At 32.8% G+C, this 72,089-nt stretch overlaps 3 protein-coding genes across 4 annotated transcripts; 1 reads left to right on the top strand and 2 right to left on the bottom strand.

The window, feature by feature from the left end:
* The first annotated feature begins 21,944 nt into the window (after nucleotides 1-21,944).
* Nucleotides 21,945-23,249, top strand: LOC133039313 (uncharacterized). Its single transcript, XM_061118175.1, has 3 exons — nucleotides 21,945-22,327; nucleotides 23,097-23,111; nucleotides 23,216-23,249. Exons 1-3 carry the CDS (start codon nucleotides 21,945-21,947, stop codon nucleotides 23,247-23,249), a joined length of 432 nt encoding a protein of 143 aa, XP_060974158.1.
* Nucleotides 23,250-32,134: 8,885 nt separating this feature from the next.
* LOC115724531 (uncharacterized) lies at nucleotides 32,135-35,083 on the bottom strand. Its single transcript, XM_030653829.2, has 2 exons — nucleotides 33,111-35,083; nucleotides 32,135-33,030 (listed from the first exon to the last, which is right to left on the bottom strand). The coding sequence occupies exons 1-2, from the start codon at nucleotides 33,507-33,509 to the stop codon at nucleotides 32,371-32,373; spliced, it is 1,059 nt and encodes a 352-aa protein (XP_030509689.1). The 5' UTR covers nucleotides 33,510-35,083; the 3' UTR covers nucleotides 32,135-32,370.
* A 22,331-nt stretch (nucleotides 35,084-57,414) lies between these two features.
* Nucleotides 57,415-67,281, bottom strand: LOC115725053 (potassium channel AKT2/3). 2 transcript variants are annotated; one of them, XM_061117313.1, is made up of 12 exons: nucleotides 67,152-67,281; nucleotides 66,656-66,993; nucleotides 65,521-65,739; nucleotides 61,961-62,119; nucleotides 61,819-61,876; nucleotides 61,406-61,723; nucleotides 61,047-61,286; nucleotides 60,638-60,955; nucleotides 60,345-60,530; nucleotides 60,065-60,140; nucleotides 59,380-59,952; nucleotides 57,415-57,708 (listed from the first exon to the last, which is right to left on the bottom strand). In XM_061117313.1, exons 2-12 carry the CDS (start codon nucleotides 66,976-66,978, stop codon nucleotides 57,590-57,592), a joined length of 2,589 nt encoding a protein of 862 aa, XP_060973296.1. In that variant the 5' UTR covers nucleotides 66,979-66,993; nucleotides 67,152-67,281; the 3' UTR covers nucleotides 57,415-57,589. The 2 variants fall into 2 exon arrangements, with proteins under 2 accessions (XP_060973296.1, XP_030510326.1); XM_030654466.2 differs by having other exon boundaries at nucleotides 66,656-67,213.
* Between the last annotated feature and the right edge of the window lie 4,808 nt (nucleotides 67,282-72,089).

Here is a 72,089-nt window from a genome sequence, read left to right as displayed (position 1 = left end):
TTCTTGTTGATTTTCGTTTGGAAAATGATTTAGGCAAATTTTTCTTTTTATCGATTGAGCCTTTCGAGCCTACCTAAAAAGTTTTATCATTAGTATACCCAAAGTTGAGCCTTAACCTGTTTGAAATTCTCGCCACGTAACTAAGCTTAATTCGTTATCTTTAATTTTTTCGTTCTCAACATGACTTATTATGCCATAAGTTTTTAATCAATTTGGGGGGGAATAATGTGTTGTAAGTGGGGAATAATTTTGAAAGTAAGAGATTGAAAAAATAGTTGTTATGTGATGTGCCTCTATTGTAAGAAAAAAAAAGAAAGAAGAAAGGAAGAGAAAAAAACATAAATAAATGCGATAAGTTCTTCTTGAGAATCAATTGTGAACAATTGGGTAGGCACATAGAAAAAAATTGCAATCTCTTACTATCATCTTTGGGATATATGAAAAAGAAAAAAATGGATAAGTGTGGGTGCTTGTTTGGTATAATTGTGCTTATGGTATAATGTAGCTTAAATGACTTTTCACCTACCCGTGTACCTAAGCTATGTTGTCATAACCGAAAAAGACCTATTGATTCCGAAGAAAAAATTGTCAACATTAGTGGAGAGAGGTATGTCATCCAAACTTATTGAACATGGGTTAGCGGAATGTCGGGAAGTGTAGAATGTGTGTGATATGAATGTCAAATGCGATGTTTTGTGTTTGTATGAATTGCTAACTTCTGAATTGTGCATCCATCCAAGTTAATTCTTTGAGTTATTGAGTTGAAATTCTGGTTATTGATTGCTTGAAGTTGTGCAGATGGTAGTGGCAGTTCAATCATTTGAAGGTTTAGTTATCTGTTGCGTTGTTTAATTTTAGTTTGCGTCTTAGCTTTACTCGGGGACGAGTAAAGATTTAGTTTGGGGGAATTTGTTAGGCTATTTTTAGCCTAAGTTTCGGGTCACATTTTGTAGTTATTTTTCTTCTTTATTATTATTTTTGGAAGAGAATTACGCTTGTTTTCTTTGATTTCAGGTTTCTACACTCGGGATGTATAAATTGGACAAATTTTAGAAAACAATGATCTATAAAATAAAGAAAATTTTGAAAGAGAATAAAGCTGAAATTTTAAGCCTAAATTCGACTATGTTCTGATCAGATTTTGGACAAAATCAAAACATAAAAGTTTTAGATCTCTTTTTTATCTTTCCAACGCATCTTGAATCAGCTCATTTGGAGTTCGTATGAGAAAGTTATGCCCATTTACTAAAAGAGATCGAAGCAAAAAATTCCATCTCGCCGCGGCGAGATTTCCATGGTCGCGGCCATAAAGTCTGGGCAGAAACGTGTTTTTTTGATGCATTTCTGGCGGCGGCGAGACCACTTTTGGCCGCGGCGAGCGTCCGTACGGTCAAGGGTATTTTTTTTCCGACGAACTCTAAAAATTAGTTATAAATAGAAAACTGCGATTGGAAGTCAGGGGAAGCGATTTGGAGACCTAAAACGCAGTAGAGAGCAGTAGGAAGAGGAGAGTAATTCAAAGTGAAGATCCAAAATTCATCCACCAACAGTTTATTTCTCTATTCCTCTTTAATTTATTTATGCTGAATATTATTTTAGGAATGGTTATGGATTTATTTCTGAACTAAATTTCCATTTAGGGAGGATGATGAACGTTGTTTAATGTTTTTTCCTAGTTAATGCATAATTGCCATTCCTCCATTTTTGTTTATGAAATTATCTTTATTTGTGTTTAATTCCATGTTTAAGATTGATCACCTTGTGTATGTTCTATGATCTTAATTCGAAATTTGAAAAGTGAGAATTGAGAATGGTAAAATTAGATAATCGATGTTCTATGTGAAACGAGAGTATTCACATGACTTATGTGACAAGTAGATTATTGCTTAATGATGATTTCATGTTATTTTAATTAAGAGATTAATTAGAGAACATGTGATTTAGAACCTAGAAGATCTAAAAAGAGCTAGGTTAATTTATAATCTGTCATTCACTACAAGGAAAGGATAGGAATTAGGCATTAACAATTGGGTAAACAAACAACATGATTCTTCTCCCTATTATCTCATCTTGCTCAACTTTCAACTGTGTTATTTAAGTTTTTTGAATTACTTTCATTCTTTTTAAATCATAAATACTTTTGATTTGCAAAATAGAATTATAAGTATAGTTTAGTAGTAATTAATCCAATTCCCTGTGGTTCGACCTCACTTGCGTGAGTATACTACTTGATTGCGTGCACTTGCGTAGTAATTAATAATTTTCGTAACAATTCCTAACTCACTCAAATCAATTCCAAATCTAACCAAACCTTCCAGACCTGTTATTTAGACTACAAAGAACATATCCAAAGCAATAAAACACTATAACATGCTCAGAATCGCAAAACACCATAAAAGAGCCAATATTGAGTTCTTAAACTCAAAGCTTGCTCAAACTTAATAACAACCACCAAAACCAGCTCAATTTAACACATTATACCATAATTAAACTTCAAAAAACATCTACAAATAACAATAACAACTACAGAACCCCAAAACTGAACCTCATGCAAAATTCACAACTTAAAACTTAAGAAAACTAAAGAAGGAGATGCTAGGAACTCACCTTGACTTGGATACACTAAGATCTTTTTGGAAAACCTCTGAATCAGGCAGCGAAAACACCAACCCTAGTTGGGTTCTAAGGTGTTCGAAAAAGAGAGATAGAACTAGGAGAGAGAGTGTGTCTTTTCTTGAAATTTTCATAATTTTTTAAAATAGAAGAATAAAAAGGTTTTATCTAACTATAATATTAGCTTAATAAACATTAAAAATTCGGATTAATACTTAACATTAAATCCCTACTAAAAGACAGAAACTCAATAGGCAAAAAGACCATAATGCCCTTGCCTTACACTAAAAGTCATAAAAAAAATCACTTAAGGGTAAATTGGTCACTTTAAAATCTCGACTATTCCTGACATTCCCCATGTCTAGCTATACTGCCCCGCTATACTAAAAATACAAAAATGTGATTATAATAGCCAAACGCCGCGTTCCAATGTTGCCGGGCACAAAACATGCAAAAATATAAATTTTTATATATGATATATAAAATGCATTCTGAATTCAAATAAATCTCCGTAAACTGAAAAATTCATAACAAATATACAAGTTTCATAATTAAATCCTATTTATCTGCTAATTTTCAAATTAACGTTAAGCGGTCTTTACAATTATCCCCGCATTAAAAGGATTTCGTCCTCGAAATCTAACCTGAACAACTTTGGATACTGAGTTCTCATATCGAATTCTAACTCCCAGGTGTGAATATTTTACCAGCATCTAGATTTACTAACAAGTCTGTTGATTAACATCCTAAATATAAATTCTCTAAAACAATGAAACAAACACATAAGGGTTTAAGAAAACATTACGTTGATTGCAGTGGAATATAATGACTCCTTCCGTTCAAGATCTCTAGCCCTTGATTCCTTTCTGTCGCAGAGCATTATCAAGATCTGAACCTAGATCTCTTTCTTTCCTTCGGGTTTGGTTACCACCGTCTTACTCACTATGATTGAGTACTTGACTTGCTATGTGTGGACACGACACTCATTCACTCAAGGTTCGAATATGGTGAAGAACAATGAAGGAAGTGAAATCTCTATAGAAGGAACTCTCTCATCTAGGTTGGTTGAATGGTCAAGATGACATTAGTTGGATGAGTGAGAGTATCATGTTCCTTTTATAGTATTTTAACTTGGGCTTAGGGTTTAATTATATGGATTAAAAAGAATAATATATTGGGCAAAAAAAACATCATGGCCGTATACAGTGGACCATTCTCTAGTTGGATTTTTGCCACTTTATTTCAACCACTTATTCTTCTTTTCAATAATACCATATTTTCTAATTCAATCCTATAAATGCAAAAACTATTTATTTAATAATAATTAATTATCAAATAAAATTTTTATTTATGTAATTTATTAATTAGACCATGCAAAGTCTCTTAATTAACAAATTGACCCCAAAACCTCTTTTCTTCACAATTAAGCCCTTGCTTAGTAGAAATTCATAAATAAGACATAGTCTAATTTTAGAATTATAATTGATTAATTAAAATCAATTAAATGAGTCTGCAAGCAGTATTATCTCAACTAGTGAGGGGACCATGGGCCTATATAACCGAGCTTTCAATAAGTACATCTAGAATTTACCAAGTAAATTCTCAACTTATTAATTCCGCCTTGTGCCACTATAAAATTTGGAATTGAATAGCACTCTCAGTCTTATAGAACTCTCTATATGTACCACGATATAGATACGTTATAATTATCTATTGTTACAATCCTAATGGTTAAGGATCCTCTATAGATGATCTACACTTAATATGGATAAATTTACCGTTCTACCCTTCAATGTATTTTATCCTTAAAACACTTAGCAACCTATAATTGATATTTTAGTAAACTAATATAATTACTAAAATGAGATCTTAAGCATTTATCTCTATTCAACCAAGCTCAAAGGAAATTATCGTTTCACTTCTAAATACTTATAGAAGTTATATATTATATATCTATGATCAGCGCTCCCACTCAATTAAACTACCATGTTCCAAAAATGTAAGTATTCGCCAGAACCAAAAGTTAGCTTCCATGAACAACTCTAAGAACATAAATAATAAAACTAAGCTTAACCTAACCATATCAGGATTAAGATCCATAGACCTAAGATCAACCATTGATATTGACTTAGAAAGGTATAACAGTAAGTTTATGATATCTTATCCAAGATCAATTCGGTCACTTCCAATGTATACTCCATACATCTGATACTGGTAAACTTTGCCAATGCCCTGGAAATGACATAACACTTATCCAAGGTGTATGTATACCTTATCGCTGATTATCATGCCAGTCTAAATCCAGTGAACTGATAAATCATGAGAATTAAACTTTTAAACATATAATCATGATTTGAAATTTGAAATTTGAAAAATAAAAATCAATATACAAAACTACACAAAAAATCGGAAGTTAATTCCATGAAATAGCATGAAAAATCGAAAAAAGTGAAAAATTGGATGAACAGTACAGATGGCATGCCAGGCATGCCCATCTGCGCGCGCCCAGGTGATGCAAGCCGAGGATTCACGGCGCAGGAAGGCTGCATGCAACCATTCCGTGCGCGTGATGAGGGTGTTCATCATCCCGATTTTTCCAATTTTCAAAAATTCATAACTAATTCAAATTAAATTGAAATCGAGTTTTGTAAAAAAGTAAATTGCTTAGAATTTTCCAAACTATCCAAAAAAAAATAATTACAGAGACAGGAAGGTAACTATTTTTCCCAAAATTCACAAACAACAATCAAACATCAATATGACACACAAAGCAACATGATTCCATCCAAAATACAAACAAATTGTTTTAAGTCCAAATTACTTGCAAGCAAATCAATTACCATGGGTCTGATACCAGTTGTTGGAAGTTATTTTACCAGTAACTTAGATCTACTCACAAGTATGTTGATTTAACAACCTAAATATGAACTTCTAAAACGATGGAAATTTAAACACATAAAAGTATCAGAAATCTTACATTGGGTGCAGCGGAATATATGTCTCCTCCCACTCAGATCTCTAACCCTTGATTCCTTTCTGTCGCAGAGTATAATCAAGATCTGAGCCCGATAGTCCTTCTTTGTTGCTTCTGAATTCTACACAGCCTTCCTCACTATGATTGATGTATTACTTGATGTGTGTGGGCACTACTCTACCACTTATAGATTTCGAAACAGTGAAGGAATAGAGAGAGAGAGAGGGTGGCGGCTCAGAGAGTTTTTGAGTGAGAAAATTCTGTCAGAATAATGTGTGTTCAAAAACTGAAGCCTTTGCCTTCTATTTATAGAAGACCGCCTAGGGCTATGGTTGAATTAATTGACATTTAAAAATTGAAAAAATCAATGAGAAAAGGGAAGCTTAGTGGTCGGCCTTAGGCATTGAGGAAACAAAGCTTGCCACTTTTCCAACTTTCCTTTTCCTACATTGATAGTTTCCTGTTTTGTCAAAAACTGCCAATTCCTTTGTTCAACCACATAAATGTCAAATCTAATTATTTAATAATAAAAAATCTCTATTTATTTTATTAATAATAAAAACAATTAAAGTTTCCTAATTAATAAATATGCCCTTCAAAATCTCTATTTACTGTTTTGCCCTTAATAAGTGATAAATTCTCAAATAGACACAGTCTAACTTGAGAATTATAATTGATTAATCAAAATCAATTAAATGAGTCTTACAAGTAATATTATCTCAACTAGTGGGGGGACCATGGGTCTATATATCCGAGCTTCCAATAAGCAGATCTAGAATTTACTACTTAAATTCACTGACTTATTAATTCTTCGTTGAATCCACGCATAGAACTTAGAATTGCACGCTCAGTATTTAGAATGCTCTATATGTTCCACCATATAGACACATCATTAGTTATCCATTGTTATAATCCTAATGTGATCAATGATCCTCTATATGGATGATTTACACTGTAAATGGACTTAATTACCGTAACACCCTCCAATGTATTTTATCCTTAAAACACTTAACCTTGTATAAATGATATTTCAACTAAGTGAAATGAGTACTCCATCATTTATCTCGTCTGGTTAAGCTCGAAGGAAATCACCCTTTGCTTACTATTCGCCAGATAAAAGCTATAGATTCCATATTTATGTTAGCGCTCCCACTCAATCGCACTACCGTGTTCCCAAAATGTACGTATCACCCTGACCCAAAAGTAGGCTTAACTAACAAATCAAAGAACATGAATAACACTCTTGAGATTGAGCCTAACCATATTAGGATTTCGATCATGTGATCTAGGATCAACTTAGTGATATTGAATTGAATAGATATTTACTGTAAGTTTTATAAATCTATTTCAAAGTTCAATATCGGTCCATTCCAATGCATACTCCATGCATCCAACCTGAGCTTTACTTTAACCAATGTTCTGGAAAGAACATAGCATTTCTCCAAATGCAAGTCAACTCTGTTGTAGATTGTCATATCAATAAAACCCAGTGTTCTGATAAATCTAGGAATCCTTTATTCACATAGTCATGTTTACTTTCCACTGTGTTGACAACACAATAAACATGATCAAGTATGTGAAAGGGGTTTGGATGAATTTATAAATCAAACAGACAAACAATTGATTAAGTAAACCAAAACTTACACAAATGAATGAAAAATACTTCTGTAATTTTATTGATATTGAATAATCTGGATTACATTGAAATAGAGTTTTATTTAGGGCATAAAACCCAACACTATTCAATTCCAAATCTATAGTGGCGTAAGGAAGAAATAATAAGTTAGAGAATTTACTTCAGTGTAGATCATCTATAGAGGACCTTTGACTATTAGGATGATAACAATGGATAATCATAAAGTATCTATATCGTGGTACATATAAAGCGTTTTATATAGTTAAGAGTGCTATTCAATTCCAAATCTAAAGTGGCGTAAGGAAGAATTAATAAGCTAGAGAATTTACTTGGTGAATTCTAGATCTACTTATTGAAAGCTCGGTTATATAGGCCCATGGTCCCCTCACTAGTTGATATAATACTGCCTGCAGACTCAGTTAATTGGTTTTAATTAGTCAATTATAATTCTAAAATTAGACTATTTCTAATTTAAGAATTTTCACTAAGCAAGGGCTTAATTGTGAAGAAAAGAGGTTTTGGGGTCAATTTGTTAATTAAGAAACTTTGCATGGTCTAATTAATAAATTACATAAATGAAAATTTTATTTGATAATTAATTATTATTAAATAAATAGTTTTTGCATTTATAGGATTGAATTGGAAAATATGGTATTATTGAAAAGAAGAATAAGTGGTTGAAATAAAGTGGCAAAAAGCTAACTAGAGAATGGTCCACTATAGTATACGACCATGATGTTATTTTTGCCCAATATTTTATGCTTTTTTAATCCATGTAATTCAGTCCTAAGCCCTAGTTGAAACACTATAAAAGGAACGTGATTGTAACACCCTAACTATTTTAGGCATGTTATCTTGATTTTTAACTTACTGTTCAACTCGTTACTAATTGACGAGGTAATTGAAAATCGTGATTAATTAAAATTTTGCTTAGTTAAATAAAAACATAAAATAGCTTACATATATAATTTCAGGATCCCGTTTACAAAAGTTTCACTGTACATATATAAATTAAAGTCTATCGCCTAGCAATTAAAAAAAATAAGCCCTGATGTCCCAAAGATTGTACACTCCAGGACTAACCGCCCCGACATGTACAATGTCCATCTGCCCGCTCTCACAGCTGCGAGACTTCCGTACCGGCATGGACGGGCAAGGGGCAGGAGGGTTCGAAGGAAGCCATCTTTGTGTGAGAGCTAGATAATTTTGTTGGATTTTATTTTACCAGGATCTTAGATCTACTCACAAGTATGTTGTTTAAATACCCTAAATATGAACTTTCTAAAACGATAAATTAAACACATATAAAGTTAAGAAAACCTTACATTGATGCAGCGGAACTAATGTCTCCTTCCGCTCAGATCTCTAACCCTCGAATCCTTTCTGTAGCAGAGTATAATCAAGATCTGAGCCCGAATGTCCTTCTTCTTCAAGTTTGATCCTTCACAGTCTTCCAATCTATGATTGAGTTACTGTTTGCTGTGTGTGGGCACTTACTCTTTCACTAGGGTCGAAATTGATGAAGGGAAAAGAGAAGAGAGGGTTTCGGCCAGGTATAGAAAGTGGGGAAGGCTCAGTTTTTCTGAAGAGAGAAATTTCTGTCAGAAAGCTAATGAAAGCCTGTGAAAACTTGTGATTTGACTGAGCCATCACTTTCTATTTATAGGCAACTACTAGGTTTAGGTTAGGAATTATTTGACGTTAAAATAATAAAAAAATCAATTTGAAACTCCACAATAAGTGGCCGACCAAGGTGTAGTAGTGGGCCCCACTTGATTTTGCAGTTTATCAAATTTTATTTCTATTTTCTCAAAAACGCCAATTTTCTAATTCTAACCTTTTAAATGCCAAAACTAATTATTTAATAACTAAAATAGATTATTAAATAATATTATCATTTAATTTAATTATTAATTAGACATATAAAGTCCATTAATAAATAAATAAACCTAGAAACTCTTTTCTTTACAATTTCACCCCTGCTTAGTGAAAATTCATAAAATTAGACATAGTCTAACTTTAGAATTATAAATGATCAATCACGAATCAATTAATGAGTCTTACAAGCAAAATGTTCTCAACTAGAATGGGGACCATGGATCTATATGCTGAGCTTCTAATAAGTGAACCAAATTTACCAAGTAAATTCCTACTTATTAATTCTTCGTTGAATCCACTCTTAGAACTTAGAATTGCACTCTCAGACTTATATAGAGCATATTATATGTTCCACGATATCAATATGCTATCTCATTTAACCATTATTATAATCTTATTGTGATTTAAAGATCCTCTATATAGATGATCTACATCGAGATGGGATTTCTTTACCGTTCTCACCCCTCAATGTATTTTGCCCCTTAAAACACTTAGCTACCTGTAAATGGTGTTTAGTGATCTAATAAATAGTTTGTTAAACAAGAGCTCATCCATTTACTTCTATTTGCTAAGCTCGAAGGGAATCATCACTTGACTTCTATACACTAGTAGAAGCTATAGATTCCATATTTATGTTAAGCACTCCCACTCCATCATACTATCATGTTTCCAAAATATACGTATCACCCTGACCTAAAAGTAGGCTTAACTAATAAATCAAAGAACATGAATAGCACTCCTTAGTTGAGCCTAAGCATATCAGGATTTAGATTCTTTTAATCTTAAGATCAACTACTGATATTGACTTGGAAAGATATATATAACGGTAAGTTTGTAATATCTTAACTTAGTTACAATATCGGTCCAGTCTAATGTATACTCCATACATTCGAAACTAGTATACTTTACTAATGTCCTGGAAAGAACATAACACTTACTCCAAGTGTAAGTACACATCATCGCTGATTATCACATTAGTGTAAATCCAATAACACTGATGAAACAGGGACCAAGTCTTTTGATACATATGATCACAATCACATTCCACTGTGTTGACGATACTGTAATTGTGAATAAACATATGATCTGGATTTAACTGATTTTGTGTGTGTGAATGTAATAAACATATTAAACCATTAGCATGTAAAATTCATGCAAACCTCAATCACTTCAAATTTCTTATATTGATAACTAATCAGATTCTAAAGAGTTTTATTTAGGGCATAAAACCCAACAAATTTTACCTGGTGAATAGACCCAAGGGCCTGTTCACTGGCGCTCACCACACTGGGCACGGTGTTCTTAGGAGACTTTGCAGACTCAATGGTGAGTTGGATTGAAGATTGTTTTTTATTAGCATTGGTTTTTGTTCTTTTCGCAGTCTCCTTGGTTGAACCTGATGCTTCATTTGTTGAAGTTGCTCACTTCTTGGATTTCTTGTTAGTAAGAATAGGGCTATTAAGCATATCCTCCAAATCAAGATCCATGTCTGCGAGAAAAGAAATAAGTCAGCATTTATCCAAAATAAAAAATCAAAAGGTGGGGAGTAAACTCCCACTTAGAGAAATTTACCATAGTTATCAAACGATGTGGAAGAAAGATTATAATAACTACTAAACTCCCTAGAGTCAGTGATCATATATATGTCATAGGGTTTATTGGAGATATGTCCCAATCTAAATCAAGATGGCTCGCCCTATCTGTATTAGTACCGTATTGCTCGACAATTCTGAAGAAGGAACTATTGCAATAAAGTTAGACATGAAACTTAGGATACCAATTATCAAATCTACGTGTTATGCGATCAATAAAAAAATTATCCCAAGTATAAAAGTTATACTGGCTATCTTGAAACTTACCTAGCGAGGTACACTCGGTCCTAAGCACAGTTGGAGACCATCCACAATTATTACCTTGGGGTGCTTCTTCTTCAGCTTCCCGAGGGGCCACTTTATTAAGGTAGTGGATGCGAGCCACATAATCTCTATCTTCCTCATGTGGTGGAATTAGGATTTGTTGCCACTTGGAAAATTTTGGGTTCTTATAATCGCAGGTGGATTGCTTAGTGCGGACAGTCTTCAAATTGGTTTCGTTCAGTAGAAAATCTACTGATCGCCCTTTATGTCGTTCTACCATCTAGGGAGTCGAAATTTTCCTTCTCGTGATCGCTGTCAATACAATAAGCAAAATAAAAGCATTTAATTAATAAATCAAAAACTCAAAACCAAGGTTTTGAGAAAAGATGATAGTTACGTATAAGGCAAAATGCTATTGTATTGATGAGGGAGAGACCTGATGTCCAGAAGAATTCATCCTTGAATTCTATTTTATTAGGCAACCTCATAATGATCCTGCGGTCGTTTGTGTGGGTACCGAGGTGATAAAAACCTTATGATCCTCACTTCCTTGCGGGAAAAACTTTTACAGAATAAAAGTACACAATTTCAAGGGGAGTTGGACACTCCCATCCCATAATGTGGTATATGACCTTTAAATAGGCCACAATTTTGTAAGAACTCAGAATTAACTAAAAAGGGGCAATTTTGAGATAATTACAAAATTCCATAAAGTACTCTCTCAGGGGGAATACTACTCCAGCACTGATGTGCTCGAGGCTTCAAGCGCCTATTCCAGGCGAGCCACTAGTACTAGTCCCACATTCTTCTCGAATTACTCTTTTTGGTGGGAAACAGCTAAACTCCCCTAGGATGACGGGCCTAACGCGACATCCTCTCTCGTATTTGATGCCACAAGCCTTTAATATATTACCCACAAAGGGAGCTATAGATCTAACCTCGAATTCAATCAATTCTACCTCGAAGGTAACTGTTGGATCTTGAGGGGTCATTGATTTACGAGCTTGAGGAGTCACGATTTCAAAATTTAAGTCATCTACTTAAAAGCAACAGTGACTCAAGGTAAAAATAAAGGTCTCGCTAGAGGAATAGAAGATAAAGGTTGGGGTTAAGGCCAAGCTGCGTCTCGAAGATAACGACATTTACCCTTAGTTATTTCTTATAAAAATTGTCTGTAGCGATTGAAAATTTTAGCTTGATTGGTTTTTATTAAATAATCCCTAATCTTGGCATCGTTTATCTCAAGTATGGCTTCACGTATGTGAGTTTTGGATTCAAATGGAAGGGCTAAATTTTTAGGATATGCAGTTTCTAGGAATTCCAGGGTTGAAATTTTAAAGATAAATTGTGTCATATATGCAAACAAGAATAATCCCAATTTTTGGAAGAAATAAATTCAACCTAACCCAGAAATCTATGAACCTAAAAGGCCTAAAAATTTTCCTTAACCCTAAAATTATCCAGGCAAACAAAACGAAAATTACCTAAAATAACCAAACACAGAAGATAAATGAAGCAATACATTACTAAGACAAGACTACAATTGTAGAAAAGAAAAATGTTAGGAACAAGAGAATGAGCCACTTACTGTTTTGAAGAAGATTTCTGAGCATTGGAAAACTTTGCGATTGGGTTTTCTACAACTGAAACGATGAATTTTGAGATTCTTTAAGAATGGAGATGTAATCAAATGAAATACGCAAGAAATAAGTTAAAGACAGTGAGGGCATGCAAGTTTAAAGGGAATTGATCGCAAGTTACAGGAGAAATTTAGAGGTTTAAAATTTGAAAAATGGCAAAATAGACTGATAATTTTGATATTTATACCCTATTGAGCAACGCCGTTAGATCAAAAAAGACTAATTAATAAATAGAAACACTACAGATTGGATGAGACAGAACATTTAATGCTAATAATGTGCCTCGAAGTTCTGAACCGCCAAAACCCAAAGCATGCAATTTTTCAAAATTGGGCTAAGATAAAAATACACTTATAATCATTTAAAAAGTACTTTTTGAGGAGCAATTGTTATACCCAAAATTTGGCTACACTTCAGAGGTTGACATGTGTTCGATATCATTAAATGCATATTAAATAACACGTTTACTAATTAAAGGTTAAATAGAGAATATTCAAAACTCATTGATTTTATAGTCAATAGTGAGACAAGAATATTAACTATTGATCTGAGATTAACAAGACATATGCATGCCTCGGAATATAAGGATAAAAAGGATCATTCATCCATCCGAGTGGAGTGAGTATATCAACATAAGATGCCTCGCATTTCATACAGCAAGAAGATAACCTCGCATTACAAATATCACAAAGAGAATGCAACGAGATGGGAACCTTCCCAACACTTAGAAAATTTTCTTATCAAGATGGACAAGGAAGATAACTCAAATCAGAGAAGATATAACCTTCCACGTCAGCAATAACCATCTAAAAGGATAAAATCAAAGAACGGCTAGGTAGTTACTTAGTATTATCTCACATGTGATTTAAATGAAACGTGGGGACTGTCCATGTTTCATGAACAACCATATTTGAATTAATCCCAAAAAAGATAACTGTAAACCTATACTGTAAAGATCGCATATGATTATACTTTGAATTATTAAATAATTAGGGTTTATGTATGAGATTAAATTAATAATTATGAAATGCATATTTTAGAAATATATTTATTATCATATATGTTATTATGCTATTTTATGTAAATTACTCAATTTCTGTGATTGTGTTCGAAAGCTGTGGAAAGTGACGTTGGGCCTTTAGAGAGTCGTGTTTATATGTTTAAATTATTATCGGGGTATCATTGTTTGATAATAGAGGCGTTACAATTTTTGGGGTTTTGGTTTGACCGTTTTGCCCATGATGCATATGGTTATTTTGTTTTATTACTTTAGGGGTATATAGGTCTTTTGTTAGGAGAATTTGTCCTTTTGTGGGAATGTTATTAGCTGAAAATAACATTAATATTAAATAAAGGAGGGTTTTATTCTTTTGAAGAATATCATAGAAATTTATCATTTCATCTATTCTCCTTCTCTCTCATTTTCGAAACATCAAGAACCTAGCCTAGGGTTGGATTTGCTTGCTGATTTTTGGGATTTCTAGCAGTATTGGTGAAGCTTTGATCCAAGGTAGTGTTCCCTAGCTCTTCCCTTTTGATTTTAGTTGAAACTTAAGTTAGATAAATTCTTGAATTTTGCAATTGGGGGGCTGTGTTGGAGTTTATTGTTTGAATTGAAGTTCTGAAGTTTAACTAAGGTTACTTGAGTTGTTTTATGTTGTTTTTGTTAATTGTAGTAAGGTTTTTTCAATGTTTGAGTTTGAGAACTCAAACCTTGACCTCTAATGGTGTTTTTGAATTTGGTGTGAATTATTGAGTTCTGTTGCTTGGTTTTGATTCATTATGGTGTGAGCAGGTGTTTTGGAAAGTTTTGCAAAGTTTGGGCTTGATTTGAATTAAAGGGATCGAATTTTTGTTCCCAGCTCAGAATCGGTCGACCGGTTCTGAGAAGCCTCTTGCAATCGGTCGACCGGTTGGTACCCAGGAACTGGGGTTCCGGTTGGGAACCGGTCTGCCGGTTGGGGCTTTTTCCCGAGCCCTAGTTTTTCCCGTTTTTACGTAATTTAGGGTATAGGCATCCTATTTATCGATAGGGTTAAGTTTAGTTTCTATTTTAAATCCCCGAAAAGTGTTTAGCATGTTTTGGAAAGCGTCGAGCTACGTTTCCACTCAGGCTGACCGACACACTTGAGCACGAAACGAGGTAAGATAGCATAAGAATATATATATATGAATATATGCTTGTTCTAGACATTTGCACTACTAGCACTAGTATGAATGTGATTTATAGAGTGTTAGTGTAGTGTTGTTTATAAATGTGGTTACGGTGTTACCAACACGAGTACCAGGGGTACGTCGTGCAAGTGGTACAACACTTAGTAGCTTCCGGGAGTGCAGTTATGGCCCTACCAAGATGAGTACAAGGTTGGTACTTTAGTGCATTTGGTACAGTAGTCGTACTTCCCTTAAGAACGTTCTTATCCATTTGGTGAGCTTAATTATTAAGCTCAGGGCGGCTTAATCATAAAGCTGGCATTGCATTATTTATATATATATCTTGCATATCTTACTGAGTCTGTTGACTCATCAGTTTGCTACCTTGTGTAGGTAAAGGGAAAGCCAAGCTGGAGGAATAGTGAGATGGAGCTCGGCAGTGATTGTACATATCGCGGCAGTGCAACCTGGAGGGTTTCGGTCTTTTACTATTTTGAGTTTGTATTTTGAAGTTGCATGTTCACAAGTTTTTTAAAAAAAACATATTATATGTACATCTTAGTAAAATACTTATAAATTGTATTTTAATACTCGGGATCCCGATCCATATAGTTATAAAGATATAATATATTAAAGTTATCTTTCGAGTTTAGTAAATATTTAAATACAGGCGTTACAGTTTGGTATCAGAGCCACTGGGTTGTCCACTGAAGACCGTCAAGATATGTACAATCTGTTGGAATTATTTTACCAGGATCTTAGATCTACTCACAAGTATGTTTATTAACACCCTAAATATGAACTTTCTAAAACGATGAAATAAACACATATAAAGTTAAGGAAACCTTACATTGGGTGCAGCGGAATTAAATGACTCCTTCCGTTCAGATCTCTAACCCTTGTATCCTTTTTGTAGCAGAGTATTATCAAGATCTGAACCTGGATCTCTTTCTCTGAATCTTTGATGCTGAAACTCCTTTGCTGATGATCTTTCTTCACGATCTTCCTCACTATGATTGAGGTATTGCTTGCTGTGTGTGGGCACTACTCTAACCCTTGTATCCTTTTTGTAGCAGAGTATTATCAAGATCTGAACCTGGATCTTTTTCTCTGAATCTTTGATGCTGAAACTCCTTTGCTGATGATCTTTCTTCACGATCTTCCTCACTATGATTGAGGTATTGCTTGTTGTGTGTGGGCACTATTCTAATCACTAAGGTGTTTCAAAATTATCAAGGAAGTAGAGAGAGAGAGGGTGGCGGCCAAGGTAGAGAGAGAAAGGCTCAGGTTTTCTGATTCAGAAGTGTAATTTTCCTGAAGCCTTCACTACCTATTTATAGCATTCCACTAGGGTTAGGTTTGAATTATTTGGCATTAAAATAATGAAAATATCAGTTTAAAATGCATACAAAAGTGACCGGCCATGGCTTATTGGATTCGGGCCTTGCTTTTTGCAATTTTGCAATTTTAACACTTTTGTATCTGATTTTCTCAAAAACGCCAATTTTCTAATTCAACCATTTAAATGCCAATTCTAATTATTTAATAACTATAAAAAATTATTAAATAATATTGTCATTTATCATATTTATTAATCGAACCATACAAAGTATCATAATTAACAAATATGCCCCTAATAACTCTTTCTTTACAATTTCGCCCTTACTTAGTGAAAATTTCACAAATAGACATAGTCTAATTTGAGAATTATAATTGATTAATCAAAACCAATTACATGAGTCTTACAAAAAATATTATCTCAACTAGTGCGGGGACCATGGGTCTATATAACCGAGCTTCCAATAAGTAGATCAAGAATTTAGCACTAAAATTCACTAACTTATTAATTCTTCATTGAATCCACGCATAGAACTTAGAATTGCACTCTCAGTATATAGAATGCTCTATATGTTCCACCATATAGACGCATCATTAGTTATCCATTGTTATAATCCTAATGTGATCAATGATCCTCTATATGAATGATCTACACTGTAAAGGGATTAGACTACCGTAACACCCTACTATGTATTTTATCCTTAAAACACTTGACCCCGTATAAATGATATTTCAGCTTATGTGAAATGAGTACTCCACCATTTATGTTCGTTTGGTCAAGCTCGAAAGAGATCATCCTTCGCTTACTATTCGTCAGATAGAAGCTACAGATTCCATGTTTATGTTAGCGCTCCCACTCAATTGCACTACCGTGTTCCCAAAATGTACGTATCACCCTGACATAAAAGTAGGCTTAACTAACAAATCAAAGAACACGAATAGCCTTTCAAGATTGAGCCTAATCATAACAGGATTAAGAACATTTGATCTAGGATCAACTTGGCAATATTGACTTGAATAGATTTTACATAAGTTTAATTAAATCTAAGTCAAAGTTCAATATCGGTCCCTTCCGATGCATACTCCATGCATCCAACCTGAGCTTTAATTTAACCAATGTTCTAGAAAGAACATAGCATTTCTCCAAATGCTAGTAAACTCTTGTTGTAGATTATCATATCCGTAAAACCCTGTGTCTGATAAATCTAGGAAACTTTATTCACATAGTCATGTTTACTTTCCAATGTGATGACAACACAATAAACAGGATCAAGTATGTGAAAAGGGTTTAAGATGAATTTATAAATCAGATAGACAAGCAATTGATAAAGTGAACCAAAACATACACAAATGAATGAAAAATACTTCTGTTTCATTATTGATGTTGAATAAAATAGATTACATTGAAATGGAGTTTTATTTAGGGCATAAAACCCAACACAATCAAGGCGAGTGTCGAGCTCAACTCAAGGTTTTGTAAACTTTATTTCTTTTTGCAAACTGTTTAAGATATGTTGCATATATGATTAAATAGATGTTATAAAACCCTAATTCCGGTCTTGAAAATGTTTTGACCACTGTCTGACCTACGTGCCTTGTGGGTTCGCAGGCTAAGTCCTAATTAATGGACGACCAGCGAAACGTTAGAAGGTAGGGTGAATTGGTTGAGACCGGAGGTGGTCGGGGTGGTAGAAATCCCCAAAACCCCTGTGGACGCGGTAGAGGCCGCGGTCGCGTCCCGAGAGGTGGACAGGAGAATCGACCTCAGGCCTCGGTTGATTGGAAACAAAGGTTTGCTGAGATGCAAACTAGAATTGAGCAACAAGAAGAGGAGATCCGATGACTCAGGCAACGGGATGCTCCTGTTGAGCTTCCCCCACAACCGCCTGCTACGGTTCCTGCAGCTCCTGCGGTGCCAGCTGAGCAACATGTTGCTGGTAACCGTATGGAGCCTTTATATGAGAGATTTAGAAAGCAAGCACCTCCAGTATTTCTGGAGGTCCTGATGTTCTTAAGGCTGAGCAGTGGTTGACTGTTATTGAAAGAATACTGAATTTTATGGGTGTGATTGGGAATGATAGGGTGGCATGTGCCAAATTTCAATTTCAAGAGGATGCCTTGATTTGGTGGGAGATGGTATCCCTCACCATGGATGTTGCCCGAATGACCTGGGAGGAATTCCAGGATTATTCAATGCCAAATATTATAATGAGGCGGTCCGCAGTGCAAAGCGGAAGGAATTCATTGAGTTGGTACAAGGCGAGGGTATGTCAGTGACTGAATACACAATCAAGTTTGATCGCTTGGCTAAGCTAGCTTCTAGAATTGTACCAACAGATTTTAGTAAGAAGGAGAAGTACTTGGCTGGACTGAATGCCAAGATCCGGCATGATTTGGTTATTAGAACGAATGATACCACAACTTATGCAGAAATGGTTGACAAGGCTCTTCGAGCTGAAGGAGCAGTTAAGTTTTTGCAAGAAACCCGAGAGCCTCCTGGTGTCGGTGGGACCACTACTCTCCCTATTTCTGGCCTTGGAAAAGAGAGTGGTGATTCTACTTTTGAGCAAAAGAAAAGAACTTTCCCATCTTCAGGAAGTTCATGGCAAGGAAAAAGGTTTAGAGGAAACCTGAATAGAGGGGGACGTCAGACTTACTCCTATCCTGAGTGCCCGCGTTGCAAGAAGCATCATCCCAGGACTTGTAACGGAAGAGCCTGTTTTCAATGTGGTTCGGTGGGACATCTTAAGAAAGATTGTCCACAGCTGAAGAAAGAAGAATCAAAGCCTGAAGCTAAACCTGCGCCTTCACCTGCTCGTGTATTTGCTATAACTCAGGCTGATGCAGCTGCCAGCCCCTCAGTAGTTACAGGTCAGCTTCTAATCAACGATTTTGTTTGTACTGTTTTCTTTGATTCGGGTGCCACTCAATCTTATGTGTCATCAAGAGTTTTTGATCAGCTTGATAGACCTAGTGATATTTTTGAAACGGGATTTGGAACCTTATTGCCTAATGGGGAACTAATTATTTCAAGAAAGTAGGTTAGATCAGTGTTAATTAGAATTGAAGATAGAGAATTGAGTGCTGATCTTGTGGAGTTACCATTGGCCGAGTTCGATATTATACTCGGTATGGACTTTTTGTCCAAATACTCTGCTAGTATTGATTGTAAACGGAAAATGGTAACTTTTAAACCGGAGAATGAGGAACCTTTTGTCTTTGTTGGTTCGGTCTAGGGTTCTCGTGTTCCAAGAATCTCAGCATTGAAAGCTAGGGATTTGTTACGCAGTGGATGTGTTGGATTTCTGGCAGTTGTAGTGAATTCCAGTAAATCGGTGTTACTTGAACCCGAAGAGGTTAGAGTAGTTAAAGAATTCCTGGATGTATTTCTAGAGGAATTACCTGGGTTACCACCTCAGTGGGAGATAGATTTTGTTATTGATTTAATTCCTGGAGCAGAACATGTTTCAAAAGTACCCTATCGAATGGCACCTGCTGAATTAAAAGAACTAAAGATTCAACTCCAAGGGATGTTGGATCTAGGATTCACTCGGCCTAGTGTGTCAACTTGGGGAGCCCCAGTTTTATTTGTGAAGAAGAAAGATGGAACTCTTCGGATGTGTATCGATTATCGGGAGCTGAATAAGTTAACCATTAAGAATAAATATCCTCTGCCTAGAATTGACGATTTGTTTGATCAACTTCAGGGCAAAACAGTATTTTCTAAGATTGACTTGAGGTCTGGATATCATCAGTTGAGAATTCGAGAAGAGGATATTCCGAAGACAGCCTTTTGAACCAGGTATGGTCATTACGTGTTCCTGGTTATGTCTTTCGGGTTGACAAATGCACCGGCAGCCTTTATGGATCTCATGAATAGGGTATTCAAGGATTTCCTCGATAATTTTGTAATTGTATTTATCGACGATATTCTTGTGTACTCTCAGTCAGAAGCAGAACATGAGCAACATCTTCGAATGGTTTTGCAGCGACTTAGAGATCATAAACTCTATGCAAAGTTCAAAAAGTGTGAGTTCTGGCTGTCACAAGTGTCCTTTCTAGGGCATATTATTGGGAAAGACGGGATTATGGTTGATCCAGGGAAGATTGAGGCGGTGAAGAATTGGCCTAGAGCTAAAACAGTCACTGAAATTCGAAGTTTTCTCGGTTTAGCGAGTTATTATCAGCGTTTTGTGGAAGGTTTTTCCAAAATTGCAATGTCGTTATCCGAGTTAACTAGGAAGAAGCAGCGATTTATTTGGTCAGATAAGTGTGAGAAAAGTTTCCAAGAGCTGAAGCAACGATTGATTACAGCTCCTGTTCTAGCCCTGCCATCTGATCAAGAAAAGTTTGTGGTGTATTGTGATGCATCAAGGCAGGGTTTAGGCTGTGTGTTAATGCAAGCAGATAAAGTCATAGCCTTCGCTTCTCGACAATTGGAAGATTATGAGCAGCGTTACCCAACTCACGACCTAGAACTTGCAGCAGTGGTGTTCGCCTTTAAAATTTGGCGACATTACTTATATGGTGAAAGGTGTGAGATCTATACTGACCACAAGAGTCTCAAGTACTTCTTCACTCAGAAGGATCTGAACATGAGACAAAGAAGGTGGTTGGAGTTGGTGAAAGACTATGACTGTGAAATCCTGTATCACCCTGGAAAGGCAAATGTTGTGGCTGATGCCTTAAGCCGAAAAGGACCTGATCAGATATTCAGCATGGTCATGATTTCTCCTCAGTTAGCCTCAGAGATGACTAGGGCAAACAATGAGTTGGTGACTGAGAAATTATTTAATCTGACACTTCAGTCGGATTTGTTGGAAAGAATTAGAGTGGCCCAATTAGAAGATCCTAAATTGGTTAAGATTCGAGTAGATGTCTTAGCGGGCAAAGCTAAGGACTTTTCAGTTTCTGACAGTGGAATGCTGTTGTTTAAAGCACGAGTGTGTGTCCCTGATATCAATGAGCTTAAGAAAGAAATTCTGGAAGAAGCTCATACTACCCCTTACTCATTGCATCCAGGAATCACCAAAATGTATCAAGACTTAAAACCCTATTTTTGGTGGTATGGGATGAAGACAGATGTGGTAGACTATGTCACTAAGTGCTTAACCTGTCAACAAATCAAAGCCGAGCATCAACGACCGGCAGGGTTACTTCAGCCATTAACACTTCCAGAATGGAACTGGGAAGACATTGCGATGGACTTTGTGGTTGGCTTGCCTAGGACCACAGGAATGTACGACTCAATTTGGGTTGTGGTGGATCGCTTTACAAAGTCGGCACATTTCTTACCTGTTAAGGTAACCTATGTAGTAGATCAGTATGCTGATTTGTATGTGAAAGAAATTGTTCGTCTTCATGGGGTGCCGAAGTCTATCGTTTCAGATAGAGACCCTAAATTTACATCGAAGTTTCAGGTGAGTTTGCAGAAGGCTAGGGGAACTAATTTGAAATTTAGCACAGCCTTTCATCCTCAAACAGATGGGCAATCTGAGCGAACTATTCAAATACTTGAAGACTTGTTACGAGCTTGTGTCATGGATTTTGGAGGGTCATGGAGTAAGTATTTGCCTCTGATTGAATTCTCCTATAATAATAGCTATCAAAGTACCATAGGAATGGCTCCTTATGAGCTGCTCTATGGCAGAAAATGTCGTTCACCAATTCATTGGGACGAAACTGGAGAACGAAAATACTTAGGCCCTGAGTTGGTCTAGAAAACAAATGAAGCGATAGACAAGATTAAAGCTCGAATGCTTGCTTCTCAAAGTAGGCAGAAAAGTTATGCAGATCCCAAGCGATGGGATGTTACATTCCAACCTGGTGATCATGTCTTTCTATGAGTATCCCCAATGAAAGGGATCAGACGCTTTGGAAAGAAAGGCAAGTTAAGCCCTAGGTTTATTGGACCTTTTGAAATTCTGGAGAAAGTTGGACAAGTTGCTTACCGGTTAGCTTTACCTCCTTCATTGTTAGCAGTGCATAATGTATTTCATGTTTCTATGCTGAGAAAGTATGTGTCTGACCCAATGCACGTTTTGAGTTATGAAACATTGGAATTGCAACCTGACCTATCATATGATGAACAACCAGTGCAAATTCTAGATAGGAAGGAAAAGGTCCTTCGAACCAAAACCATATTGTTGGTTAAAGTACTCTGGAGAAATAGTAAAGTGGAAGAAGCCACTTGGGAGTTGGAGACTGATATAAAAACTCAGCATCCAGAGTTGTTCAGGTAGATTTCGGGGGCGAAATCCTTTTAATGGGGGGATAATTGTAAAGATCGCATATGATTATACTTTGAATTATTAAATAATTAGGGTTTATGTATGAGATTAAATTAATAATTATGAAATGCATATTTTGGAAATATATTTATTATCATATATGTTATTATGCTATTTTATGTAAATTACTCAATTTTCTGTGATTGTGTTCGGAAGCTGTGGAAAGCGACGTTGGGCCTTTAGAGAGTCACGTTGATATGTTTAAATTATTATCGGGGTATCATTGTTTGATAATAGAGGCGTTACAATTTTTGGGGTTTTGGTTTGACCGTTTTGCTCATGATGCATATGGTTATTTTGTTTTATTACTTTAGGGGTATATAGGTCTTTTGTTAGGAGAATTTGTCCTTTTGTGGGAATGTTATTAGCTGAAAATAACATTAATATTAAATAAAGGAGGGTTTTATTCTTTTGAAGAATATCATAGAAATTTATCATTTCATCTATTCTCCTTCTCTCTCATTTTCGAACCATCAAGAACCTAGCCTAGGGTTGGATTTGCTTGCTGATTTTTGGGATTTCTAGCAGTATTGGTGAAGCTTTGATCCAAGGTAGTGTTCCCTAGCTCTTCCCTTTTGATTTTAGTTGAAACTTAAGTTAGATAAATTCTTGAATTTTGCAATTGGGGGGCTGTGTTGAAGTTTATTGTTTGAATTGAAGTTCTGAAGTTTAACTAAGGTTACTTGAATTGTTTTATGTTGTTTTTGTTAATTGTAGTAAGGTTTTGTCAAGGTTTGAGTTTGAGAACTCAAACCTTGACCTCTAATGGTGTTTTTGAATTTGGTGTGAATTATTGAGTTCTGTTGCTTGGTTTTGATTCATTATGATGTGAGCAGGTGTTTTGGAAAGTTTTGCAAAGTTTGGGCTTGATTTGAATTAAAGGGATCAAATTTTTGTTCCCAGCTCAGAACCGGTCGACCGGTTCTGAGAAGCCTCTTGCAACTGGTCGACCGGTTGGTACCCAGGAACTAGGGTTCCGGTTGGGAACCGGTCTGCCGGTTGGGGCTTTTTTCTGAGCCCTAGTTTTTCTTGTTTTTACGTAATTTAGGGTATAGGCATCCTATTTATCGATAGGGTTAAGTTTAGTTTCTATTTTAAATCCCCAAAAAGTGTTTAGCATGTTTCTCATTGAATTCCGAACATATGGTTTAGGGCCCTGTAAAGCGTCGAGCTGCGTTTCCACTCAGGCTAACCGGCACACTTGAGCACGGAACGAGGTAAGATAGCATAAGAATATATATATATATATGAATATATGCTTGTTCTAGACATTTGCACTACTAGCACTAGTATGAATGTGATTTATAGAGTGTTAGTGTAGTGTTGTTTATAAATGTGGTTACGGTGTTACCAACACGAGTACCAGGGGTACGTCGTGCAAGTGGTACAACACTTAGTAGCTTCCGGGAGTACAGTTATGGCCCTACCAACACCAGTACAAGGTTGGTACTTTAGTGCATTTGGTACAGTGGTCGTACTTCCCTTAAGAACGTTCTTATCCATTTGGTGAGCTTAATTATTAAGCTCAGGGCGGCTTAATCATAAAGCTGGCATTGCATTATTTATATATATATATATATATATCTTGCATATCTTACTGAGTCTGTTGACTCATCAGTTTGCTGCCTTGTGTAGGTAAAGGGAAAGCCAAGCTAGAGGAACAGTGAGATGGAGCTCGGCAGTGATTGTACATATCGCGGCAGTGCAACCTGGAGGGTTTCGGTCTTTTACTATTTTGAGTCTGTATTTTGAAGTTGCATGTTCGCAAGTTTTTTTTTTAAAAAAAAAACATATTATATGTACATATTAGTAAAATACTTATAAATTGTATTTTAATACTCGAGATCCCAATCCATATAGTTATAAAGATATAATATGTTAAAATTATCTTTCGAGTTTAGTAAATATTTAAATACAGGCGTTACATATACATTTATAAATAGTGGCATAGCCCATAAGAAAAAGGAGAGATTCGGATAGTGAATTATTATTATTCAAATTCTCTAATTGTACTCTGTATTCAGAAAAGATTCCTAATAAGAAGGACTTGTGGAGTATGTAGATTTTAACTACAAAATCACGTAAAAGTATCTAGAGTTATAATTTCTTTTATTACTTATTAATTTTGGAAGAATATTTATTACTAAAAGGCTATTTATTTTCGGTTAACGAAAATTGGCATTAACACATACAACTCTAAACAGCTAAACAAATTGCGAGACAGGGCCAACATGAAGATAGGGATATTCCCTTAAGATATTAGTCCTGTATTCTAGGGATTTAGTTATTATTTTTGTAATTTAAATAATAGATAAAAGATGTTAATATCTCTATTTTGAAGGGAGATCTTTACTTATTTGAATTATGATATTTTGTAAGTCCTATACTATATAAAGGGCATTAGATCACTCTCTCGAGGGCTAAGTCATTCCACAATCATTAAAAGGTCTCTACAAGTGCTCTCTCATGCGCCATGAAGTTTCTCACACGTGTGAAGCCTCTCACTCTCAAACCTTGTAAAGTTATACTCCATCAATGTATCCTAGACACTAAGTCAAGATTTTTGATAAGTTCTTAACAAGATCTCATCAGTTTTTATCTGCACACAATGTTCTTACAATTATAATAATGAAGAGAGCCATAGCTAGAAATTACAAGGTCTAGACATGTAATCTACATAGTATTATCTTAAGAGTGAATACAACTAAAAAAAGAGTAAGTCATTACTCGTTAAACAAGGGGGCCAAATACCTCTATAAGTCTCTTTGTAACTTTTACTATTTGTTACTATTATTTACACGTGGTGATAATCAACAATTATTAAAGCTCCACCGTTAGTTGGCCAAATTCTGAGTCAACAATATATATACACTATTATTTATACACAATCATATAATATACATTACTTCATCTCATGATTAATCTGTACTAATTTTATAATATTTTAACTGTTGCACTGTCGTGGATGTAAGGGATTAAAGCCTCCATGTTGCTTTGGCTTCGATATAGCGGTGTGGGAGTTGGTGTATACCGAGGATCTCTTCGCATTTGATATCAACAGTATCAACTTCTACTGTGGTGGTACTTGTTGTTTTGTTCCTAGAAATCCTGATAATAAAGCAGCCCACTAGCTAGATGTTTCGATTCTACTTTGTATCTCTCACATTGTTTCGGTTGAATCCTTTTAATAAAATTTCTTTTTTTCATAATATATTAATGAGCATTGCTATGAGCCACCAGTGGTCTCTAGCACCTTCTCGACATGTCGCGTTGCGATTAGTTAGCGATATTCCCTAAAAGCTATTATATTAAATTATATGGAACCCGATACTTAGTTGGACCAATAACGATATTGACATGTAGGAAGGTGCTAGGTACCACTGGTGCTCTTTAGCATTTCTCTATATTAATAAATCTCATGTCAGTACATTAAATTAAGAGATTGACTCTTATAATCTTTTTTTTTTTTTATTGAGGAAAATATTTTATTTTTAAAGGGCAAAAATCCGGGTTAGAATATTTTGTGAGATTTATATTAACTATTAAGTCATAATAATTTTATAGTAGGATTTTAATAATTTAATAAATACTATGATTGAAATTTATCAAAAAAATAAAAAATATGATTCATGAAATTATAGCTAACAAACCTTTAATGGAAGTGTTTTTTAGGTACCAAGTTTGATGTAAGTTTGGAATACTTAGAATTACATAATTAAAGCAAAAATGTTATAAGTGTTATAAATATTAATAATTATGTGGATGTCCAAATCTTTTATTTATTACCATTAATTGTAATCAACATTCCTCTTCTTCTTAGTTTCCCTTTTTCTTAGTTTCTTAATATCTCACTCTTGTATTTGTATAAATAGGGGTTCACCCCATTGGAATAAACAACTCAGAAATTCTCATTCACTTTCTCTTTCTCTCTTCATCTTCTTCTTCTTTCTTCTCATCTACTTTATATTATATTATATTATTTTATAACACGTTATCAGCACGAGTCTCTGCCCAAGCTTCAAGCATGAGTCTCTGCCCAAGTCCCAATGTAAGTATTTTGTTAAAGTTCTTGAATTGTTTCAAAGTCACGATACACTAAATATATATTTATATATATACTCCTCTGACTGAAACATTTTCAAGAATCATTTGGTTTCTTTTTTCTTTTTATCTATATATCTATATATTATATATGTATGTATATATTTTTATATATTTATTTCATATATATATAATGGTCTTATCATTCATAATATTTACAATATATGTGTGCCTATGATATGATAGAGAAAATCTATATAAATTATACATATATCCAGAAGATTATGTATCATCGATAAAATATTGCATATATCCTAAAGATTATGCATCATCGATAAAATATTGCATATATCCTAAAGATTATGCATCATCGATAAAATATTGCATATATCCTGAAGATTATGCATCATCGATAAAATATTGCATATATCCTGAAGATTATGCATCATCGATAAAATATTGCATACATCCTGATGATTATGCGTCCTCAATAAAATCTTGCATATATCCTGAAGATTGTGCAAACGTAATATTCATTATATAGTTGATGAATATATAATGAAAGAGATGAATACATATTTATATATATGTTCTTGTATTCTTTGAGGACAATGAAAAGTAATCTAATATCGATATAGATTTTGACAAACATTTCCTGAAGTAAATGTTTTATATTTATCGAAGAAAAAAAAATGATTGTATTTATGTGAATACAACTAAAGAATCATTAAAAATGATTATTATTGATGCAATTTTATAGTGGGTTTTGAATACCTAAAAAGAATGTTAAGAAAATTGCATTGAAACATCAAAGTATAAGAATAACAGTGAGCATGACTAATGTTATTTAAATACATGAGACATGTATTTATTGTTCATCATTCCCTGCAGAGAATGATACGAATTGAAGTCAACTACTTTTAAAGATTGTTTGTATTAGTCATGTTATTATACACTGTTATTGCTTGCAATGTTGAAAATTATTGCATGTGACATATATTAAAGATCAAATTTTGCATACATCTTGGAGATTATGCGAAAATTGTATTCATATATTCTTTGAAATATTGTTAAAGAAATTGCTGAGTAATTTCTTTTTATATATGAACAAGTAATAAATTTTTAAGAAATTTATAATAATGTTCTACTTGTTCAACGTCATTCCCCGAAGTGAATGTAATGATTTTAAATAATCAATGGCATTGTTTGCTACTCAAATATTTCCAGAAGAAATTGGAAATAACCAAAAGATGAGATACCACACACCATCAAAGTGCATGAAATCTATATATCATGTGTGGAATTGAATAATAGTGGTCGCGTACCTGTAGTACGGACACAATTATAGTCAAGATAAAAGTATACTTGATTATTTAATAGAATGTGAATTGTACAAACTTATTGTACATTTAGAATATTTAAATATCATTACCTAAAGAGAATGAATATACATGAAATTCTATTTCAAAGAATATAGATTTCACATATATTGGTAATGCCAGAAGCAAATTAATATATACATATTTTATTATTTCTTGAAATCAATAGTTTCAAACTATTGTTGGTACATGATATGTAAATATATAGTTACCATATAATTCAATTTGCATATTCCCAAAAGTGGATATACTAATATTTGTTAGTGATCCAATATAATCAAAGTGATAAAGAATCATAAAATGATTAGTTGAAAAGCTTCCTGAAGAAGTCTTACATACAATTGCTACTTTGAGCAGTAAAATGTCTTTGTATGTACCTAGATGTGTAACTTTTATCTAGTTATGAAAGTGATAATAAATAACTTATTATATGTACTTGTTGTACATTTAAATATATAATATATCAAGTCATGATAATTAGACTGATGAATAGTCTATTAATAAATTAGACGACTTGTTAAAAAGATATCAGGAAAAATGAATGATATGTTATGGTTATATCTATTTGACCATTACAATAACATGATGAAGTTGTCATGTATCTTTTAAATTATACACATCATTGAATTGATGATAGTGATTCCTGAAGAGTGTATATGTTTTGGAGAATAATATAATTATATTATTCGTGTATATAAAAATGAAACTTATAATGATTATGTTGTAATGAATTTACATTACATTTTGAAAGTTTCATTGAAATACAAATTATAGTGAACCTGAAGTTCATTAATTGAATTATTTTGACATGATAAATCATATGCAATAAATTGTCAAAGGATTTGACTAAAATTTTGTTGAAGAACCAAAAGATTCTTCTCATTGTTAATTTATAAGGCTCAAAAGAAGAATGTGCATATATTTGCACAGAGAAAATATTTAAATTATATTTCTTTAACAATCTTGAGCTATTGTTAGATTTTTATTGCATAGTTTCTTATCGATGTGATAAGATTATATAATCATGCATTTACAATATGTGTAAATTTATGTATTTCTAATTATACACGTATGACTCATTCTTAGAAATGAATTAAGTTCATAAGGATTGAACTTGAAACTGAAGTTAATTGAACCTGAAGTTCAATGTCATATAGTATGTATGAGTTTAAACAAATATTGATTCATTGTGATATACTGAAATCCCTACAGGTATATTAATATTATTAGATATCACAATTTTTAAAAATTCTCTCGATCAGGGGGAGAGGAGCAGTTGGGATCGATGATAATTTTTGAAAAATGATCCTTGCACAAAGTATATAAGAACAATATAGTTCAAAATGATATATACCAACTGCAAATCAATATTATTCAAAGTTGAGATAGAATGAGTTGAAAACGCCTGAAGCGTAAATGAACAATGTAGAAATTATTAATAAATGTTCATTTGATTTGCCCTGAAGTTGTTAAATCTAGAGGTACTCATGGAGATACCTTAATGTTATAAAGTATTAAAATGATAACCGTGATGAAAACGGTACTCAAAAAGACTCCCAAGAGAAGTTAGACATAACACATTTGATCATAATTGAATCCCTGAAGTGATTCTATATAGGTACCTATAAATGATAAACATATTTGAAAAATATGTAATTTAAAGAGATCTCTATAAGTTATGTCAATATGGGAGGAAATTATCATTTATTGAAATTTTTGTCGACAATAAATATTGAATGTTTGCATATGCAATAAACTAACATGAGATAGCAAGGATCATGGTATTAGATTTGTCGAGAATCATCGACATACATTTTGATTTTTGGCCAAAATATTATGACGCAATCCGAGCAAATTTACTCGCATAAAATGAAGTAAGACTATAGGGTGTGCAAATAAATGAGAAATTTGCATATATGTATTTGTACATAATGAATTGTTGTACAAAGTTTGCATAGACATGAGATTGATTGAAGTAAGGCTTAAATATTGAGAAAATATAATCATTATTTGATTATAGCCTGGAATATATTTTATGAGGATTTATAAGCGTCACATAAATGTTGCAACAAAAGATTATTTATTTGGAGCTCCTAATATAGTGAGAATTTGAAATAAGCCTTATCTAAAAATTCTAGAAGAATTTAATACATGTCTTAAGTGATATAAATTCTAAGTCGCGCGCACTATATGACAAAGATCTTTGTATGAAATAAAGACATGTAAGTAAATTATTGTTTGAAAAATACGTATGGTTGTCTATGCAGTATAAATACGTAAATTATACGTTGTGATAGACTCTTGAAGAGTTTTTGATTAATTGAAGAACAAACTTTTATTTCTTTTGTATATCGAGAAATATTAAATGTATAAAGTTTGTTCATTAGTATTGAAGTCCTGAAGTACTTCATATGTATTAAGAATTATAGATATATGATCATTTGATATGAAAATTAAGATCATACAACAAGATGGAACAAATATATGGTATTGGAGTACCATCATTGTCACAAATGAAATTTATATTATCATTAATGTGTTATGTTCATATCTACTTGAAATGTTAAATTTTAGTATGAACAAGATTGTATATACACATGAATGATACAATTAGTTGGATAAATATTAATGTTCCACGAACCCCTCATCTATAATTTAGAAGTCCATACATACTCTGGAAGAGTTATAGAAAATATATGATCAAAGATTATATATGGTGATATTTTAAAAGTTATAACAATAATCTTATGAGATATATTATCACCAAAAGAATTATGGATCATATGTGCATGAGGGGGAGACATATTCATGTTGCACTCTTTTTCCCTTAGTTCAGGTTTTGTCCCAATGGGTTTTCCTGGCAAGGTTTTTAACGAGGCAACTTGCAAATAATTATGAATATGAGATATGTATTGTACTCTTTTTTTCTTTAGCTCAGATTTTGTCCCACTGGGTTTTTCTGACAAGGTTTTTAAAGAGGCAACTTTAAATCATGTTAACATACTTGCATTTTATGAAGCAAGTAGAGAATGTGTGGGAGTGAGATCATTGACATAGCATATTCGGGAAACATATGGATTGCACTCTATAAAGAAGTATCAACACAAACAGTTCTCTATGAAGATAATACTGCTTGCATCGCTCAACTAAAAGGAGGGTACATTGAAGGAGATAGAGTTAGAACACATTTCACGAAATTCTTCTTTATACGCTTCAAGAAAATACATATTGGTGTTCAACATATTCAATCAAGTGTCAATCTTGCAAACTTATTCATAAAGTTATTACCAACATCAACATTTGAGAAGACGGCAGACAAGATCGAAATTCGTCGATTAGAAGATCTCCACAAATGCCTAAATGAGGGGGATTTAGCTTACACTATACTCTTTTTCCTTTGATCAAGTTTTCAGCAAGATTTTTAATAAGGCAGTTATTATGGACATCCAAGGGGGAGTGTTATAAATATTAATAATTATGTGGATGTCCAAATCTTTTATTTATTACCATTAATTGTAATCAACATTCCTCTTCTTCTTAGTTTCCCTTTTTCTTAGTTTCTTAATATCTCACTCTTGTATTTGTATAAATAGGGGTTCACCCCATTGGAATAAACAACTCAGAAATTCTCATTCACTTTCTCTTTCTCTCTTCATCTTCTTCTTCTTTCTTCTCATCTACTTTATATTATATTATATTATTTTATAACAATAAGTTTTATTATTAGAAAGTAATAACTTTTGATGGAAATAGTCCTAAGAGTTTTTTTTTATCCTTTTTTGCTCTAATTAACTAAATATTTATCATAAAAAGAAATACTTTGAATTACAACTCTCATATACATTTTAAATAAAGTACATAGTACGCTACTACACAAACTTCTTATAGTGGTTTCAGCACTTAAGAGACAAACAAGGAGCATCAAATTTGCAGTTATCCTTCCTCAATTATCTTATCCCATTTTTATTATTATTATTTTCATTTTTAATACAGAATAGAATCTGTACCCTTTTTGAGTTCAGAAAAAGTAAAAACAAAATAAAAAAAAATAACATTTCTTGCTTTCCATTGAAGCTATTTTGGACCTGTTTATTATTACATATTCTTCTTGTATTTTCCTTTTCGTTTCCTTTTGAATAGTAATAATGTAATGATATTATCTAGCTTCTGCTACTTCATACAAAAGAATCATATTCTGAAAATAATAATTATAATAGTTAATTAAATAATTTCTCTTCTTTTGGATTTCTCACTTAGTGCTTTATTGAAAAAAAAAAAAAAACTTTCATAACTATTATAGTACTGCTCTAGCTGCAAACCTTTGAGATCCAAAAGTCAAAAGAAAAAGGTATAGAAAAAGAAAAACAGCATAATAATTAAAAATACTGAAAAAAAATAATAATACTAAAAAACAAAACTGAAAAAGAAAAAGAAACTGAACATTAATTTCTTTTTTTTTTGCTTCCTAAAATAATTAATTCTTTGTTGTCTTTCATTTTCTCTGGATCTCTAACTAGGTAGCTAGCTAGGGCATATATTATTGTTAATATTATTATAGCTTAGCTATATTTCTACTTATGATGATGGTGGTGGTGGTGATGAGAAGAGCACATGTCCAAAAGTTTCTTTCTTCCTTCAACTATTTCATCAAAGAAATCATCAAGTTGTCCAATTATACTCTCAACACCATTTCTTAGCAACCCAAATCCTCTTCTTAATCTATCAATTCTCTCTTCTATTATCATATAATGGTGATCTTCATCATCATCATCATCATCATCAACTACTTCATCAAACTCCACTATTCTTTCAAGCTCCCCCTTGAGCTCTTCCATGGCGGATTTCGATTCAAGAAACTCGTGGAGAATGATAGTGTGATTATTATACTGTTCCATAATAATGGTCCCAACTCTTTGCCTTAATCTTGACATGGACACCATAAATCCTTCCGAACCTTCGTCACCGTGATGATGATGATCGAAATTGAACAATTCAGGCCAACAAAACACAAGTCCGTTAAGCAAAATTAGCAAGAGCAAAGAGCTGACTCTCCTCATTGCGTGAAGAACACCTCTAAAACCACCGAACCCATTGAACTTTGAATCCATCGGAACATTCTCGTTTAGATCACAGAGTGACAACAATGGTTGAATTCTAGTTTCCATCAATACTCTATTGTCCTCTTCCAATCCAACCGTTTCCCTTTGGCAAATACTTATTGCCCGGATAACCTATTCAAAATCATAACAATAATTTTTATTTTTCTAAAAAAAAATAAATACATATATAAAGAAGTAATAATTATTATTACCTGGCGAGACATGGCGGGATTGAAATGTTGTGGAGTGTTATCGAGAGCAGAGAGTATGTTGTTGGCTGTGGAGACGTAGGTTTCAATGGAGGAGAGGCCGGACTTGAGGAGGTGGCAGGCTTCCCAAAGGCGAGAGCTTTCGTCCATGTACTCGTCGAGCCATTTGTCGCCGGTGGGCAAGTGGAGCTTCTGAACAAGAATTGTGAGTTGGGAATTGGCTAATTGGAGAGAAGAGAGGATTTGTTGGAGGAAATTGAGGGACATTAAGTTGTTGTTATTGCTGGTGTTGTGGGATTGGTTATTGAGATTGTTGAGTTCTTGAGTCAACAGATTGTAAAACCCACTTACAGAATTGGTGGTGGTACTGCTCAATGAATTATTAGCAGGATGATGATCCATATCATCAGGAAAAAAAAGAGAGGAAGGAAGAAAAAGGGTGATATATATATAATATTATAATTATGTGCTTAGAGTTGTTGTATATATAGAGAGAGAGGATGAGTAATTATTTAAAGAGAGGGGAAGACAGTGAAGAAGTGGGTGTATATTTAGAATTTATATGGGATTATTATTAGATTTATATATGATTATTGGGGTATAATATATATATATTTATATATATAATTAGTTAGGAGTACTAGCTATAGCTAGAACTCAGGTTTCTATATGGTCGTATAGTATTTGTTGGGTGCAATTATGAGTGTTTCCTTTAGGGTGGAGGGGATGATTGGGAATCTGCTGTTCTCATTGTTAAATGGGAATAATGACATATTGAGAAAAATACACAAAATATATATCACAACTAAAATTGAGTTTTTTTTTCTTTCTAAACCTTTTCAACTATTATTCTACTTGTATTTAATTTTCTAAGATCAAATTTTAGTAATAAAACTTTTCAAATTACTGAACTGTTGTGATATTTATTTTTTAAAGTTAACAACAAAGTTTTACTGCTAAAATTTGAGCTTAGAGGATTTACAAGTAAAATAATAATTAGAAGATTACCCGCAAAAAACTCACTAAAATAACATGAGTCTATCTCAAAATTTATTAGGAATAATTGAATTTTTTATATAGAATAGTAAAATTTTCTATATATAGTTATAAATTGATTAATATTATAACATTACTTTAATTTCAACATGTGAATTTTAGTTCGTTTTTCATATTGTATTTATTATTATGGAATGTCTGCTATAGAGTTTGATTACCTGTCTTTTTATTATAATTTTAGTTGATAACTTATGATTAATTGGGTCTTATTTTTAAGTATATATTTATTAATTTTAAACTCTCTAATATTTGGGTTAGAGATTCTCTTTAATCTCGTCCTCTCCCAACTAAAATTTATCATGTGAAACTCTTATACTAAACTCATATTAAGATCCCGAATTCGATCATCTATTGTGTTGAAATTAAGATCAAAAATTTATTTACCTTTATTATATGATACGAGCAGTCAGAATTTAAATTGTTTTAAACACAACAAATTATCTCAACATTCTCAAAATATTGCAAGAAGTTTTATTTTATGAAAATGTATTCTAATTTGTAGTCGTATAGCTAGTTTTAAAAAAACATATTACAATTTATATACTTTCATAGAAAGATTAATAATTATTGTAAGTAGTAAAATACTATAATTAATTTCTTCACCCTACACAACTTTTTTTTTCTTCCGGTTCTTTATTTATACAAATGAAACATGAAAGTCTCGAAAGAATAGAGTTTGTGTACATATATGCATATAATATATGAGAGTAAATTAATGAAGAATGTTGATATGTTAGATTATGTTCCTTAGATTTGGCGTTAAAGTTTGACCAACCCAACTTCGATTGAGATTCTACTTCTCGTTCTTCCATTTTGATTTTGGTTCCCCTTCGGATTCTGTGCTATTGATTTCATTTGTTTTCCCATTAATTTAAAGTAATTACTATAATTATAATAATTGTTTTTGTTGGATATAATTAAGCTTCTCTTCTTTATTTATATTTTATTTGGGAGAAAGAATATGGTGTATATGGACATGGAAATGGAATAGTAGGAATTATTGGGCATAATATATATATGGGTTATTTACTTTCAATGTTTTGAAATCTTCTTTAGGGCCCAACATTCTAATTTTGGCATTAGATATTTGACATATAAATGAAATAATATAAAGATTAAAGTTTATATACACAATCACATGTACCATCTCATTTTTCTTTTTTCTTTTTACAAAGAATCTCCATTTTATTTTAATTGATGGCTGAGTTGGGTGGACCACTTATAGGGTAAAACAGGTTCGAGTCCTACCTAAGAAAGAAACTAATAAAAAAAGCAAAAAAAAAACACTAGTCTTTATTGAGATCAGAAATCGATATGAAGTGAACACAAAGCTAATTATAACATTTGTATTTTATCAATTTGTTAAAAGAAAAAAAGATAGAAAAAAAAAAATAATAATTCATTATGGTGACGTGCTGGAAAAAATTAACAGCTACGTCAAGTAAAAAATAATCATTTTGTTGAGAAAAAAAAAATAAAACTATTATCAACTAAGAATTTTTTATATTATTAATAAGCATTTTAGGCTATCATTTTACATTTTTACCCTAAAAAAATTAAACAAAAATAGAAATCAAAACTTTTTAATTTCAAAAATATGGACTAAACAACCAATCTGTGTAAACCTCATCCTTCTTCGTTACCCAGTCTAACCAGACCGAACTCATCTCCACGATTTTCATTCTCAACCCTGACAATTCAGTTCGAACGAAAATTTACCAAGGATGGAAAAATCAAGGGTCCAATGTAGATCTCAATTAAAAAACTATTTAATCTTGGAAAATTTAAAAACAAAAGGTAAATAAAAAAAAAAAGAAAATAAAAATTTTTACCTCCATTAATAAAAAAAAAAATACAAAAACAACCTAAATCCAAAAATATGAATCATACTGGAAAGATAATTTCAATATAACAAGATCAGAGAGAATTCGAAGCTTACTCAAAAACGAATCACACAAAAGATACAAGGTAACAAAAGTTTTAACGATTTTCTTCTTAATTAAGTTATTTCTTTAGAGTTTTCTTCATGGTTATATATTTTTAGTGTGTGAAAATCAAATCAATCATAAATCATAGAAAAATTAGTTGATCTGAATAAAATAGATGAAATTAGATTACAATTAAAAAAATACGAACGCATATAATATAATTTATTGTTTTTATAAGGAAACCATTATTTATATATTGTTTTCGAAGATTAAAATAGTTGTTTGGGAATAGAGAAATAAATTACAAAAAAAAAATTGATTAGTTTTCAAATGAACAACTATTGTTGCATTAAATCTCATTTATCGTTGCTTATAAAAAAGCAATTGTTTAATATTTGTTTTGATAGATAAAAATAATTATTTAAAACTATTTACATAATTAGTAGTTTACAAATAGAGCAACTATAGTTGCATTAAATGTTATTTAATGTTTCTTAAAAGAAAACAGTTGTTTATAAGTATTTTTTTAATAAGATTAAAATAGTTATTTGCAACTATCGATACAACATATTGATAACGAATTCAAAAATTTCAAGACATGGAACATCTGTAAATTTTGTTACAAAGAAATGACTATTGGGATGACAAAAAGCTCAATAAGCACTATGTTGATTACGAATCAAGTGGAGAATTACTATCAAGAGATTACACTTTCGGTCAACTAGTGAAAAAAAATGGAGGAACTCCAATGCAATCCTGATACAACAAAAATGTACAAATATCAACTGAAAGAAGGATGTGAACCACTACAAGCCAAGGATGACAAAAGTCTGTTGTTCTACATAAAACTATTAAGTAAAGAAACTGATTTCACATGGTACTCATTGTGTGTGAACACAATCAGCAACACAAAAACACAAACATGTTTGGCAACTAACTAATCAATGATGTGCAACAATATGATACTGATAGCATATGACAATCACTCAGTACGTCCAGATGTGCAGCAATATTATATAACAACATAACATCAACAAACAACAACTGCCTGTACCAAGATTGGGATCAGTTCAAGATGATGCTATTTTGGTCAACACTGTGATTTTAGCATCAGAGTCAACCATATAGCAACCAAAAAACAACAACAAAAGAACTCCTAAAGAAGATGAAAATTTTGACTTCGCCGACTATGCCAAGCTTGTTGCTGTAGAAATGGTACAACTACTTGAAAACAACTAGAAAGAAGAAGAAGAAGTCAACAACATAAAAATATTTATCATCATTGCTTATGCCTCCCATCATTTAAAGGAATATGAACAGCGATACCCAAAGCATGATCTAGAACTTAACGCGGTAATTTTTGCTTTAAAGATTTGGTGGCATTATCTCTATGGAGAAAAGTGTGAAATTTATACTGGCCATAAGAGCCTCAAATTTTCTTTAATCAGAAAGATTTGAATATGAGGAAGAGACGTTTGTTGGAGTTGGTTAAGGATTACGACTGTGAAATCCTTTACCATCCTGGAAAGGCCAATGTGGTGGCAGATGCCCTAAGCAGAAAGGGTCCCGCGCAGGTACTAGTACGATTTAAGATTTCACCTCAGCTAGCAGATGGCATGGTCAGATCAGGCATTGAGTTTGTGGTAGGCAAACTCCATATTTTGACATTGCAATTCGATCTGTTAGAAAAAATTAAAGCCACCCAAGTAACTGATCTGCAATTGGTGTAGATCCGAGAAGAGGTTTTAGCTGGTGAAGCTAAAGATTTTACGGTGTGAAAGTAGTGGGAAGCTGTTGTATAAGACTAGAGTTTGTGTTCCAGGTAGTGCGAAACTTAAAAATGAGATTTTGCAGGAAGCTCATACCACTCCATACTCAATGCATCCTCGCTCTACCAAGATGTATCAAGATTTAAGACCCTACTACTGGTGGTACAGGATGAAGAAAGATGTTGTTGAATTTTATAGCCTGGTGTTTAACTTCTCAACAGATTAAGGTCGGCTGAGCATCAGAGATCTACAAGATTATTGCAGGCAGTGAAACTTCCTGAGTGGAAGTGGGAGGATGTCACTATGGATTTTGTGGTTGGGTTACCTAGGACCACGAGAATGTATTATTCTATTTGGGTTGTGGTAGATCGATTTACGAAGTCTACACATTTTCTAACGGTGAAAACAACCTTTATAGTGGATCAATATGCGAAGCTGTAAGAGAAAGAAATAGTGAGGTTAAATGGGTCTCTGAAAGTCCATTATATCGGATAGAGATCCGTAATTGACCTCAAAATTTTGGCAGTCTCCAACAGGTCATGGGTACCAAAATGAAGTTCAGTACAGCTTTCCATCCTCAGACTGATGAACAGTCCGAAAGGATAATTCAGATATTGGAAGATGTGTTACGTGTCTGTGTGTTGGACTTTCAAGGCTCTTGGAGCAAGTACGTGCCACTGATAAAGTTTTCATACAACAACAGTTATCAGAGTACTATAGGGATGGCTCCCTATGGGATGTTGTATGGCAGGAAATGTAGATCTCCAATTCACTGGGATGAAACTGGAGAAAGGAAATACCTAGGTTCAGAATCATTGCAACAGACTAATGAAGATATAGGAAAGATCAAGGCCAGAATGTTTTCCTCTCAGAGTAAGCAAAAGAGCTATGAAGATCCGAAGCGTAGAAATGTAGAATTTCAGGTAGGTGATCATGTATTCCTACGAGTGTCTCCGATGAAGGGGATGAGATCTTTCAAGAAATAGGGAAAGTTATGCCCTAGGTTTATAGGGCCATTCAAGATTCTCAAAAAGGTTGGACTGGTGGCATATCATCTAGCCTTACCACTAGCACTTTCAGCAGTCCAAAATGTTTTTCATGTCTCTATGTTACTGAAATACATTTCAGATCCCACTCATGTACTGAGTTATGAGAACCTTGACCTTTAGCCAAATTTATTGTACGAAGAACAGCTAGTTCAGATCTTAGACAGAAAAGATAAAGTCCTTCGAAATAAGACTATAGCTTTGGTCAAGGTGCTCTAGAGAAACAGTAAGGTGGAGGAAGCCACCTGGGAGTTAGAGTCTGACTTCAGGGCTCAATATCCAGAGTTGTTCAGTTTAGATTTTGATGATGAAATCCTTTTAACAGGGGGATATTTGTAAAGACCGCTTAATGTTTATTATGGAATTAGCAGATAATTAGGTTTTAATTATGATTTTAAGACTATTATTTATGACTTATGAATTTATGGTGATTTATTTGGATTTAGGATGTATTATTTATGCTATTTATGAAATTTCATGTTTTTCATGTTTTGTGCCTAGCAATATTGGAACGCAACGTTTGGCCAATAGAATTACATTTTAGTATTTTGGTTTTATCGGGGCAATATAGTTAGACGTTGGGGGTGTCAGGGATATTAGAGGTGTTGGAAAGGACCAAATTACCCCTAGATGGTTTAGAAGCTTTTTGGTATAAGTGGGGGTAAAATGGTCATTTTGTGCCTTTAGACTTTTTGTCCTTTAGTGGAATATGTTAGAATTAGTTAGTGCTGATCTAATTATCTAAGTTTATGTAGATAATACTAAGTTTTGTCTCATTTATCAAATTAGAAAAAAATAAATCAAGAAAGAAAACTATTTCTCTTCAAGCTCTCTCTCTCTCTCTCTCTCTCTCTCTCTCTCTCTCTCTAGAACCAGTAGGGTTGGAAGATTTTTCAGCTTAATTTTTGGGTATCTAGCAAGTAGTTGGTGTATCCCAATTGAAGGTAAACCCTTTAACACCTTTCCCCTTTGTTTTCTTAAGCTTTAAGTTAGGTTTTGCATGGTTTTTCTAAGGTTAGGGTTCTGTGGTAGTGTTTGGTGTTTGAATTCCAATTCTGTAATTGAATTATTGTTATTTGAGCTGTTTTGGTGTTGTTTGATGGCTTGGTTATGTTGTTGGACAAGGTTTGAGCTTTTGAGCTCAAACTTTGGTCTTTAATGGTGATTTGAGTTTTAAGGGTTATTTATGGGTTTTGTTCCATGAATTATGTTCTTTATGGTGTAATTAGGTACTCTGGAAGGTTTGGTTGCATTTGGGTTTGATTTGAGGTTGTTGTGTTGTTTTAGGTATCTCCTACACTAAACCAGTCAAACGGTTTAGTGGGACCTGTAGGAATCGGAATTCCAGTTGGTCCCCATGAAACCCCACAGAACCGGTTTCCGGTTCGGGATCTGGTCTACTGGTTGGGGCCATTTTGGGAACCCTAGTTTTTTCCCTTTTGTCATATTTAGGTTTTTTCATGTTATCCACTGATACAGAAACTTTTAGTTTCAATTTTAAGTTCTTGAAAAGTAATTTAGCGTGTCACTCATCAGTTTTACAAACTATGTGATTTAGTGCCCTATAAATTGAAAATCAGTAGTTCCACTCAGGTTGGCCAGCACACCTAAATTCGGAAATGAGGTAAGACTAGTATAATTATATGCATATGTGTTTACATGTTTAGTGTACATGTTTGTCAAGCCTGTTAGATTACATTAGAATAGCAGTATCTATATATTTAGTATTATATTGGATATCGATAAATGTATCATGGCTTAAGTACTATTTGACAATATCACATTTGTACGACTAGAGTATGACTAGCGTACTGAGTATAGGCTGATATTATGGTCAATAGTACTGTCGTTTGAATGTTCTGGACTCAGTATCGTGTGGGACACATGGATAGGGTTATGGTTGGATGTATGGGTGTCTGATTATAATCAGGATTATAGTTATGATATTGATTATGCTTTTCTCACTAAGTCTGTCGACTCACAGATATTGTTTGCACGTGTATGTAAGGGCAAGGCTAAGTTTGAGCAGCCGTGAGAGCGAACGGATGAAGATTGTACATGTCATGGCGGTTAGACCTGAAGTGTACGATCTTTGGGACAGCTTGTTGTATTTTGTCTATTCGCTAGGCGATAACTTTTGTATCACGCACTATGAAACATTTGTAAATATTTTGTAAAAAAGATCCTGATTATATATATATATATTGTTGGAAGTTATTTTACCAGGAACTTAGATCTACTCACAAGTATGTTGATTTAACAACCTAAATATGAACTTCTAAAACGATAGAAAATTAAACACATAAGAGTATCAGAAATCTTACATTGGGTGCAGCAGAATGTATGTCTCCTCCCACTCAGATCTCTAACCCTTGATTCCTTTCTGTAGCAAAGTATAATCAAGATCTGAGCCCGATAGTCCTTCTTTGTTGTTTCTGAATTCTACACAGCCTTCCTCACTATGATTAAGGTATTACTTGATGTGTGTGGGCACTACTCTAGCACTTATAGATTTCGAAACAGTGAAGGAATAGAGAGAGAGAGAGGGTGGCAGCTCAGAGAGAATTTTTCAGAGAGAAAATTCTGTCAGAATAATGTTGTGTATCAGTTGTGTTGAATACTGAAGCCTTTGCCTTCTATTTATAGAAGACCACCCAGGGCTATGATTGAATTAATTGACATTTAATATTGAAAAAATCAAAGGGAAAAGGGAACTTAAGTGGCCGGCCTAGGCATTGTGGAAACAAGGCTTGCCACTTTTCCAACTTTCCTTTTCCTACACTGATAGTTTCCTGTTTTGTCAAAAACTGCCAATTCCTTTGTTCAACCACATAAATGTCAAATCTTAATTATTTAATAATTAAAATTAATTATCAAATAATATATTGTCATTTATTTTATTAATAATGAAACTAATTAAAGTTTCCTAATGAATAAATATGCCCTTCAAAATCTCTATTTACTGTTTTGCCCTTAATAAGTGATAAATTCTCAAATAGACACAGTCTATCTTGAGAATTTTAATTGATTAATTAAAATCAATTAAATGAGTCTTACAAGTAATACTATCTCAACTAGTGGGGGGACCATGGGTCTATATATCCGAGCTTCCAATAAGCAGATCTAGAATTTACCACTTAAATTCACTGACTTATTAATTCTTCGTTGAATCCACACATAGAACTCAGAATTGCACTCTCAGTATATAGAATGCTCTATATGTTCCACCATATAGACACATCATTAGTTATCCATTGTTATAATCCTAATGTGATCAATGATCCTCTATATGGATGATTTACACTGTAAAGGGACTAAATTACTGTAACACCCTACAATGTATTTTATCCTTAAAACACTTAACCATGTATAAATGATATTTCAACTAAGTTAAATGAGTACTCAATCATTTATCTCGTTTAGTTAAGCTCGAAGGAAATCATTCTTTGCTTATTATTCGCCAGATAGAAGCTATAGATTCCATATTTATGTTAGCGCTCCCACTCAATCGCACTACCGTGTTCCCAAAATGTATGTATTGCCCTGACCAAAAATTAGGCTTAACTAACAAATCAAAGAACACGAATAACACTCTTGAAATTGAGCCTAACCATATCAGGATTTCGATCATGTGATCTAGGATCAACTTATGATATTGAATTGAATAGATATTTACGGTAAGTTTCAAAAATCTATTTCAAAGTTCAATATCAGTCCATTCCAATGCATACTCCATGCATCCAACCTGAGCTTTACTTTAACCTATGTTCTGGAAAGGACATAACATTTCTCCAAATGCAAGTAAACTCTGTTGTAGATTGTCATATCAGTAAAACCCAGTGTTCTGATAAATCTAGGAATACTTTATTCACATAGTCATGTTTACTTTCCACTGTGTTGACAACACAATAAACATGATCAAGTATGTGAAAAGGGGTTTGGATGAATTTATAAATCAAATAGACAAACAATTGATTAAGTGAACCAAAACATACACAAATGAATGAAAAATACTTCTGTTACTTTATTGATATTGAATAATCTGGATTACATTGAAATAGAGTTTTATTTAGGGCATAAAACCCAACAAAGTCCCACTTGCACTAATATAAAACAAATCAGTACTTTTCAATTAATCCTAAATTCTGACGGTGCTTTTCGAATGAAGTTACTGCCAAGACTTTGGTGAATGGATCAGCTAAGTTATCCCGCGTATCCACTTTCTCCACCAGTACATCCCCTCTTGCCACATATTCTCTAATAATATGATACTTTCTTTCTATATGCTTACTTCTCTTGTGGCTCCGAGGTTCCTTACTGTTGGCTATAGCTCCATTGTTATCACAAAGCACGACTAGAGGCTTTTCCATTCCAGGAACTACACCAAGACTGGTGAAGAACTTCCTAAGCCAGACAACCTCTTTAGCTGCTTCAGCCGCAGCTATGTATTCTGCCTCCATGGTAGAATCTGAAATCGCAGTTTGTTTAGCACGTCTCCAAACCACTGCTCCACCCCCAAGAGTAAACACCATCCCAGATGTAGATTTCCTGTCTTCAAGACATCCCTGGAAATCTGAGTCTGTATAGCCTAAGGGATTTAAAGCACCACCCTTGTAGACTAATACATAATCTCTTGTACTCTTTAAGTATTTCAAAATATACTTAACAACATTCCAATGTACCCGTCTGGATTTGGTGATACTGCTCACGATTCCAAGCGCATAGCGGATGTCGGGTCTAGTGCATAGCATAGCATACATTAGATTTCCAAGCTGCGAAGCATAAGGAATTTTTGCCATGTCTTCTATCTCTTGAGGATCGGTAGGACAACGTTCCTTAGATAGATGGATACCATGTCTAGAGGGCATATTTGCCCCATTGGTATTGGTCATGGAAAATCTCTCAGAACTTTGTCAATGTAAGCCGTTTGAGAGAGAGCAAGGGATCCGTTCTTCGGTTTACGATAATGCGAATACGAGAACATAGGCTGCCTCACCCAAGTCTTTCATGTCGAATTGAGTGTCAAGCCATTCCTTGATGTGAGTCATTTTCTTGACATTGTTGCCAATGATCAAAATGTCATCAACATAAAGGACCAGGAATACTACTACTTGGTTTTCCTTGAGTTGGTAAACACAAGGTTCATCTTCATTCTGATGAAAGCCGTAGGTTTTGATGATCTCATCAAACCTTTTATTCCATGAGCGAGAAGCTTGCTTAAGTCCATATATGGACCTATTTAATTTGCAAACTTTATTCTCCTGCCCAGGAAGAACATAACCTTCTGGTTGCTCCATATAGATGGTTTCTTCAAGAAGCCCATTAAGAAAGGCTGTCTTGACATCCATTTGCCAAATTTCATAATCTAAAGCGGCAGCTATGGAGAGAAGAATTCGGATGGATTTGAGCATGGTAACCGGACTAAAAGTTTCCTCATAGTCCACACCTTCTCTTTGGGTATAACCCTTGGCGACCAATCTAGCTTTGAAAGTTTCGACTTCGCCTCCAGCACCTCTTTTCTTCTTGTAGACCCATTTACATCCAATTGGACGAAAATCATCAGGTGGTTCTACATATTCCCAGACTTTGTTCTTTTTCATGGAATCCATTTTTGAATCCATGCCGGCTGACCATCGCTTTCGTTGCGGACTTGCCATTGACTGTTTATAGGTTAATGGGTCGTCATCAATACCGTCACCAACGACCATATTGATTTCACCATCCAAGCCATAACGAGATGGTTTTGTAGAAACCCTCCCACTACGACGAGGAGCGGTGATCTTCTAAACAGGAGCTTTGGTAGTAGTTTTCTCAGTTGCTACAACTGAGGGAGTGGGATGTTCCTCTTCTTGAGTAGAAGAGGATGGTACATTTGAAGGAACAGTATCTGTGAGCATTTCCTCTAATACAATTTCACTTTTCGGTTTGTTGTCTTTCATATAGTTATCTTCAAGGAAAGTAGCATTTGTAGAAACAAACACTTTGTTATCCTTGTGACTATAGAATAGTCCACCCCTAGTCTCTTTAGAATTTCCGACAAACATGCAAACTTCAGTTCGCGATTCCAGTTTGCCTTCTTTCTTTCTCAAGACGTGAGCAGGGCACCCCCAAATCCTATAATGGCGTAAACTAGGTGTACGACCATTCCATAGTTCGACGGGTGTCTTAGGGACTGCTTTAGATGGTACAACATTTAAAATGTCGTTTGCCATTTGAATAGCATATCCCCAGAAGGACGTAGACAGAGTTGAATAACTCAGCATAGACCTAACCATTTCCAAGAGAGTGCGATTTCTTCTTTCTGCAACTCCATTCTGTTGTGGAGTGCTTGGGGCAGTATATTGGGATTCAATTCCAAGTTCAGTTAAATGATCTTTGAACTGCATATCCATATATTCTCCACCCCTATCAATTCGCAAGATCTTTAATGTTTTACCTAATTGGTTTTGAGCCAAAGCATGAAATTCATGAAACTTTTCAAACGTTTCAGATTTCTTTTGCATTAGGTAAAGAAAACTATATCTAGAGAAATCGTCAATGAAAGTGACGAAATACTCATAATCTCCTCTGGCTTTTACATTCAGCGGTCCGCAAACATCTGAATGCACTAACCCTAGGGGTTGTTTGGCACGCTCTCCCTTCGCAGAGAAAGAACGTTTGGTCATTTTTCCTTCTAGGCAAGACTCGCAAACTGGCAGTTCTCCTAAGATGACATTTTTCAATGGACCGTCTTTGGTTAGCCTATTGAGTCTATCAAAGCCTATATGACCTAAACGTAAATGCCATAGATAAGTTTGATCATCATTATCAATCTCTTTTCTCTTAAGGCTTCTAGGATTAGCTACATTGAAAAGTTCAGTATTTAGTGAGATTTGAGTATCAGGTCTTAAAACATAAAGCCCTTGTTCCATGTTTGCAACACATATATGAAATCCATTACGAGAAATTGAACAATTTGAACTCGAAAAATTCAATATATAAAATTGTGTTTGTAAACATGAAACGCTAATCAAGTTTCTACTAAAATTAGGAATATATAAAACATTCTCTAAAAGTAAAAACTTCTTAGAATTAAACTTGATTCGGGCTGTTCCTCTTGCTTTAACTGATACCAACTCGCCATTTCCAACCTTAAGCTTTAACACATCTGGGTGAAGATTCTCCCAAGTTTCAAGCAGCTGCAATGAAGAACATACATGGTTAGTAGATCCACAATCAACAATCCATGTGGATTTGTCGTTCTCTAAAACACATGATTCAAATACAAAAGCATCACCTTCATTTGAATTGTCTAGAAGCCTGGGACATTGTTCTTCTTTATGTCCCTTTCCATTACAATTCGCACATAGAACATGATGTCTGATAATTGTACTTGAAGAAGCAGCTTTGTTAGAGCCCTCATGATTAATCTTCTTCCTCTGATTAAAGTTTGCAATACCAGGAGGTTCCATTGCAATCAGATTCTGCTCATGGGCCCTTAACTCAGTCTCGAGTTTGTCCATGTCGGAGGAGTGAGGATTGTTCAATAAGTAATATAGAACAAACTATCATACTCCTGAGGAAGACTATTAAGTATGAGTCTTACCCATTGTTCCCTTGATAAATCAATTCCTAGTAGATTTGCCTTTTGGAATTTCAGATTCATCAACAATAGGTGCGAGTTAATGCAACTACCAGGATGCATTTTCACACTATTGAGTTCTTTTGCAAAGATACTAACTAGGAGTGGATCGGGATGAGGGTTATTCATATTGGCACTACAACATATCAATAAACAGAAGTAAGGTTTTGGTTCTATAAATTCATACACAGGTTCAGAAAACAAATAATCACATATGTTATAAAAATACTAAATCTAACATAGTTTATTTTCCAAGGTTTCCAACGAACTGATACAGTGTCCCGTTTAGGCGAGAGTCAAAGCATCATCCATTGAATAGAGTTGTCAGTTCATCTAAAATGTCAAACATTCTAGCAACCTTTTATTCGATCAAGATTGGAATTCAGTGTTGTTATGTTTAGGCGAGAGTCAAGGGAATTGTATCTTATGAGCTTCTACCATTGTTTCGCACTCTTGTAAGTCTTATACAGTTGCCACCATTAGGGTGGTCATAAACCATATAAAAAACTTATAAGAATACTTATCTTTCGAGATTAAACGGCGCTAACTTGCTAATTAACGTTCCTCCATTAGGGAGGATTACTCACTAAAACAATAGCTATGTAAAACCAACAATGGAGATCGAATTTCTCTTGATTAAAGCTCATTATTTAAAAAATATGTATTTTGTTTAATCATTTATATTCCATATCTCAATAATGAAATATACAAATTAAAGTAAAAACTTTAATTAAATTTCAAAAATAGAATAATTTTGAAAAATATCTTATTTAAGTTGTTTAGAAAAATCTAAATACCCAACTTAAATATTCTTCAATCAATGACTTAATTAAATATTACCAATTAAGTAGTAACCACTTAATTTAGAAGATATTCCATTTTAAGTTCCCATATTTATAAAATATCAACTTAAAAAATATCTAAAGAATCTTAATAACCAATGCCTAAAATTCCTCAACTTAATTTATAATAGGAAATTCAAAAATATTCAAATCTAAGTTGATTTGATAGATTTAACTAAATCTCAACTTAAATAGGAATATTTAATGAAATCATAAAATTAAGATTCAGAAAGAATTTATATGGTTATAATTCCATATTTAATTAAACACAAGAAAAATACATATAGTTTTCCAGAATATAACTATTCAAACTATGTTTTTCTTAAATTAATTTCAAGGAAGAATGAAATTAATTATGTTGCTAATCAATTTTTCATTAGGTCAAACTAATATAATTAACCTAGCACAGTTATCCAAATTAGGCAAATGGGCCTTCACAATTGGGGTTGTTCATGTGAGGGGGGGCTGGGTCCAGTATGTCGTACCCACTTTTAAGGCTCCCAACTCTCACACAAGGCCCAAAAGAGAGGAATTTAGCCTTAAAATGAACAACTGTTATTAATTGAATAGGCTCACTACTAAATGAGCCTAAATAAAATCTATCAGTTATGATATTTTATTTAGCAACAACAACCTATATGTTACTAGGTCATACACAGATGAAAGAAGTTTGTAAAAATTACCTGTTACAAATTATTTACTTGATCTATCATCAATTGAACCATTGGTTAAAATTAGATCATTGGATCTATCATCAAGTTAACCAAGGCAATTTAGATCAAGCAATAATAGGTTTTAGAAAACTTACAAACAATCTAAACCACATACTCCTGCAACAAGGTTAGATTTGGATAGTTGGATGTAGGATTTATTTAATTTTAAACATGTATTTCGAAAAATAAAAATTAAAATTAAACCTACCATTTTGAAAAATTAGGTTTTCGGTAACCTAAATGTCATTTCAAAATTAAATTGCTAACTTTCCTTTTAAATTTCATGTTATTTAATAAATTAAATAATAAAATAGAAAATGGTAAATACATACCCTTTTCTTGTTTTACAATTTAATTTAATTAAAAAATAACAAAATTTAAAAGTTAACAAAAATACCTTATTTCCTCTTTTAAAATTATCATGATTATTTTGATCTTATTCTAATTAAGGTCAAGTTACCAAAAATAAATTAGTATCTGACCTTAAAAAAATAAAATAATCAAATTTTAAAGGAAATAAGAAAAAAAAAAGTAAGCAAAACTTGATTTTTCCTATTTTCAAAATCAAATTACACTAATATCTAAAATTAATTTTTAAAAATAAAATTAATTTATTTCTGATAATTAGATTTGAAATTTAAAAAACAAAAATCAACATACGAAACTACACAAAAAATCGGAATTTAATTCCATGAAATAGCATGAAAAATCGAAAAAATTGAAAAATTGGATGAACTATACGGATGGCATGCCATGCATGCTCATCCGCGCGCATTCTAGGGGGAATGGCCGAGCTCACACGGCGCAGGGAGGCTGCATGCAGCCATTCCGCGCGCGTGTGATGAGGTTCATCATCCCGATTTTTTCAATTTTCAAAAATTCATAACTAATTCAAATTAAATCGAAATCGAGTTTTGTAAAAAAGTAAATTTCTTAGAATTTTCCAAACTATCCAACAAAAATAATTACAGAGACAGAAAAGTAACTATTTTTCCCAGAATTCACAAACAACAATCAAACATCAATATGACACACAAAGCAACATGATACCATCCAAAACACAAGCAAATCGTTTTAAGTCCAAATTTCTTGCAAGCAAATCAATTACCATGGCTCTGGTGCCAGTTGTTGGAAGTTATTTTACCAGGAACTTAGATCTACCCACAAGTATGTTGATTTAACAACCTAAATATGAACTTTTAAAACGATAGAAAATTAAACACATAAGAGTATCAGAAATCTTACATTGGGTGCAGCGGAATATATGTCTCCTCCCACTCAGATCTCTAACCCTTGATTCCTTCCTGTAGCAGAGTATAATCAAGATCTGAGCCCGATAGTCCTTCTTTGTTGTTTCTGAATTCTACACAGCCTTCCTCACTATGATTGAGGTATTACTTGATGTGTGTGGGCACTACTCTAGCACTTATAGATTTCGAAACAGTGAAGGAATAGAGAGAGAGAGAGAGGGTGGCGGCTCAGAGAGAATTTTCAGAGAGAAAATTCTGTCAGAATAATGTTGTGTATCAGTTGTGTTGAATACTGAAGCCTTTGCCTTCTATTTATAGAAGACCACCCAGGGCTATGATTGAATTAATTGACATTTAATATTGAAAAAATCAAAGGGAAAAGGGAACTTAAGTGGCCGGCCTAGGCATTGTGGAAACAAGGCTTGCCACTTTTCCAACTTTCCTTTTCCTACACTGATAGTTTCCTGTTTTGTCAAAAACTGCCAATTCCTTTGTTCAACCACATAAATGTCAAATCTTAATTATTTAATAATTAAAATTAATTATCAAATAATATATTGTCATTTATTTTATTAATAATGAAACTAATTAAAGTTTCCTAATGAATAAATATGCCCTTCAAAATCTCTATTTACTGTTTTGCCCTTAATAAGTGATAAATTCTCAAATAGACACAGTCTATCTTGAGAATTTTAATTGATTAATTAAAATCAATTAAATGAGTCTTACAAGTAATATTATCTCAACTAGTGGGGGGACCATGGGTCTATATATCCGAGCTTCCAATAAGCAGATCTAGAATTTACCACTTAAATTCACTGACTTATTAATTCTTCGTTGAATCCACACATAGAACTCAGAATTGCACTCTCAGTATATAGAATGCTCTATATGTTCCACCATATAGACACATCATTAGTTATCCATTGTTATAATCCTAATGTGATCAATGATCCTCTATATGGATGATTTACACTGTAAAGGGACTAAATTACCGTAACACCCTACAATGTATTTTATCCTTAAAACACTTAACCCTGTATTAATGATATTTCAACTAAGTGAAATGAGTACTCAATCATTTATCTCGTTTAGTTAAGCTCGAAGGAAATCACCCTTTGCTTACTATTCGCCAGATAGAAGCTATAGATTCCATATTTATGTTAGCGCTCCCACTCAATCGCACTACCGTGTTCCCAAAATGTATGTATTGCCCTGACCAAAAATTAGGCTTAACTAACAAATCAAAGAACACGAATAACACTCTTGAAATTGAGCCTAACCATATCAGGATTTCGATCATGTGATCTAGGATCAACTTATGATATTGAATTGAATAGATATTTACGGTAAGTTTCAAAAATCTATTTCAAAGTTCAATATCAGTCCATTCCAATGCATACTCCATGCATCCAACCTGAGCTTTACTTTAACCTATGTTCTGGAAAGAACATAACATTTCTCCAAATGCAAGTAAACTCTGTTGTAGATTGTCATATCAGTAAAACCCAGTGTTCTCATAAATCTAGGAATACTTTATTCACATAGTCATGTTTACTTTCCACTGTGTTGACAACACAATAAACATGATCAAGTATGTGAAAAGGGGTTTGGATGAATTTATAAATCAAATAGACAAACAATTGATTAAGTGAACCAAAACATACACAAATGAATGAAAAATACTTCTGTTACTTTATTGATATTGAATAATCTGGATTACATTGAAATAGAGTTTTATTTAGGGCATAAAACCCAACATATATGTTATAATTATTTGGTATTTTTAAGTAATTAAATAAATTTTTAATTATTCACAATTTTCAATAAACTCGTTGATTAGCAACGAGCTGCACATTTAAGTTAAAATCATGATAACACGCCTAAACTAATAGGGTGTTACAAATTGCTATACATGATTTCTTTCCATATTACTAAAGTTCTACTTAGGTAGTAAAGATCAACTTCTTTTCCATCCTCATTGTTCTGCACTAGCAAGGCTCTCAAGGAGCAATCAAGTGACGTGATATATAATATCAATGACTTTCCTAAGATTGGAGCTCTCAACACCGGTAGGTGTAACAGATACTTCTTTATACTTTCAAAAGCATTATGAATGGGACATTTTTCTGCATCAATCTTGAAAAAGGTTAACATCTAACGGACAGGTTTGAGATGAACCTTCGAATATATGCAAGTCTTCCTTGTAGTCCACGTAGTTGATGTAAGTTACGTGGGGAAGGCATTTCCAAAATTGCTTTTATTTTTGTAGGGTCGATTTTAGTTCTTTGATGTCTGATGATAAACCTAAGGAACTTCCCTAAATGCACATTTTAAAGGATTCATCTTAAGATTGTGTTGCCTGAGCCTATCAAAGACTCATTTGAAATCATCAAGATGATTTATCCTTTCTTTTATTTTGACAACTAAATTGTCGACATAACATTCGACAGTATTGTGCATCATGTCTTTAAAAATTGTAGCCATTGCTCTTTGGTAGGTTGCCCCTGCATTTTTGAGGCCAAATAGCATAACTGTATAACAAAATATGCCTTTTGGTGTTCAAAAAGCAGTGAGCTCTTCGTCCTCGGGTGCCATTTTGATTTAGTTGTACCCAAAAAGCCCATCCATCAATGAAAAGGCCTCGAAACCAGTGGTAGCATCTACCAACAACTCAGTGATGGGGAGTGGGAATTTGTCTTTTGGGCAAGATCGATTAAGATCTCAGTAATCCATGCATATTTAGAGTTGCCCATTTTTCTTCATCACAATGACAATGTTTGTGAGCCAAAAGGGATACTTAACTTCCCAAATAAACTAGCAATAGCATCTTTCGATACTGCCAACCTGTGTACGGCAACCTTTGGATCCAATCTCAACATGTCTTGATACCCCCAAGCAAATACATCGTTGTTTTCATGAAGGACTTGTTTATATTGTGGTAACTCTTCTTCATTTAATAAAGTATTGACAAACACAGGCTTTGGATTGTCCTTGGTCCCAAGGTTGATCCCTATTAAATAATCCATTGGTGCTTGTCCTCCTTCTTCGAATTCTTGAGGTGCAGGTTGGACAATGTCTATGTAATCTTTTGAAGTGTTTGAGCTTGAGTCTTCATCTTCTTTGGTCAAACTTTCTTCAAAAGAGAGGTAATTGACTTGAGCAAAGTTTTCTTCATCTTGTGTTTCACACCCCTAAAGAATAGTAACTCTCAAGGGTTTCTTTTGTTTTGGCACCCATTTCTTATGCTTTTAGTTCCCTTTGCTTGTGGAGCACTTTGGAAAAGAAGTCTTTCAAATGCTGACACTCATGGGATTGATGTGCTTGCTTTAAGTCTATCAAATATCGACACCTGCAGGGAAGGTGTGGGTACATTGTCATTGTGAAACACCTGCGGGGAAGGTGTGGGTACAATGTCATTGCGAAACATTTTTTATTCCTCTTCTGTTAACTCATCTGGTTCAAAAAAGGCTTTTAAACAATCAATATTTTGATGGATTATGACTTCTTTCTGCTTCTTGAAATGAAACTTTTTCTTCTCTGTTTTGAAGGCTTTTAGAGTTATAGAAGTTGAAGATTTTTTTTATTAAGAGTAACAACCCTTTTATTTTTCTTACTATAAACACCAAAGAAAATTGAAATTTGCATTTTACCCTTGGGTAGTGACTGATCAAGTTTCCTTAGCGGTAAAGTAAAGCTTGTTATATATGTTGTCATCAAATCTTCGATCGGTGTCAAAGCTTTTTGCCCTACTCCTCGTTGACTTTTAGGGATGTACTTGAAGGTTCATTTTTGGTTAGATACCTTCAAGTCCTCCTCTTTAGGCTGAGGAGATTTTATAAGGGATATTTGCTTAATTTGCAGAGAGTATTATGAGGTTGAGCTTTCATGACATTTGCCCTCCTCAGATTTCCCTTTTAGAATGGTGACGTTAGCTGACTTGTAAAATTTAGCATCAGCATAATTCATTTGTTTCCCATAAAATGGATTTGGGTATGCATTGACACTTTTGACTTTTCCTTCTTTACAAAGCTTAAAGCATTGGTGAAGTGTTGAAGCAACGACCCCATATTCATGAAGCCACAGCTGCCCTAACAACACATTGTAGGATGTATCTGAATCGATGACATGAAATAAGGCTTCAGAATTTAATTTGCCTATTTCAATTTAGTGTGATACATCCCTTTACTTTTTCTCTAACTTGGTTAAAATCTTGAATTGTCAATGATGACAGAGATAATTGATGTGGGCGTAAACCAACATCTCTCAAGGTCTTTAAGGGGAGTACATTCACAGCCGATCCACAATCTAACATGATGCGGCGCACTCAAATATGAGCAACCATACCCATCACGTAAAGAGGTTAATTATGCAAGGCAGTCCCCAACTGACGGTTCTTATCATCAAAGGTTATGCATGCCATACAAAAGGTATGGATCTCGAGTGATGTAGGTTTCACTGGCTCTATTTTGTCCGTATAAAATTTAGGACTAGTCAATGCAACAACAAGTGCATTTCTACATTTGCAGTGCATCATAAACGCTTAAAGAGTAGGGATACGCTTTAGATGAGCCAATATATCATATTTTGCTTGCGTCATTTCATTTTCACTGCTGCTTTTGTCTCTTTGATTGTCATTAGCAAAAATTCTTGGTTGGGCGAAGATGAATGCTTTTGAAAGTCTTGTTTAGCTTTTTCAAGCTCTTTTGCCTCTTTTTTCTTCTTTGCAAAATTTTTTGTTGCATATATTGCAAGGTAATTTCATCTAACTCTTTTTCACTTTCAAGTGAGGTAGATTCAGAATCTTCTTTTGTCAATAAAGTCATGCAACAATCTCACACACTATCGTCACCAACAACTATCTTGTCTTGTAACTCTTTTGGTAAAAACTCCTCCAGAGTTACTAGATTTCGTTTTGGCTGTTCGAGATCATTTCTTTTTAAAACAGCCTTTTGTTTTCCAATCATTTTCTTATTCTTTTAATTCTTTATTTCTGGTGTACTCTAAAATTTGACTCTAAGATGGTTTCCAAGATGGAATTTTTGTAAGTTTTTCTGAGTACATGTTTGCCATGTACATTTTGAATCCTCTTCACTATCATACGAGTCATCCCAAATTTCTAGATTGGGTTCTATCATGAGCTCATACAACATAGGAATATTTGGGTTTCTTGGCTTTGACATGTTAGAGTGGGCGTGGACTACTGTAACTTCCTTGTCAACTTCAAATGCCATAGAAATTATGTCCCTTTGTGTGGGATCATTTGGTATTTGGTCATTCTCAATTAAGGATGTAGAAATCTGATAGTGGATGGCTCACAATTTAGTCATACCGGCAATAATTTGGGTCATCTGTCCTACCAACCTCATTGGGTCGTTTAGGCTCGGGAAGTCGTATTGCTTTAACCTTTAACAACTCATTAAAAATTTGGTCGACATCATCATCGTCAAATGAATACTTAACTTCTGTTCTTTCTTTGAGAGTTAATTTCTTTTATGGCTCTCGTGCCTTTCCTTTATCTTTACTGTTATCGGTATTGATAAAAGTGGTCATTGATTCTCCCTTCTGTAATGGTTTTTTGTTTTTGAATCTCAATGAGGGTTTGCTACCCTTTGTCGAGCAATTTGTATTTTGACATTACAGGCCTTCGAGACAAGCTCATTAAAAGTTTTGGGCTCTGTTGTGCCCACAAAAATTGCCACCTCAGGGTTGAGGATTTTGGCACACATTGAAACTGCTGCTTGTTTTGATAACCTTTCCAGAAATTAGAGGTTGAGATTTCTCCATCTCATTATGAACTCATTAGTATTTTCACTGGTTTGTTTCTTTGTTTCCACCGAGTCATGGATTCTTGTGGTCTTCTTCGAGCTCACAAATTATGTCAGAAAGGCTTTTTGCATGTCATCCCAGGTATTTATGGATCTTGGGGGTAATTGAGTGTACCAGGTGAATGCTGTCTCTTTTAGCGATTGCACGAATTGTTTAATCAATAATGCATCTGATTGGGTAGATTCACCACATACAGAAGTGAAATACGCCAAATGTTCATGGGGAGAACCGTTAATTCTATCAAACTTTTGTTTGACATAGTTTGGTGGAAATGGGATTCGGTCATAGTAAGTCGGGTATAGCTTATGATATCTCAGGATAGGCATGCTTGTTGTAGCCTGATATTCCCGAATACTCTCCATGATAAGAGCCTTCAGGTCTTGCTAAGGTTGGCCACCAGCTAATGGTGGTTGCACACCAAGCGATGACAGTTGTGTATTGCCTACAGGCGGTGCTGAGGATAAGGAATGTTGCCTAATCTCACTCTCTTTTTGTCTCATGTTAGATTGATGAGATAATTATGTTGAGAGTCGGGCTACTTCTTCATCCCTCTCAACCAATAATCTTTGAAGTTCCTGGATCTTCTCTTCATTACTGATTGCCCCAGCTACCAACACTGGCATATTTTTATCATTGCCAGTGGTTAGTGCTTCAAACTGAGTAATGAGATCAGCAAACACCCCTTGCTTTGTTCGACAAAGGGAGTGTCTTCTAAAGAGTGTTCAGATGTGCAACACCCTTCTTCCTGAACTTTATGAACAAAAGGGTTTACTGATTTCTGAACGGGGATTGTATGCATGGCACGAGCTCTTGATTGAGTTACACGTCCCGTATAGGACGTAGGCTTAACAGTTGAAGTGACCCTTGTTGGTCGGTATCCCTACTCCTTTAGGAACGAGTTAGGGTTTGCTTTGGAAACCCTTACATTGTCACTTCTAGCCTTCTTTGGGAAGGCAAAAGGCGTCCTACACCCCTCATCTAGTCCTAGACATAATAAAAGGTGTTCATTGTTCTCAGAAGATGCCTCCTATTGACCTTGGCGGTTGATAGGGATTACAATCGGAGGCCTGATCGGCACGTCTCTTACTAATTCCCTCGTTTCAAGAGGGTTTGGTGAGGGTGAAGTTTTTGTCCCCTTCCTGCCATTTGTTTCCTTCCTACCTCTCAGAGTTTGAGAAGTCGGTGTTGTCTCAATTTTCTTTGTGGAGATAACCATCACTGAAGCAACAATGGGCAAGAAAATAGGGATATAACCAATCAAGATACGCTCCTGGCCCCATTCCTTTTGGATAGTTATGGGGCAGTCAATCTTTGTTGGCTTCCCTTCTGTCTTGACAACTTTCACAGTGGACCTTTTCATTGCCTGGGGTTACCTCTTTTTGAAGCCTTTTGCTGCCTTGCCTCTCAAGGCTTGCACAATCTTAGGGATATTTTTCACACCTTTCCCTCTTCTAGCCGTTTTAGAAGGTGTAGGTTTCTTCACATTCTCCACCGGTTCGGGTACCCTGCATGAAATGGGTGCATGGTCGATAGAGAATGCCGCCAGATAGCGATTCTTTTTCCCTCGTTTAGCAGAAGAGGTCACTAGTAACATGTGAAAATAGACTGTCACTTGTGGTGCCATTTGTTTGATTTCAGAGAATCGAAGCTTTGTGTAGCTTTAATGGTGGATTTAGTTGACAGGTTCTATGGACATGATTGGAGAGCTTTAATGACTATTTTGTTAGTGAATCGAAGCTTTATTTATTTATTTATTTATTTATTTTGTTCTCAAATTAATTTATATGTTTGGCCAAATGGTGGTTGCCTGAAAATTCTAGGTTTTCATTTTTTTCAATTGGGTAGGATTTTATTTCTATATATTGGTAAGCATGTGCATTTATAGGATGTTTAATTTATTTGTCGTTATCTATAAGAATATTTTCTTAATTACGTATATAAATAAAAAATTTGCTTGACAAAAATCATCTCGCAGAGAGAAATTACTCATTTTATGCATCTTTCCAGTGCCATTTTTGGATTAGTCATTGAATATTTTCTTATTATTATTATTTATTTTATTATTATGTTTGAAATGAAGCATGTATTGTTGATAGATGATGAGTTACACTAAAAAAAATTGTAGCATTTGTTAAGAAAGAAAGCAATGTAATATAATTCTTCCATATCATATGAAATCGATTTCTTTGACCGAATCCTCTCATTTGTTTCATTTATTTTACCGTAATTTCTTTTATAAACTGTACAAAGAGCTTTTATTAGTAATGAAAATCACTCTTCTATAGAAGTAACACAAAATCTAACTGAATTAGTATCTGGTACACATATATTTCAACATTTGAAGTAGACAATTTGGCTCTTGATCCAAACATGTTTATTTGATTATCAAATTATATAAGGAGTAAAAACATTGTTGATCGAACTTCAATTATAAATAATCAACAATGAAAAGCTTGTCATTATCTCTAATTACTTCAATCGAATCAATCTCTGCTCCTTCATCATTCATTATCATCCTTTTGCTTGCATCTAATCCAAGTTTTTCACCTGTGTTTATTAGATGGTAACAAATTATAGGCACAAAATCAAATATTAGTAACTTTTTTTTAACCAAAAAAAAAAAAAAAAAAACACTTGGGTATTTAAATTATTGGTGTGAAAAATTTAAACAATATTAAGCTTTTGTAGAAGTTTAACATGCAAAGTTCACTGTTTATTCTTGTGTTACTTTACACCAAGTACTTGGTCCAAGAAGAAGCTCATTACTTTCTAGGAAGAGAATAATCACAAGAGCTTGAGTCATAAAACCAAACAATGAATATGAACTGAACTTTCTTGATATCATGTTTGTTATGAATCATTAGGAAATTATGTATTTATTAGCTTTACTTAAGAAAGTTTAGAAATTATGAGTGCATGCAATGTTTTTTTAAATTAGTATTTTATTTTTTTTAATTAAAAAAGTGAAAATATTTTCTAAAAACATGTTTTATAAATTAATTTAATTGAGAATCAAAATTTTAAAATTAAAAAAAAAAAAAACACTTTTAAATTTTTTTAAACAATTTTTTTTTATCAATACTTTGGATTCCGACTCTCACTTGGATCTTAGGACCTGGATCTGGACTTAGACCCGGACCCCAAATTCGAACCCCAAACCCATAACCCGACCCCTAACCCTGGTCCAAGATTCCAGCCTTGGCCTTGGACCTGGACTCCAGACTCAAACCTCAACCCCGATCCTGGACCCAGACCTCAGCCCCAGACCTAGGCCCAAACCCTAGTCCCTAGGGGTGTACATAGGTCGGTTTGGTCGGGTTATAGTGTATTTTTACCAACCCAATATAAATGTCGGGTTGCAAATATCTAATTGTAACACGTCCAATGAAAAAATAAAAAGTGTAACCCGCCCAATGATTTTCGTCGGTTTAGTCGGGTTAACCCATTTAAACTGATCTTTATTTTTTGTTTTTTTTTTCATTATTATTAGTTTTTAGTGTTCAAATAATTTATTTGAAAAAATAAATGTATAGTATAAGTCTTTCAAGATTAAAATAGTTATAGTTTAAATAAATGTTAAAAAATAAATATAAATTGAATAAATATTAAAATATTAAACAATATTTTTTAAAGAAAATAGAATAAAAAAAATATACTCATATGTAAATTCTAAATTTCAACTTCAATACTCAAATACAATCAAAATTATCAACTATTAATTTTAAATTTTAAATTAAACACTATAAAATACAAACTTTCAATGTAAAATAGTTTAACTATTAAATGTAATTTATATATTATATTATAGATTATTTTAGTAAAAAATATATAAATCGGTTTTTCTAGTTTTTTGGGCGAATTAGAATAATATTCAACCCACCCAATATATTCATTAGGTGGTTTGAATTTTTCGTAAACTTATTCGAGTTGTATTTTTTGTCAGTTTATTTTGTTTGATTTGGGTGATTTATTCGAGTTAGACGGTTTGTAAATTTTATTGAACATCCCTACTAGTCTCGGCCCTGGACCCAGACCCTGGCTCCAACCCCAAATTAAATAAAATTAACAAATTAAAATGAAAATAATAAGGGGAAAAACAAAAATGATTATAGAAAATGTTTTTTATTTTCAAAACAAAAATTTTAAAAATTTAAAGATAAAAATATTACCAAACACCACCTATATATATTTATATGAAATGTGTTTAGGAAAATTTACCTGCAATGTTTCTGAGCTCTTCAAGAGAGGCTGGCAATCTAATTAGCCTCCCAGGTTCCTTGCAAAAGGTCTCTCTCCTCTCCATTGGATGACCTTTATAAATACTCACTCTATGGGGATTATTGTTATCTCTAACAGAGTTTCTCCCACTACCTTCCTTTTCTGCATTCAACTGTATGGAAACCACTTCTTCTGGTGCATTTTCAGGCACACTGATCTGATGTCCAACCTCTCTCTTCTGCAGCATTTCAGTAAGAGTCGTCGAAGGAAACTCGTACGAATTTTCATTAACCACTTCAGCGCCATTCATCACCAGCAAGTTCACCATCTCCATACTGTTTCCTGACATGGCTACTTGTAGAGGTGTTTGCCCATGGTGGTTCTTTGAGTCCACATTTAGTCCATATTTCAAGAGCTCCTTCATCGCCGCCAAGTCATTTCTTTTTGCTGCTGTGCATAGAAGCTCACCAGCAACATATGGATCCGAAAGGATAGAAAAGTGGTAGAGGATGTTGAAGATGGTGTGGTTCTTGGATTCTATGGCATTCCACAATGCTGTGCTACCACTAAAGTCTGCATCATTAAAATTATATTTTAGCCATATTTTCTTATTTGGAGTGCCATGTTTTAGTCAATAACATGTAAAATAAGAAATTAGCACTGGCATGAAGCTAGTTAAAATGACCTTTTAAGTGCACATTGCAGCCATGTTTGAGCAGCACCAGAACACACTCCTTATGCCCTTCGGATGCAGCTATGTGCTGATACAAGAAAAGAAAAATCTATGAAATGGCCTCATAAACATCCTTCAGTTGACATGATTTTAGTTTAGCAATAAATCCAAGGCTTAACTGAAAAAAGTGCCGAAACTTATTTAATTTTACAAAAACCATTTGGTCTATTGCCTTTTATGGAAGTTCAAATGAGAACATTGAAATGAAAGCACACACAAACACAATACATACCAGAGGAGTTCTTCCATTGGCATCTCCAATGTCAGGATCTAGTTTGGCCTTAAGAAGCTCATCGAGAAGAGCAGCATTCCCCGTACTGGCGACAGTCAGCAAATTGTCATCCATGTTAGTATCACCCTCATCTTCCCCCTCAGCCAATAATTCTCCAATTTTCAGATCCTTCAACTTTTTGTGATGCTGCAAATAATAATAAGTATGAAAAAACAACACAAAAACATGTCATTTTTCTAGTTCATTTGTGTTTCAAAGAAATTGAAAGTAAAAGAAAAAGAGACCACTATTACCTGAAGGAAGTTCTTGAGGATTTGTATGTTATCATCTTTCTTTGTCTGCATTGCTTCAATTAGAGCTGCTGTCTTAAGCCTCAAGAGCTGCGATAGCGTTTTGGTTCGATAAGTATAGCCTTGAGGCCTGCAGCAAAGTGCTCCAACTTCTCCAAAACTATCTCCTGATTGCAAAGTTCCAACAACTCGCTCTTTATCAGTTTCGCAGTCAATTATTTCCACTTCACCTGAGACAACAATGTAAACATCATCGGGTGCCTCATTCTGCATCATAACATCTTCTCTTGGTGGTATGTATTCGGCTTTCATCTTTGCTACCTGCAGATTCATTGTTAACATTGTAATTGATTTGCTAAGATCAGAGGGAAAAGCAAGCAATTGGAAGAAGTATCAAAGTGAGGAACCATACCAAGAGCAAAAGTATTTCCTTTGAAACATTCTTAAAAAGATAATTTCTTGCAACTGTTGGCAAAAACAATTGCTGACATATACTCTTGCAAATCGATTTAGGTAGCTGTTCAAGCAATTGTTGCTGATTCAAACTCTCAGCCTTGAATCTCAAACACATATAAGCCAATATCTGATCTTTTAATCTTGGAGGCAAACGATTTCGCGACACAAAATTTGATGCAGCTTCAATACTATTCCTCTGTATACACAAACAAAAACCATAATGAAGAAGGAAACTAATTCATTCCAAATCCTTAAACAAAAGCAACAAAAAATGAGTGTGCAGGTAGACTAAGAAGAAGAAAAAGAAACACTAACGAATTCCATAGTGCGGCGAGTTCCTTCAACAACCAAATTTGTCATGTTGCCAATGAGGTAAGCAGTGAGGCCAAGATTGAAGAGCATGTAAAATATGATGAAGACCATTTCCATGGTGTTGACTGCATGGAGATCACCATATCCAACAGTTGTCATGGTGGTTATGGACCAGTACAAGGCCGAAATGTATCGAATCCAAAGGTTAGTTTCTGGGAAATTCGGAATCAAAGCTCCAATCCATGTCTTCCCTTGGTGAGGATACAACTCTGCCAGCAAATAGTAAAGGCATCCAGCACAGTGCACTAACAACAATGTCACCTTCCATACACAAAATTATGTAACATTTTTAATGAGAAATCCACTGTGTAACCATTAAATACTTCTACTATTTGCTTATAAAAAATTTCACTTACAGATAAAAGTCTGGCACATCTGACCCAAAAATAGCTGAACCTAATGTCCTTCTCAAGCCTGCCAAATCAATGATTAAACATGTAAATATATAATTAAATATGAATATATAGATATATAAATGAATTAATTATGTTATTGTACCTGGTGAAGAATTGCTTCAATCTTCTAAGTCTCCAAAACCTGAGCATTCCCAATAGGTAGCAGGAAAGGGTGATTTTGGGTTTGCCAGTGAACAAGTAGTAGAGTCCCTCAAATGGGATGGTTGATGCAAAATCCATTAGGAACCATGTTGACAAATACCTAACAAAACAATCAACAATATTATTACACCCATTATTTATTTATTCCATTTGCATCACTCCTCTAACTTCTAAAGGTATATTCTTACTGTACATTAATTCTTTTCGGTTTTAAATTTTCATCTGTATACATCACTTACCACTCAAAATAATTAAATAAACAAATGATTACCTTATGTCTAAAAATGATAAATGCTAACTAAAATTTAAAAATAATCTGCTAAATCAGAGTGCATAATATAATAAACATAATTTGTACATGTATCATTACTCAAGGATACATAATACTATTTATTTAGAAGGATCAGAACAGACTCTACAGTACTTTCCTGTAAGATTTTGCAAAATAAATTGATTTCATGTAACAAAATTATTATTATTGTTATTTTTTTGACAAATATATATACTCAAGAAAAATATATACTAGCATGTTCTGTTTGTTCTTCGAAAATAAATGATTTCATGTAGTCAAATTAATCGAATATAGAATAAGTACAAAAATTTATTCTGAACTATTAATATTTATTGCAAATGTCTCTAGTTGTATTTTTCTTTTTAAGAAAAAGTAATTTATCAATGTAATACTCATGTAATATTAATTGGACATAGTTCAAATAAAAGGAATTTTAGAATATATATGTAAATTATTAAAGTATGTTTGCAAATATTTTTTGAATTAGTTTTTTATTTTTTTAATTAGAAAAGTGAAAAATATTTTTAAAAAAAACATGTTATATACACTTGTTTTTACTTTATAATTTTTAATTGAAAATCAAAATTTAAAATTTTTTTTAAAAAAAATCAATTTTATATTTTTTTAAATAATTTTTTTCTTAATTAATATTTTAGACTCTCATCCCAACTTGAACTAATTTGGGACTCGAACTCCGGCCTCAGCTCCAATTCCAAACGGATCACGATCCCAACCCTAGACTTAGACATGGACCCAACTTAAGTAAAATCGAAAAATAAAAATAAAAATAAAAATTATAGAACACACTTTTGTTTTCCTTTTTTGAAATTAAAAAATCAAAGTGATTATAGAACACATTTTTATTTTTTAAAAATAAAATTCTAAAAACAATAATTTTACTTTTATTTTTGTGATTAAAAAATTTAAAAAAATAAACAAAAGTATTATCAAACACTCTTTTAATCTTAATAATTTAATTAGTGTCAAATTGTCAATAAATAACCCTAGTACTGTAATAATAATTATATGACTCATAGCGACATAAATAAATGAGATAATTACATCAAATACCAATTTTTATAAATTTTATATTTTTAAGTTTAAAGTTTTTTTTTTAAAAAAAATTGCAATATTTTATAAAAATACAAAAAAAAAAATCATGTGAAAGTAACAAATAATAAAAATAACATAAAAAGTAATATACAAAAAATAAAAAATTAACAACAAAATAACAAAAGTACAACATAAAAATATACCAAAAAACGGTAGTTTATGTAAATAAACTCTAAAAACAGTAAAAATGTTAAAAAATTCGTACAAAATATATTTTTTATATTTTTTATATTTTTTATTATTTTTTGTTATTTTTGTGTTGTTTTAAATTTGTCAATGAGAATAATTCATTTAGATTAAAAAATTGAGCAAATGAAAAGGAATATTTGCAGCAAACTTTATAGTTATAGAAATCTTTTTCAAAAACCAAATATAATGAATTTTTATTGAAGTGATAAAATTGAGAGATACATACAACCACAACTGAAAAGCATTGTGGTACATGTGGAAGTCGTAGAGTCAACCGTCACGCTCTTATTCTCTTTTTTCCGTTTATTTTTGAAGATGTAGTTAGCAATCATACAACAAAGTTTTCCTTAAAAAGTTTAAGAAAAAATTATACAATAAAGTTGTAGTAGACTAGTAGGTTTTTTTTCTTCTTAATAATTAGAATGTGAATATAAAATTAGAAGAAAAACGCAAATCCAACTTTTCTAAAGTCTAATACATTAGTGATTGTGATAAAACAAAGTTAGGATGTGGGTCATGTTCCTAAATAGAAACTGGCACTACTCTTTTTTAGTTTACTGAATGGAAAAGAAAAAAATATTGAAGATAAATTCAACAAGCATGAAAAGAACCAAAAAAACTCTATTTCTTTTTCTAAAACAGAAAAAAAAAAAAATTATATTCAATCATGCAGTTGTGGTGACATTATATATTTATCTCAACTCAAAACAAAATAAATAAGACTGTAAAATTAACATCAGTCCATAATTTTTCCTATAATTGCTGTCACGGTCCATTATATATAGAAATACATTTGAAATGCACGGTCCATTATAATTTAAATATAGGTTTTGAATATTGTCAATGTTTTTCTTTTTTTAAAAAGGAAAAAGAAAAAATGCATACCATTTTTCATTATGTATTGCAATAATTAATATATTCTAATTTTTATCTAAAATATAACTTAAAATTTATACATATGATACTAATATACTAAAAAATACAATATAAATTATAAATTATAAAATAATATAAAAAATATAAAATAAATTATTAAACAAGTTCTCGCACTTCGGGGTGGGGAGTATTATCTCCGTCCACTGTCCCCATCCTATTTAACATTCGTGGACAAAAGATGATCCGTGTTCCTACCATGTTTCCTATTTAGTAAGGAAATTGTTGCCTCATTACGGGCGGGTCCCTACATGGCCCCATTTCCATAAAAAAAAATGTGCATCTCTAATCTAACCTACTAGTTTATGAGAAGAACAAAATACATCGAGGGAGGTGTACTTTATTTTTTTTAAATAATGTAATAAGTTAAAAAAAAATTAAAAGATGATAGAAACTTATATTTTTATATTATATTAGGTTTATTTGTATCGTATCTCCTTAAATAAATATGGTTTGGCAAGTTAGTGTCCCAATAATTTTTTTTTTTTTTGGATAAATTGGTCCCCAAATATTTAATTTCTTGAAAATATGAAGTCTTCACTCTTAAATAATGGTAGTTTTGTAAACTTTAATATTTTACACTATTTAATTTATTTTTATGTTAATTTTAAATGATTTATTCGTTAGACTTTAGCTTGATTCTCATATCATGTAAGAATATGAATATAAAAGTGTGTGGTTTAGAAAATAAGATTAGGTGAGTATATGGTAAAGTACACATGATTTTATCTCAAAATTAATTGACAATGAAAATAGTATATTTCATGTATTTTATTTTTGGTATTTTAATTTTCATACATTTTCAATGTAAAACTCTCCAATAAAAATTAATAAGAACCAACTTACTAAACGATAAGAAATAAGTTTACTTACTTGAATAAAAAAAATTAAAAAAAAAAAAAAAAAAAAAAAAAAAGAGAAAAAAGATAGAAGAGATGAGAGAGAGAGAGAGAGAGAGAGAGAAATTAAAATACCTGGTAGCAATTTTTTTAGAGTGACGAACGAGTAAATGAGTGGTGGGGTCAATATAAGCAACAAAGAAAGTCAAAACGATGTCGGTTGCGAAGAAGAGATCAACTACACTATCTGCAATGTAGAGTGGTTTCTTCGGATATGAACCAAGGAATGCCACCTGAAATGGGTATGCCCATGCTGAATACGCCACCAAAACCACCATAAATGTCTCCCAACATCTGCCACCATATACCCACATATATAAATACTATATAAAATTAATGCCATTTAATCCAAACTTGAATAATATAAACAAAAATTGTTGATTCAAGTTTAAATAATCAGAAATAAAAACGTATAAATTCAAACCTTCATATTTTTAATTAATTATAGTATTTTAATTAATACGTCTCGGGTGAAAAGACACTAGTTAGTCTTTTACCTATAATTATTGTGATGTAAATTATTTAAATCATATTATCAGTCAATAATTTTACTTTTATACTTCAAAAAGAGTTTACTGTGCTGGAAAAATTTCCAAAAAATGTAATAGTAAATTCAGTGTTAAAAATAAAATTATAAACATCGTACATCTGTGGTTAGTTTGGATTTAGCTTTAAAAATAGATATATGTACATATTTCTGTTTAAAATTCTGTCTCACCAATTATAATAATTTATTAAATATGGGACTAGCTTCAACTTAAACACTTGGAATAATCTCTCAAAACGGAGAAATTGACTATAGCACTGAAAAGAATTCTCCTTTATAGATTTGACAAATATTTATTTAATTCTCAAGTACAAAATTTTGTTCTTTTTAAATTACTTTATATGTTTCCAACAGGATAGGGCATAATTGCATAAAATGTTAAAAGGTGGGATAATAATATATTCTTACCGAAAGCTTACTTATGCCTAATATATCAACAATATTTTAAACTTACATAAAATTATATATTTGTATAATATATGTAATCTGCCATACCAATTCACACAGAAATTCAATTTTAGATCATATATATACAATAAAAATATAAATGTTTAATTTGTAATAAATAGTGAACATAGTACTACAAATAAGTATATGGAAAAACACCATGCAATACACATAAATAGATACATAATATATTTTTATTATAGAAATAATTATTACCTGTATCTGGAATCCATAGGGGAGATGATCCAGCCTTTGGATTGAATCTGATTTTGATTAGAAGTAGAAACTCCCAAAGGGGGAAGGATCAACTTTGAGAGGTTCCTTAAATTTAATGGAGATGACATTATTTCATCACTATTAATATTACCCTTTGTTGCTTCTTCTCTTTTATTGTTAATATTATTATCATTACTATTTCTATTGCTAAATATTCTCTTCTTCACACCTGCTCCACACTCTTCTGATGATGTCTTATGATCATCATCATGGTGATGAACAACAAATGGGGTAGCACTTCTCATGTTCAAATCCATGTCCATGTATAATTAATATTCCTATATATAAGAGATCATGAAATATATAAGTACATATTTATATATATAAAATAAAAGAAGAAGAAGAAAACGAAGAGAAAGAGAGAGAAGGAAAAAAGATGAATGGAAATGAGAAAGAAAATGTGTGTAGGAAAAAAGAGGTCTGTTTGGCACTATACCCTTATTGCAATAATATTGATTGATGGATTGCTTCTGATAAGATCTTAAATAGAGAGAAGAGACATTGGTGGGGTTCTGCAATATTATTTGGCCTACATAGCTTTGTATGCAATTTGATTCAATAGGACCACCACACACATATATTTATATAATAGAATATATTATATAATGTAATATCATATATAAATACACCCACATATATACATTATTTGTAAATTTGGCCTTATTATTTGCTTTTTTGCACAAGTCCAAAAAATAGCCTAGGGGTGTGGATATTTGGTTAGATACTTTGATTTGATCATTTTTAACAATGGTAATTAATTAAATAATAAGATTAAGATTATTGTATAATTTTTTTTTCATCAAAAAAATTATTATATAAAGAGTAAATACTATTTTGGATCCTCTGTTTTACAAAAGTTACCAATTGGACCTTGTGTTTTGTTAAATGACAAAATAGACCCTGTATTTTTTAAAATAGTACCCTGAATTGATTTTTTGTCAAAATAAAATTTAATTATAATCCGATTTAAAAATGCTATGACAAAACTGTTTACATTTTTTATATCTGTTTACATTTTAGAAAATACAGGATCCATTTTGTCATTTAACAAAACACAGGGTTCAGTCTGTAACTTTTGCAAAACACAGGGTCCAAAATAGTATTTACCCTTATATAAAATGTTAGATTGATTGATTGATTGTGGTGGCCAAAGGTAGGTTGCTTCAATTTATAGTGTAGTAGAGAAAATTAACAGTGATATGTACCAGAAAACTGCAGACACATATTTTGTCAATATTTATATGTTATATATTATGTTTGTAGGTCCCAATTCCATTTACCACGTGTGATACCCATACCCAGCCCTCTCTACACCAATATATATTAGTAAATTGTATATAATTTATGCAATTTTATTATGCATATGGTGATCATAATTAATTTTATATAACCTACATTAAAATAATTCATAATATTTACTTAAAGATGCCTCATCATGTTTGTCAAATTCATGCAATTTATTTTATGGAATTACTGTACATACAAACGTTTTTTATTTTACATAAAAAGAGGTGTAAAAAATGGAATCCCATTAATTTATTATACTATGCCTTTTTGTGATTGTCAATCATTTTAAGAGGTTGTATGATATGTTGTAATATTTTATTCTTTCACATTTTCATATTTTGTTAAAAATAAGGGAGATGTGAAAACATTATTTGCCTACTATGAGCTGTTATGAGATCATTCTAGAATTTCCACAATTCTTGGAATTTTTTTATTTAGCCAATCAGGTTGCAAGTGTTAGAGCATCTCCAAAGAGACACTAAATTTGGTGTTACACTATCACCAAATTTGGTGTCAAAAATTATTTCTACTCCAACCACAACACCAAAAATTACACTAAAAAAAATATTCCTTATTATTATATTAATTTTTTAATAAATTAAAAAAATAATATCATATTAATTAACAAAAATTACCACAATTATTATATTTAATTAATAATTTAAATAAACTTACTAATATGATTAAAGACAATAATACTGTAAAATCGGCGAAATTCGATAAATTAAAATATCATATTGCAATAATATAAATATTACATTACTAGAGAACAAACATTACATTCATGACAAAAATAAATATTATAAGGTGCTTTTACAATGTATTCTTCTAAATAAAAGAGTCACGCAATAGAAAGTTTGAATTTTATTTTCGGCATGTTAAATTTTTTAAATTTTTTTAAAATTTTGCAGAATGTTTTAAATAAATATAATGTACACGACCATAAAAAAAAAGACTAAACAAGTCTCCCGAATGTCGAAACAGGTAGGAGTAAATCAGTGTACCACTTTTAAAGAAGTGCTTTATTTTCGGCGTATTAAATTTTTCTAAATTTTTTTAAATTTTACAGGATGTCTTAAATAATTATAATATACACTACTATATAAAAAAAAATAGACTAAAAAAGTTTGTCGGGTGCCGAAATAAATAGGAGTAGATTCATACATCACTTTTAAAAATGTGTATTAAAAAATTTCCCAAAAAATAATTCTTAATTTTACAAATAGAATAATATTAATATATATAAATATAAATTAAATTATTAAAAAAACTAAAAAACAAAAAAACAAAAAAACAAAAACAAAACATGCTGTGGCTACAGTGCACGGCATATATGCCGTGCACTGTAGAGAAACTACCAATTTGCAGTGTATGTTGCTGCCTCCTTGGATCAATCCTCAACACCAAAGTATCAATTTGCCGCCTCCTTGGAGTTGGCCTTAGGGAACCCACCACAAAAAATTTGACTTTTAGTCATAGTAAAAGTTGTGATTAAAAGTGAAAAATGTTGGTGACCAAAAATTTTAATCACAATTTTTTTTTTTTTTTTGACGAGGTTGTGACTAAAAAATTTGTGGCTAAAAGTTTTAGTTACAATAAAAATAATATTGTGACTAAAAGTGATTTTTAGTCAAAACTAATTATTGTGACTAATAGTTGTTAAGATATCACTATAATTAGTCACAATTACCCTTTAGCCACAAATTACTTATCATTGGTGATAACATTTATTGTCACTAATATTTATTTTTTGCCAACTTTTGTCGTCACTAATATTTTTATCGCCACAACTTAGATATTTTTAGTTACAGTTTTTATTACCACTAATACATATTAATTCACAACAAAATATTGTGACTAAAAGTTTAATTTCTTGTAGTGACCCTTTACTCTACTATAACTAGGGGTGTTCATAAAAATCGAAAAATCGAAACCGACCATCAAACCGACCAAACTGTAACCGAATTTTCGGTTCCATGTCATCACCGAATTTGGCGGTCGGTTTCGGTTTCGAATTTTTTGACATGGCGGTCGGTTTCGGTTTTTAAAATAAAAAAATAGTTTAACCAAAAAACTGTCAAAACTGCCAAAAACCGCCTAAAACTGCCAAACCGAAAACCGCCAAAAACCGTACGGTCGGTTTATACGGTTATAATTTTTAAACGGTCGGTTACGGTTTTCGTAAAATAAAAACCGTAACCGACCAGTCGATTATAAAATTGTAAAAACCGACCATAACCGACCGATTTTCACCCCTAACTATAACTGATATGCTAGTTTATGTATATTTTATAAAGTGATTTAGATGTATGTTTCAATTGATTGTATTTATTTTATGCAAAATTAAGTTTTGTTTTCTACTTGTTTTAGATTTAAATGGTAAAATTTATAATATCAATTAAAAATGAGAAGAAACATATTAAATAAGATGCATATGATGAATTTATCATGAAATTTAGAGTTCTAAGATATAATAGATAAAAGATTTTGTGTTTCGGATGTTCAACACGCTCTGTTTGTGAACGAAAATCAAGTCTGAAGCTTCAAGCCAATTTTTGACCATGATGTGTGTTGGGATTTTATGCCCTAAATAAAACTCATTACAATATAATCAAATTTACTAATTAATAAAAGATTACAAATCATTTTATGTTGCATGGTTCACGTGATTACTTTTATGATTATATGTTTAATGTATAAATTCTATTTAATCCTGAACATATAGTTATTCACGATTATAGTGTTGTCTACACAGTGAAAAATAATCATGATTATATGTTTCAAAGTCTTTAGTCCTGTGATATATCAGTGCACTGACGTGATAATCAACAATAAAATTTACTTACACATTGATATGTGGCATGTCCTTTCCAATGCATTGGCAAAGTATGCTAGTATTGGATGTATAGAGTATACATCGGACTGGACCAATATTGTCATTAGATAAGATATCATAAACTTATCGTTAAATCTTTAGAAGTCAATATTACTTAGTTGATTTTAGGTCAATAGATCTTAATCCTGATATGTTTAGGTTCTAGCTTAAATGTATTATTCGTGTTCTTTGACTTGTTCGATAAAGTTGACCAAGTGGATCTTCCCAATAATTGTTGGAATTTTATACCCTAAATAAAATACATTTTAGTGTAATCTTATTTGCTATCAATAGAAGATTAGAAGTCATTTAAGTTTACATGTTATTTTTATGTTTATGGTTTAATATACAATTTTTGTTAAATCCAAAATATATAGTTATTCACAATTATAGTTATGACATCATAGTGGAAAGTAATTGTGATTATATGCTTCAAAGTTTTAATCTCATGATTTATCAGTACACTGAATTTACACTAACGTGATAATCACCGATAAAGTTTACTTACACATTGATATGTGGTATGACATTTTCATAATATTGGTAAAGTATACTAGTATCGAATGTATATGGTATACATCAGATTAGACCGATATTGACATTAGAAAATATATCATAAACTTACCGTTATATCTTTCTAAGTCAATATCACGTAGTTGATCTTAGGTTAATAGATCTTAATCCTGAGATGGTTAGCTTCTAGCTTAACTGTATTATTTGTGTTCTTTGACTTGTTCGTTAAAGTTGACTAAATGGATCTTCCCAATGCATACATCTTCGGAACATGGTAGTACAATTGAGTGGGAGCGCTAATCATAGATACAGAATCTATAGTAACTATAATGACATAGAAGTGAAATGATAATTTTCTTTGAGCTTGGCTTTACAGAGATAATGGAAGAGCTCTTATTTTATTATTTATATTAGTTTATTAAAATATTATTTATAGGAAGCTAAGTGTTTTAAGGATAAAATATGTTGAGGGGTAGAATGGTAAATTTGTCCCTACTCGATGTAGATCATCTATAGAAGATCTTTGACTATTTGGGTTGAAACAATGGGTAATTAATAGGGTATCTATATTTAGAACATATACAGTATTTTATATAATCAGGAGTGCAATTTCGAATCTATAGTGGAGTCAGGAAGAATTAATAAGTTAGGAAATTTAATTGGTAAATTTTAGATCTACTTATTGGGAGCTTAATTATA

This window comes from Cannabis sativa, chromosome 6 (genome assembly GCF_029168945.1).
Source record: "Cannabis sativa cultivar Pink pepper isolate KNU-18-1 chromosome 6, ASM2916894v1, whole genome shotgun sequence".
NCBI classification, from domain to species: domain Eukaryota; kingdom Viridiplantae; phylum Streptophyta; class Magnoliopsida; order Rosales; family Cannabaceae; genus Cannabis; species Cannabis sativa.
The sequence above is the reverse complement of the archived record's forward strand: the minus strand, read 5'-3'. Positions and strand labels throughout refer to the sequence as shown.

Excerpts from the sequence above, each read along its gene's own strand:
- LOC115725053 (XM_061117313.1), bottom strand. The coding sequence starts at position 66,978 with ATGGACATGGATTTGAACATGAGAAGTGCTACCCCATTTGTTGTTCAT. Across the intron at positions 60,956-61,046 it reads AGGAAATACTTTTGCTCTTG|GTAGCAAAGATGAAAGCCGA; the intron begins GTATGGTTCCTC and ends ATGAATCTGCAG. Across the intron at positions 60,531-60,637 it reads TCCTCAAGAACTTCCTTCAG|CATCACAAAAAGTTGAAGGA; the intron begins GTAATAGTGGTC and ends TATTATTTGCAG.
- LOC133039313 (XM_061118175.1), top strand. The coding sequence starts at position 21,945 with ATGAAAGGGATCAGACGCTTTGGAAAGAAAGGCAAGTTAAGCCCTAGG.
- LOC115724531 (XM_030653829.2), bottom strand. The coding sequence starts at position 33,509 with ATGGATCATCATCCTGCTAATAATTCATTGAGCAGTACCACCACCAAT. Across the intron at positions 33,031-33,110 it reads ATCCCGCCATGTCTCGCCAG|GTTATCCGGGCAATAAGTAT; the intron begins GTAATAATAATT and ends GATTTTGAATAG.